At 35.5% G+C, this 72,089-nt stretch overlaps 5 protein-coding genes and 1 pseudogene across 5 annotated transcripts; 2 read left to right on the plus strand and 4 right to left on the minus strand.

The window, feature by feature from the left end:
• Positions 1 to 122: 122 nt before the first annotated feature.
• On the minus strand, positions 123 to 1,388 carry LOC120171689 (NAC domain-containing protein 104-like). Its single transcript, XM_039179359.1, has 3 exons — positions 1,179 to 1,388; positions 815 to 1,101; positions 123 to 267 (listed from the first exon to the last, which is right to left on the minus strand). Exons 1-3 carry the CDS (start codon positions 1,342 to 1,344, stop codon positions 133 to 135), a joined length of 588 nt encoding a protein of 195 aa, XP_039035290.1. The 5' UTR covers positions 1,345 to 1,388; the 3' UTR covers positions 123 to 132.
• Positions 1,389 to 5,177: 3,789 nt separating this feature from the next.
• Positions 5,178 to 6,435, plus strand: LOC120171710 (L-type lectin-domain containing receptor kinase IV.2-like). The gene is made up of 4 exons (XM_039179373.1): positions 5,178 to 5,507; positions 5,614 to 5,683; positions 5,783 to 6,143; positions 6,207 to 6,435. Exons 1-4 carry the CDS (start codon positions 5,178 to 5,180, stop codon positions 6,433 to 6,435), a joined length of 990 nt encoding a protein of 329 aa, XP_039035304.1.
• Positions 6,436 to 15,398: 8,963 nt separating this feature from the next.
• Positions 15,399 to 16,667, plus strand: LOC120171711 (annotated as a pseudogene).
• Positions 16,668 to 17,129: 462 nt separating this feature from the next.
• LOC120171682 (dynamin-like protein ARC5) lies at positions 17,130 to 28,483 on the minus strand. Its single transcript, XM_039179353.1, has 17 exons — positions 28,001 to 28,483; positions 27,765 to 27,929; positions 27,543 to 27,665; positions 26,922 to 27,143; positions 26,471 to 26,604; positions 26,278 to 26,370; positions 26,065 to 26,128; positions 25,808 to 25,856; positions 25,632 to 25,714; positions 25,275 to 25,432; positions 25,103 to 25,163; positions 24,482 to 24,544; positions 24,253 to 24,353; positions 18,281 to 18,338; positions 17,654 to 18,001; positions 17,395 to 17,559; positions 17,130 to 17,309 (listed from the first exon to the last, which is right to left on the minus strand). The coding sequence occupies exons 1-17, from the start codon at positions 28,313 to 28,315 to the stop codon at positions 17,217 to 17,219; spliced, it is 2,295 nt and encodes a 764-aa protein (XP_039035284.1). The 5' UTR covers positions 28,316 to 28,483; the 3' UTR covers positions 17,130 to 17,216.
• An 8,279-nt stretch (positions 28,484 to 36,762) lies between these two features.
• LOC120171754 lies at positions 36,763 to 37,974 on the minus strand. The gene is made up of 2 exons (XM_039179406.1): positions 37,822 to 37,974; positions 36,763 to 37,244 (listed from the first exon to the last, which is right to left on the minus strand). Exon 2 carries the CDS (start codon positions 37,228 to 37,230, stop codon positions 36,784 to 36,786), a length of 447 nt encoding a protein of 148 aa, XP_039035337.1. The 5' UTR covers positions 37,231 to 37,244; positions 37,822 to 37,974; the 3' UTR covers positions 36,763 to 36,783.
• A 360-nt stretch (positions 37,975 to 38,334) lies between these two features.
• Positions 38,335 to 42,283, minus strand: LOC120171753. Its single transcript, XM_039179405.1, has 2 exons — positions 42,150 to 42,283; positions 38,335 to 40,780 (listed from the first exon to the last, which is right to left on the minus strand). The coding sequence occupies exon 2, from the start codon at positions 40,436 to 40,438 to the stop codon at positions 38,501 to 38,503; it is 1,938 nt and encodes a 645-aa protein (XP_039035336.1). The 5' UTR covers positions 40,439 to 40,780; positions 42,150 to 42,283; the 3' UTR covers positions 38,335 to 38,500.
• Between the last annotated feature and the right edge of the window lie 29,806 nt (positions 42,284 to 72,089).

Here is a 72,089-nt window from a genome sequence, read left to right on the forward strand (position 1 = left end):
GGATCGACTTAGAATGAAGATCATAATTTAAAAATAAAAGTAAAATATTAAAAAGTTTAGAAGAAAAATCATAATCCGAGAATATATGATACAATTAGCTTGTAAAGATGATGAGGAAAGCATTTGGCTAAATTAGCTTGGCAAGCTTATATCATCCAGGTCATCCAATGATAGGAACACTTCATCCAAGCCTGATAGTTCTGTTCCATCTTCTTCTTCACTACAATTTCTTTCGTATACTCTACAAACAACCCATTTTCTGTAATCCTATCAAATCAAAAAAAAATGTCAATAAATGAAAAAATATAAAAGATATAATGGAATTAAGGTCTAATTGTACATCCAGTCCTTGCACTCTTCAAACTTTGAAATTCAATCTCATATTTGTATGATTTAAGAATTAAAATTCAACTGATATCGTTATTAACAATATTTAAATATTTATTATTAATTATAGGGATAAAACACCATTTAATCCTTAAACTGAGTCACTTTTCTTAAGCTAGTCCCTGTTTGTTTCTTGTCTACATTAGGCCTTAGAATTTGGATTCTTGATCATTTTGATGGTGTGTTGTTTTAAAGAGTGGCACGTGATATAATATTAAAGTGGTATATCATCAAAAACTAATAAAAATAAAAAATAAATTTAAGATTAAAAATTGCGTTGTCCCTTAAGTAAACTTTAATTTTTAAATCAAATCTTTTAAGAAAGAGATAAAGACAGGATTAAATTTCAAAAGTTTGGAGGATAGGGGAGTAAGGGCAGAATTAGACCAACATTTACCATACGGATTAATGAGTATAGGATACTAACGATTTTGGACTGTCCTCCTCTACGTTTGGACGATCTACTGCTGCCGGAATCGGAATCGGAATCGGAGAGACGATATTCTTGCATTATCCAATTCGTTTTGATACCGGCCGGACCCGATTCTCCGATGTAGAAAACGAAATATTTCTTCATGCCAACTTTGTTGCTGCTATTACTATTCACCACCGGCTCATCGATTCCCATGGGCTTCCAGTACCCGTTGCCGGTGCTCCTGTTCTTCGTCCTCCTGCTGTAGAAATACCACTGCTTTCCCTCTCCCAAAGCTTTACCTATACATTCAAAAAACACTTACAGCAAAAGAAAAAAGAAAGAAACTAAAGTAGAATGATTAGATGATGGAACATACCATCGAGTTCCCATGGATCGTAGGGAACGAGGTCGAGATCGGGGATGACGTCGGGGTGGCATGGCAACAGGGCGGCCTTGCGTTGAAGGAAATGGACGACGAGGTCTTCGTCGGTGGGATAGAATCGGAACCCTGGAGGCAGATTAACATTGCGGCTTTCTCCCATGTCTTTCTCTTGAGCTACGAAGAACAAGAATAGTGAAGGAGAAGGATTCGGAGTGGGTGATATTTATAGTATGAGAGGTGGATAAAAACACACACATACACACAATATATATATATATATATATATATATATATACTTGTGGAGGAGTAATGGAAAAGAAAAAACAAATGGAAGAGAGGGAAGAAAGAAAGTGACATAAAAAGGAAGGTGGGATTTGATGATGATTTATCGCTGTGCCGTGTGCTTTCAAATCTCAATCTCCAAGCTTTCTCTCCCCATGGCGGCGGCTAACGGTAACGCTCTGCTCTGCTTTGTATACTTACAACTAACGATATCTGCTGCGCTTGCTATCGGGAGAGATTTTTATTGGATATGTTTAGGTTTGTCTGCTGCTGCGTTTGAATTATAAACTTGTGGGTGCTACCTTATGGCTTGTATCTAACAACTTGAAAACAAAGATATTTAATACCCAAGCTAATAGCTTGATTGACCAAAGGACATAATACTTTGACGAATTGAAATGTTTTGAAGTTCAAAGACGCTAAACAACAGTTTTGATAAAATTAACCCGGTTTTAAATTCAAAAGAATGATGAACTGGAATGGGTGATCATCATACTTCATGCTTATATCAAGCATCTTCTATGATACATACATGAAAATGGGTTTTGTCCGGCACCATAAATAAAAACATTAAATGGACCCACTGCTTGGTTTAGGAGTGTGCCTATGTACCAACAATAATAATTAGCATAATTAATATCATCCAAATAAATTACTCCTTTCGCATGCTTTTTTTTTTTGTTCTATTATGTTTTGTTTCCTATGCTTCTCTCCCGCAACCCAAGAAAATATCAATCAATTGTCTGAGAAAGATCTAAAAACAAACAAAGGGTAAACTTTTCCAAATGCCATTGAATTTTATTGATTGTATAAATGAACTTTAAATTGATTAGGTTGTACCACATAATTCTCATTTTAACTTGTCTCCTCAACTCATTAAGCATACGATGACATCATCTTTTTCTTTCTCGTTAGCTTTAGTTTATATATCGATTTTGTTGTTAAATCTTAAAACGATTTAATTTAATAAATTGTTCCCCACATTCAATCATCGTTCATAGTAAGACTATTGTCAAAACTTTATCATTTCATTCCTCTTTCTCCTTCTCATATTACTTTAACTTATATACTATTAATAGGATGATTAATCTCGAGCCAGACAAGATCTGTGTCCTGACACATTATATGACATGATACATGTTTATTTTTTTATTTTTTATTTTTTTTAGATAAATTGCGTGTTTTAGAGATCTCATTCTCACATGTTATTCAATTTAGTTATTCTTGTATGATTAATTGTATGTTTTCATTCTTTTAAAAAGAATTGCATGTTATCATTATTTAATTACTTAAATTTGTAATATAGTTTATAACATAATTATTTACTTGGTTATTTGATTATTCTTTATTATTAACTATTAGTGAGATTGCTCCCAACCCTTTCTTTGCAGTCATTCATTTCATTTATTTTTATAAAATGTTATATATTTTTTTAAATGCACTAATATTTGAAAGCAATAGGGTAATCTAACTTTCATCACACATAATCGATTTTTGAATTCTAATTTTCATATGCTTTAGAAATATGCCTTTAAATTGTCTTTTTCAAATAGAATCTTTAAACACCTTTTAAAATAATTAAATTTAAGAGTGTTCGGTCGTACTCGGTTCAAAAGGATCAATGGCGATATTATCTTATTAAAACATGCTTTTTAATATAAATATTTAAGAGTATTCGGTCGTACTCGGTTAAAATCACTATGTTAGTGCCAAGCTACCATATCATCCGATCATTAATTGATTAACATATTAATGCTATAATTAAAATCAAAATTAAAGTCTAATGATAAAATCGATACGGACCATGAAATTTAATGATATCAACAGCAGTTTACCCATAAATAAATAAAAACCCTAAATGTAAACCGCAATCAACCAGTTCCTTCGAATGGGAGTGAGTTCAAGTGATATTCTATGGGCTGACAAAAAGGAAATATATGTTATATAGTCCCCACATTATTTTTCTTTAACCAATTATTAAATCTTAAAAAATAAAAGAAATGAGCAGAGGAATGTGTTACTTTGCTTATATATTACTTTTCCCAATTCCATGTGAAGACATTAAAGTAGAAGATTGTGACGAAATCGAACATTCATTTTCTTAAAAAAGATTGTGACTAAGAGTTGACCTAAAGGTTTGCCTTTTAATTACATTGTGAGCCGTTGAATTACTTTCTCAATGGTAAAATTCTTTTTGGATCCAATATTATAAATATACATTACGGAATAGCTCTCTTTCTTTTTTTTAATATTTACACACCTACTCTCATTAAATAAATAAATATTTGCATGATTTTTCGATAATGGTTACCATCAACAAATCAAGTTGCCTAACCAACATGTCCTGTGCACTAATTAAATTTTTTTATCCACTTGCCTTTTATTTTATTAATTGAGTAATAAAACTATGGAATTTTCGTGGGGGTATTCAACAATTAATATTTATGATTAAATTGTTATTTGATATGTTTTTAGTTCAACATTAAGAGTTTAAAATTCAAGATTTGAATTATTATGTTGTAAACTGAGTAAATTAGACTAAAAAGTAATATCCATCGCGCTGAATTTGTAATAGGTCATATGCTAATAATTATATTAAAAATATTCAAATAAATAATTAAGGACATATATCAATAAATTGAAATCACTTATAATGATAATTATGTCTGCTTGTCACATCATCTATGTGCAATTTGAGAGTAAGCTGCTAAGACAATTATTAGCATGGAATTGGGGTTTATGGGTTGGCACTGTTACATTAGACTAACTCTTCCGCTCGATGAGCTATGTTCACTAATTAAACTATATTAATGAATTGTTACATCGCACTATTGGACCCCCTTGTTCTTTTACACCAAGCAATACATATATATATCTCAAGTACAAGCCTATGGTGAGAACAATGCTTGATGTTTAATGCAAGTGATTTTTAAGAATTAAAAGGGTAAGGCCTTATGTGTTAGGAGAAAGAAGCAATCATAAAGTGTAAAACCCTATTGTTGTAAAACATCATGTTTGGTAATAACATAAATTGATGGGACGTCTCAACGTTATCCTTTTATAATATTATCAAATCAAATAAATAATTTCATTTTAATCAAACACACTTTTAAAAACATTCGAACATCCTCCCTAATTACTTGAACCAATGTTACCAACTCTCAACATCTTTGTAGGAACCACGATCCTCCACTTCTATGCCTACCTTATATCAACAGAACTGGTTTTGTATGAACAAAAACCTATTCGCTCGAGATTCTAATGAAAGCATTTCTTTATGATTCGATTACTAAATAACTTCTCTTGCTCTACACTTTCTCTAAAAGTTTCAATCGCGTTACTGCAATGTGACGGATGAAAGTGGGAAGTTGCCCGTAATACAAGCCAAATGGTGCTAATAAGATCGATGGAGCCTCAAAATTCAGGGGGGGAAAGCACCAAGTTGGTAGTAAAAGAAGGATATATATATGAGTTTGCAAACTTTGATGGCATGGGAAAGTGTGCGAGGTGTGCCCTGCATGGTAGACATTTTTATTTTTTGAGGTTTGCGTCACCACAAAGAAACATTATCATTTCCGAAAATGGACTGTTTTGTTCTCCCATACTGGATGAAGTGATATAGTTGGACACAAACCACAAACTTGGCCCTAGGAACCGAGGACTAGGACGAGTGTGGCTAACCGAGGTGTAGGATCAGTTGTAGATGAGTGCATGTACGTTGGCTTCTCCGCTTCCACTGGCTTGTATTGCTGGAGCCTTAGAATTGAGGGAAGGACACAAGATTTAGATCCAAGAAAGCTTCCGTTTCGGATGACAATGTATAATAAAGTGGTGCTTAGCAAGGGATTTGCACTGGGTACGACTTTAGTAAGTGTTGCTCTGGTTTTCCTTATGATCATTGCAGCTTTCTGTATCATATTTAGAATCCGTGATGGAGATGAGATTCTGGAGGATTGGGAAATCGAATATGGAGCATGTAGATTCAAGTATTCCGAGCTCTTCGCCGCAGCAGGGGGGTTTGGAGAGAAATCACTAGCGGGTGTCTAACTGTTTTCGTCAAGGAATGAAAGAATTTGTTGCAAAAGTCACTAGCATGGGACGGCTTAGGCACTGGATTCCTGTATAATTACATGGTTGGTGCCGGCAGAAAGACGAATTTCTTCTTGTTTATGATTATGTCCCCAATGGGAGCGTAGACAAGCTTTTGTATGAAGATGGTCCACTGAAGGGGAAAAAAACTTATTTGGGATCAAAGCTACAAGATTTTATTTGGTGTTGCACAAGCATTGCTATATCTCCATGAAGAATGTTACCAGGAGTGGTTCATAGAGATGTCAAGCCAAGCAATGTCCAGATAGATGAAGGTCTAAATGAAAAGCTCAGGGATTTCGGATTGGCCAGAACTTATGAACACAATAACAATCCACGGACCATAAACATTGCCGGTATGCTAGGGTATTTGGCTCACGAGCTCACAAAGACTGGGAAAGCCGCCACAAGAAGTGATGTCTATGGCTATGACACCCTTATGCTTGAAGTTGCAAGCAGAAGAATGCCTATTGAGCCCCAGAACAGAGCTAACGAACTGGTGGTGGTGATCTGGGTTAGGGAGTTGCATTGCATTCTCAAGGAAATATCACCCGAGCCATTGATCCGAAGCTCACAATTATCATTCAGGTGAAAAGCTCATCTGGTGCTTACCCTTGGTCTTTTATGTTGTCATCCCCATTCCAATTACAGACCGACCATGGTATTCATATGGAAATTCTTACAGCAACTGCAGAGTTCTCAGATTGCTGATGATCCTGCATACAACATATCGACTTTGTCCCAAAGTAAAAATAGTTGGACAAACTTTGGCAAGAAGATTTCCACTGTTCACGCCAAGAATTACCTTCTAGATCACATTATCATAGCAAGAAACCATCAAACATGCCTACTGTTGGGGAAACCGGGTTATTTCCCATAAGAACGTTGTTTCAATATTGATTTGAAATATCAAGATCAAAACCACCAAAGGTTGCATAGCGGACAAACCCGTCAAACTATTGAATATTGAAACACAATGAAAAAACCGAATAAAAAACAATAAAGGAGAGAACACACCAAATTTACGAGTTCGACGAGAATATCGTCTACTCCTCGGGCACCACAACGGTTGATAACTTCACTATCAACAAATATTACAACAAATGGAATTCTTTAGAATTCCCAAAGTGAGAGAATGAAGAAAACAAGAGGAAAAGAGAACTTATTTTGGGATGATTTCTAATGAAATACTTAGATCTATTTATAGTTGAGTTTTAAGAACTAAACTTATAAATAACCTAATATTTTAGGGACCAAAGATGAAATTCTCATGTGCAAAGTTGGCCACCTACCAAAGATTAATTTTCCAATAAGTTGGCCACCAACCAAGATGAATTTTCCAATAAGTTGGCCACCAACCAAGATGAATTTTCCAACTTGCCAAATTTGATTTCAAGCCAAACATAACAAATCTCCACCTTGGCTTGAAATTACCAAGCCTACTCAACTTCTTCAACTCCTCAAATTTGATGTTGTGCCTTAAATTGTGTTCACAAGCGCCATATACCCGAAGGTGCTCAAACTTTCAGGATGTTAATCAAGTTCAAACAATGATTGAACTTGATTACTGTTACTACCTTGGTCATCATATATGCAGGATTTTCTGTTGTCGTAATTTTCTGAAGCATAATCTTTTCTTCTTCAAAGATATCATGCACAAAGTGATACCTCATGTCGATATGCTTAGTCCTTGAATGGTAGACTTGATTTTTCGCTAAGTGAATAGCGCTCTGACTGTCACAATAGAGACTAATGTGACTTTGAACAACTCCCAAGTCTTCCATCAACCTGTTAAGCCAAATTGCTTCCTTCACAACCTCTGAAACTGCCATGTATTCTACCTCTGTAGTAGACAAAGCCACTATAGATTACAAAGTATACTTCCAACTTACTGGGGCTTTAGAAAGAGTAAACAAATACCCAGTAGTTGATGGACGCTTATCTAAATCACCAGCATAGTTGGAATCAACATATCCAATCACACACTGACCAAGTGTTTCATCCTGTTCAAAAAATAAACCAACATCCACGGTTTGTTGGAGATACCGTAGAATCCATTTCACAGCTTGCCAATGTCTTTTTCCAGGATCATGCATGTACCTGCTCACAACTCCAACTGCTTGTGAAATGTCAGGACACGTACACTATTGCATACATCAAGCTCCCAACTGCATTAGCATATGGAACTTTTTCCATATACTCTCGTTCTTCGTTAGTTTTAGGAGATAACTAAGAACTAAGTTTCAAATAAGAAGCTAGTGGGATACTTACATGTTTGGTAGTTTCATTCATGCCAAAACATTGTAATACATTTCTCATATACTACTTCTGAGTTAAACAAAGCTTCCCTCTCTGTCTATCTCTACTTATCTCCATACCAAGAATCTTCTTGGTTTCACCTAGATATTTCATCTCAAACTCATTATTCAATTGAGCCTTTAACTTGTCTATCTCTTTTTGACTCTTCGAAGTGATCAACGTACCGTCAACGTACAAGAAAAGATAAATGAAATATCCATCTTTGAGCTTTTGCAAATACACACAATGATCATATTTTCTTCTAGTGTACTTTTGCCTCCTTATAAAGCTATCAAATCGCTTGTACCACTGCCTCGGAGATTGCTTCAATCCATATAGCGATATGTTCAGCTTATAAACTCATTTCTCACAACCACCATATTTGTATCCTTCTGGCTGAGTCATATAGATCTTCTCTTCTAAATCACCGTGCAAGAAAGTCGTCTTTACATCAAGTTGAGCTAGCTCCAAATTCAACTGTGCTACCAAGGCCAACAATATTCTAATGGAGGAATGTTTCACAATAGGGGAAAATACTTCATTGTAGTTGATTCCCTCCTTTTGAGCGTAGCCTTTAGCTACCAATCTTGCCTTGTAGCGAACATCTTTCTTGCTATGAGATCCATCTTTCTTTGCAAATACCCACTTGCATCCAATTGCTCTTTTACCTTTCGGTAATTGTGCTAGTTTCCAAGTGTTGTTCTTTTGGAGAGATTACATTTCTTCATCCATAGAACTTTTCCACTTATCACTTTCCAAGCTTTACATTGCTTCTTGGTAAGTGATAGGGATATCATCATCAACAAATGGAAGAGTATAGGCCACCATATCAACAAATCGAGCACGTCTACGAATTTCTCTTCTTGGCCTTGTAACTGCAAGTGATTCTGGTGTCTCCAATGGTTATTGGGTTTGAACCTCTTCATCTTCTTATTCTTCTATTGGATTTGAAGAATCAGTTGCATCAACTTCTGGGATCATCGTTTGCTGAAACTCCACATGTTTTGGAGTATGCTCCACCTGCTGCGGAGTGCTACTTGTCTGGACAGATTCATTTGTTACCTTCTTCACTAGGGAAGATTCATCAAAGGTAGCATCTCTGCTACAAATTATCTTCTTGGTGTCTAAACACCAAAGGCGAAATCCCTTCACTCCATGGGTGATTCCCATAAAGAGAGCCTTCTTTGATCTCGGATCAAGCTTGGATTCCTTCACATGATAATAAGTAGTGGATCCAAATACATGTAAGGAATCATAATCAGTAGCATGTTTTCCAAACCATACCTCCAATGGCGTTTTTCCTTCTATCGCTGATGATGGCAGACGATTGATGAGATGTCCAGCATATGTCACAGCCTCATCCCAAAATGCCTTACTTAACCCAGCATTAGACAACATACATCGAACTTTCTCCAATATTGTTCGATTCATACGCTCTGCCACCCCATTCTGTTGTAGTGTATTTCTAACACTGAAGTGTCGAACAATACCATACTCATGGAAAACGTCAAAGAATGGGTCACTTTTATATTCCCCTCCATTGTTCGTCCTAAGACATTTAATCTTTCTACCAGTCTGGTTCTCGATCATATTTTTCCATTTAAGGAAAATTTGAAGCACTTCATCTTTAGACTTCATCGGATACACCCAAACTCTTCTGAAAAAGTCATCTACAAAAGTTACAAAATAATGGTTTCCTCTCAAAGACGGTGTCTTTGAAGGACCCCATACATCTGAGTAAATATAATCCACAATACATTTTGTATTATGTATAGTGGTTCCAAACTTCACTCTCTTCTGCTTTCCTAGAACACAATGCTCACAAAAGTTCAATTTCCAAGCCTTTTCACCTTTCAACAATCCTTTCTTTGCCAGAATTTGCAAGGATTTCTCTCCAGCATGTCCCAACCGCATATGCCACAACTGGGTTGTGTCCAAATCATCGCCTCCGGAAACAGCTGCAACTGCTCCAATAATTGTACTACCTTGGTAGTAATACAAATTATTTTTTCTGATGCCCTTCATCATCACAAGTGCGCCAGATGTGACTTTTAAAATTCTATCTCTCATAGTGACTACTGAGACTTTGGATTCCAAGGCTCCCAACGAGATGAGATTTTTCTTCAAATTAGACACGTACCGGACATCAGTTAGAACTCTGGTTGATCTATTTTGATTCTTCAATCGAATTGAATCTATCCTAATAGTTTTACAGGCATTGTCATTGCCCATATAAATAACTCTTGCATTTAGTTCTACTAAACCGGAGAACCACTCCCGATTAGGGGACATATGATAAGTACAACTCGAATCTAATATCCACTCATCTGAATGGAATGTTGTTGATGAAGCAACCAATGATATGTCAGAGTCATTTTCATCATGCTCTACAACATATGCATCTGGAGAAGCTTTTCTTTCTTCTTCAGCTTCAGACAATCTTTCTTCCAATGGCCTTTCTCATGACAAAAGACACATTCATCTTCGACTTTGATCTCTCTCCACTTTGGCTTTTGACTTTTCGAGTGACCTCTTGCCACCATGGCCTCCGCTACTTCGTACTTGTTCTCCTTCTTGATTTTCTTTCTGAGCTCATAACTATACAAAGCAGCAGTTACATCTTTAAGGGTAACATTACCCTTACCATGAAGTAACGTTGTCTCAAGGTGCTCAAATTCATCTGGAATAGATGACAACAACATCAAAGCCAAATTTTCATCTTTGAAGGTTTCATCCATGCCCAATAAGTCTGCCACTAGCTCATTGAACGCAGTGATGTGTTCAATTATACCGGTGCCTGGTTGATAATCAAATCTGAACAATATTTTCTTCATCTGGAGACGATTCTGAGAGTTTTTCTTTAGGAATTTTTCCTCTAATGCTTTCCACATCTTACTTGCAGAAGTCTCGTTCTTGTAGCCATACTTCTGGTCTTTGGAAAGACAAGATCGAATTGTGTTGCACATTAAACAATTGATTGTTCCCCATTTTTTCTCCTCTATATATTCAGGCTTTTCTTCCTCAATGGCGATGTCTAGACCTTGTTGGAATAAAGCGTCTAAAATCTCGCCTTGCCACATGCCAAAATGGTCAGATCCATCGAACAACTCCACTGAGAAATTTACATTTGACATCATCCTCCTTACCGGTCCAGATGAAGAGCTTGATGTTTCAACTGATCCGTATTTTGGCATTTTAATTTTAATGAACAATATTCAATAGCACGAACTGTACCTTTTCAGCAATAGGACCGCGAGGATAACCTCAACCGAAGCTCTAATGCCAATTATTGGGGAAACTGGGTTATTTCTCACACAAACGTAGTTCAAAATTGATTTGAAATATCAAGATCAAAACCACCAAAGGTTGCACAGCAGATAAACCCGTCAAACTATTGAATATTGAAACACAATGGAAAAACCGAATAAAAAACAATAAAGGAGAGAACACACCAAATTTACGAGGTTCGACGAGAATATCATCTACTCCTCGGGCACCACACCGAATGATAATTTCACTATCAACAAATATTACAACAAATGGAATTCTTTAGAAATCTCAAAGTGAGAGAATAAAGAAAACAAGAGGAATAGATAACTTGTTTTGAGATGATTTCTAATGAAATACTTAGAGCTATTTATAGTTGAGTTTTAAGAACTAAACTTATAAAAATCCTAATATTTTAGGGACCAAAGATGAAATTCCCATGTGCAAAGTTGGCCACCTACCAAAGATTAATTTTCCAATAAGTTAGCCACCAACTTGGGATGAATCACATGGAAACTTAATTTTCAATCAATCATCCAATTTTTAATTATATTATAATATTATATATTTCAAATTTATTTTTAAATGTTTCAGACACGTTACTGCAATGTAGTAGATGCAAGAGGAAGTCACATGTAATTGAAGAAAATGGGGGAGTTACGAGGATCGATATAGAGTATCGAAATTCAACAAAAAAAATGAAAAAATTCCCAGTTGGTAGTAAAATTATTTGTACAGTTTGTGGTGCCCTGGATGGTAGACATTGTTGAGGTTCGATTTGCCTCAAAAGAAACATCCTCATTTTCGAAAGTGGGCCTGTGAGTTCCCCCATAAGGTTGTAAAATCAGGTAATCGGACAGGTTTCAATCGGATCTTGGCAGGTCGGGTAAAATCGGGTACATGTCAACTCAGGTTGATTTGACACCAGATCCAGATCGGGTTCAGGTCAGGTCATTTTCAGTTCGGATCGATGTCAGTTCAGGTCAAAACAGTTCAGGTCCGAAGCAGATAAAAAACATGTTAATTCAGGTTCGGGTAGACTTCAGTCGGATCTCGTTCAGATCGGGTCACATCATTGACAGATAAAATTCAAGTTGGATGTTTACCGGATACAGATTGAGTTCAGGTCGGGTCGTTTCTATTTTTGGATTAATTATTTTGTCATCTTTTGTGATTATTGAATTGTAAGTTGTAATTGTATATGATTTCGAGTAAATTAAGACAAAAATAAATATTCATGGATCAATTTTGTAAAAAATATAAATTTAAGGACAAAATTGAAGAAATGTAAAATTACAAATAAAATTTTAAAATATAAATTAAACAACACACAAGGTAAGGGACTAAATCGAAATAAATTTAAAATGTGAGGTTTAAATTAATATAAAAATGACTAAATTAAACACATTTAAAAAGTTATGGACTAGTTACAAAAATATAAATAACAACTAACAATGGGCCAAATGAAGATGCACATATAAATTTAAGGACTAAATTGAATACATATAAAAGTGAAAGACTTAAAATTGAAATAAATTAAAAAACACAAAAAGATTAAATTGAAATAAATGTAAAATGTGAATAAATAATAAAAAATATAGTAAATTGTATTTATTTAAAAAATTGAAAAAATATAATATATATATATATAATATAAGTTTATATATAAATTATATATATAAACTATATATATAAACTATATTTATATTATAAAATATATAATTATTATAAGCTATATATATATATAAATTATATTTATATGAACTATATTATCACGGACTAAAAATTTAAATCCGAGACATTGATATAAATATCCGACAAAGGTTTGAGGCATCGAAGTTATGAAGGAGTGACAATATATATAAACTATATATGTAAACTATATAGGTATAAACTATATTATTTTCGTTGTGCCACGTGAAGACTTCTGAGCAGAACCAATCCCTATTGACGCCCAAAAACCCATGTGGGTCCTAACGGTTCTTGTCTGCTCTCGAACACACTGATTCTTCAACTGAGCTTTTTGTCTATTTAGTGTGCAATCAAAGTCTGAAATATATTAATTATACCTTGTGTTCTGTTCAATGCAATGACACATATATATTGGTACAGGTATCCAAAAATAATATATATATATATATAGGTCGGCCTATCAAGTTTATAAGGCTTTTTAATAAGCCTAAGCTTGATCTATTTAATTTAATAGACTTTTAAAAAATTTTGAGCCTAATATTTTTATTAAATAGGTCAGTCCAGGCCAGACTTTATATAGGTCAGGTCGTAGGCCCCTGTAGGCTGGCCTGGCCTATTCCCACCCCTACTTGTAGTAATAAAGTAATAAATGATTAGGTTAAAATTAGAAACCTTAAAATCGATCAAAAAAAACTAATTATTTAATAATTAATTAATCATGTTTTATATAATTTATATTTAAATAATTTTATTAAATAATTTTATATAATATGTATGTATAAACCATGTATAATATATATAAACTATATATATATATATATATATATATACCTATATATAAACTATATAAAGTAAATTACTTATATAGTTTATAGAAACACTATGCATAAACTATATAAAGTAATAAAGTATATAAATTATAGAAACCCTAAACTCTAATCATAAAGTTTAAACCTTAAACTTTAAATCATAAACCCTAAACCCTAAACCTTAATATAAATGAACTTATGTATTGGGCCTATGTAAACTAATGTATTGCCAAAATTATTTATATTAATAATGTAAAACGTTAATATATATTACATAATAAATACTTTCATTATTAATATTATTCTTTCTTTATATAAATTAAACTATATTAATTTTCCTTTGCATTATTAATCATGTTTTATCTATTATACATTTAAATAATTTTATTAATTTTATTAAATAATTTTATATAATAGGTCTATTTATTAATTTAATTATCATAATAAATATTTTATTATAACATTTAAAAAGTAATTATATTAATTTTTTAATTACATCATAAACTAAAAAACTCATAATTTTATTAAAATCTTATAATTTCGTCCATGGTAATATATAAGTCAGGTAAATATCAGATCAGGTTGAAAACAGGTCAGGTTGAAAACAGGTCGGTTGAAAACAGGTCGGGTAATACCAGTTATTTACCAGTTCAATCTCGGTTTCAGGTTCATATTAGTCGGATACAGGTCGGGTTCAAATCCACAATTTCCAGGTCCAACTCGGATTCAGGTAAACACTAGTTCCGACTCGAGTCGATTTCGGATCGCTACAGCGCAGGTTAAAAACAGTTTTGACTCGAATCGATTTTAGTCAGTTTTGTAGGTCGGGTCAACTTTTTACACCCCTATTCCCCTATACTGGAAGAAGTATAGTTGGACACAAAGCACAAACTTAGCCGAAGGAACCGAGGTCTATGACCGGGACTAGTGCAGATAACCGGTATGGTTACGGAGCTTGAGTTAGGCTGTTATGTAGCCTAAGCAACGTCCAAGACACACCCATCATGACTAACACTATTAACAATCAATACAACCAGCAATGCAAACAACGTTCTCTTCGAAACTTCTCACGGGCGTCATAGTTAAAGAATTCTCCTACTAGAAACCATCTAATCTAGTTCATTACTCAGCCATGGACGCACTTGGTCTCTTGTTTCACCTGCTCCTTCAAAGCCTTCTTGTTGTCCATGAAGAGATAAATTTCAAGTACAACGGGTTCCTCAACGGAAACTTGACACTCAAGGGAGTTTCGTTTATCAAGTTTGATGGGATGTTGGTGTTAACAAATGATTCAGCACGACTTCTCGGTCATGCATTCTATCCGTCTCCAGTCCAATTCAAGAAAAGCAATCCCGACAACAACGGAACTGCAGAAGCGGCTACATTTAGTACAAACTTTGTGTTCTCTATCACTTCAAAGTACCCTGATATTGGAGGCCATGGTCTTGCTTTTGTTCTCGTGCCGACTAAAAAGCCGAACACCAGTAATGCAAACCAATACTTAGGCCTTCCAAATGACACCAGCATTGGTCGTTTTCTAGCAGTGGAGTTCGATATAATCCAAAACCCTGAACTGCAAGACATCAATGATATTGATAACCATGTAGGGATAGATATATCCAGCCTGATATCCAAAATATCCAAGCCGGCTGCTTACTATTCCTCCGTTGACAATTGGAACAACTCGATCCTTCTCAGGAGCGGGAAACCCTTTTCGGGCATGGATTGACTATGATAACAACAAGATGTTGATGAATGTTTGATATTTCCTTGTGGCATGCCAAGACCCCCACGCCCTTTGATATCGTTTCCGATTGATCTTTCATTGGTGCTAGATGAGTACATGTATGTTGGCTTCTCTGCTTCCACTGGCTTGCTGACGGCCTTACATTATGTGCATGGCTGGAGCTTTAGCACAGAAGGAAGGGCACAAGATTTAGATCCAAGAAAACTCCCATTTATAAAGACAGTGTCGAATAAAGTGGTGCATAGCAAGGGATTTGCAATAGGTATGACTTTAATAAGTGTTACTCTTGTTTTCCTAATGATCATTGGTGCTATTAATATCATATTCAGGATTAGAGATGGAGATGAGATTCTGGAGGATTGGGAAATCGAATATGTAGCTTGTAGATTCAAGTATTCCAACCTCTTCGCTGCAGCAAGGGGATTTGGAGAGAGAAACCTCATTGGTTCTGGAGGGTCTGGGAGAGTTTATAAAGGTGTGATCCCTAGTATTGGACTAGAGGTCGCAATTAAGCAGGTGTAACGGTTCTCGTCAAGGAATGAAAGAATTCGTTGCAGAAATTACAAGCATGGGACAACTTAGGCACCGGAATATTGTACACTTACACGATTGGTGTCGAAAGAAAGACGAGCTCCTTGTTTATGATTATGTCCCTAATGGGAGTCTAGACAAGCTTTTGTATGAAGATGGTCCAATGAAGAGTAAAACCTTACCTGGGACCAAAGATACAGGATTTTAACTGGTGTTGCACAAGCATTGCTATATCTCCATGAAGAATGTTACCAGAAAGTGGTTCATAGAGATGTCAAGCCAAGCAATGTCCTGATATATGAAGTTCTAAACGCAAAGCTCGGAGATTTTGGCTTGGGCAGAACTTATGAACACAATAACAATCCACAGACCACAAACATTGTCGGTACGCTAGGGTATTTGGCTCCTGAGCTCACAAGGACTGGGAAGGCCACCACAAGCACTGATGTCTATGGCTATGGCACCCTTATGCTTGAAGTTTCCAGCAGGAGAAGGCCTATTGAGCCCAAGACCAGTGCTACTGAGCTGGTGTTGGTGGATTGGGTTAGGGAGTTGTATTCTGAAGGAGAGATCACCCGAGCCATTGATCCCAAGCTCGACAATTATCATTCAGGTGAAGCTCAGCTGGCGCTTACCCTCGGTCTTTTATGCTGTCATCCCCATCCTGATTATAGACCGACCATGAGAAGAGTTGTGCTACTACTGGGAGATGCCACCCTTCCACCACTGCCCCATGACAGTATCAGAGTTTTCAGATTGCTTCGCTAATGATTCCGATGATCCTTCATACCAAAGATCGATTTCATCCCAAAGTAATAATAGTTGGATAAGCTTTGGAAAGAACCTTCCCACTGCTCACACTACAAGAGTTACCTTCTAGATCATATTATCATGACAAGGAACCATCAAACATGTCTACCATATAAGATCCCGCAGCAAAATTCGAAACCTTTTATGAAATTCACTAGAATCTATTGTTAAGATTAAGTTTTCAATCAATTATCCAATTTCATGAAATTAGTACAGTAAATTAATCTTCATTGTGCCATGTAAGTTTAAGACCATAGGTCCATAAAAATAACACTTTTATGCGTGATAGCGAATCCAAAATTTTGGGCATGAGCCTATATCAATATCTAGTATATTAGAACATAACAGTACGAGACAAAAATTCATTAATCAAGTAATTAATCTTCAAGTAAAAAAACGCTTAATTTAAAAATAAAAATTAAATCTTTGATCCATGTCATTTTCAAACAAACAACTCCATCTCCACGTACCTAAGTGATCGATTATGTTCTCAAATTTGGACCTGAATCAATCGGCATATGCAGGTGACAAACTTGGTATTTTTTGACACGAACTAAGTTGATGATGTATTACCTTGAATTTGTCTTTGAGCCTGTTAATCTGTAAAATAGCCATTCCGTGTAACGAGTCGATCAGAAAAATAGCATGCTATTATTGTAAAGGAAACTAGATAGATGTGGAATACCCTTTTGAGGTCGATTTCTGTGTCTCTCTTTCGTTGGCCCAAAGAGTGCCGCAGATTGCTGATGTCAAACACATTGTCCATGTCATCAGAAAATGTAGATTCTAGGTCTTCCTGGAGACGTGCAGGTAATTTGTCCACAACTGGCATTAGAAGAAAGCAATTGAACTGCAAAACATCGACATAAACAATGATGAAATAATCAAACTAGACAAAAGCATAGCATGAAATAATTGGACAAAAAGATTAAAAATAAGAAAACCTTCAATTCTGCAGATGCCAAGAAATATTCCCTTATGCCATGAAAAATTTGTTGTACCAATGCATAAACTATCCTTTCTGATGAAGGACCAAGCCTCCGGTTCCAAAGTGTGCTATCTAGAAGGTCAGCAAGCTTAGTTTCTGCTGTCTGAGCAGAAGAGCATGAATCGATGCCCGAGGATATATGACCGAGCTTTATATCCGCTCCTGGCTTGGTGTCATGCTTCTCTGCAACAACAGACCCAGGCAATGAATCTTGGGAATTTCCAGGAGATGTGGAATTGACTGCTACACTGGATGGCTCGGTTCCACCAAATGAGTCTAAAAAATGGTGTAGCCCAGCCCGATTCTGAAAATTCAACATACAACGCAAGATGAGCAGAGCAATAGGTCAGATGATCCAACATATCACAGAACATATGCATGTGATTCTAAATTCAACGGTTGATAACAAGTCCTAAAGCAATATGGAACAACCAAAAAGAAAATGAAACCATGAAAATGGTGGACGAATTACGAGAATTTTAACTTTGGGAAGCAGTTGCAGTACACATAATTCTTAAATTGGACACGTGCATCAACCATGGCCCATTCCTAAACTAGAAATGCTAGACTTCCAGTGGCTTACCTTATTGTGGAGAGACCAGGATACATAACGGGTTGTGCTCACTAAATCCTCTAAACATCTGCAACAAATATGAAACTCCGAGTAATATTTGTGTGATGAACTGCTCAAGAAAAATAAGAAAGGATTTAAGGAATAGAGAATTTTAGGTTGAAGAAATAGAATCATAACATTTTCATTGATAAGTTTTCAATTGGTTACACTGATTTTTATAGAAAATAGCTCATAACAGACTGCCAGCTGTACTCTTCTCTAACAGATTTGATTCCTAAACCGTTTTATTATTTTTTTTGTGATTTCAGGCTGTTGGGCTTGTTTCATGTTCTGGCCCATCATTCATCTGATCCTTTGCTTCCTTACCCATTTCCCACGCCTGATCCAGCTGCCCATCAGGTAAATTCTTCACCCAATTCTTCTGCTCATTCATTTTCTCAATTCCCTTTTCATTTGAAATCCCTAAATCCCCCGTGTTTCCCCTTTCTTCCTCATTAGCTTCCAGTTTTGCTTCATGGGTCATGACAGTACCCCCGACAACAATCGATCCTTGTCTCCAAGGATTAAAATCAGGGAACTGAGAACGCAATACGGTGAAATCCTCCCAGGTAGCATTTTCGACTCCTAGATTCGACCATTGAATTAATAACTGTGTAACTGCCTTGTTATTTCGCTTAATAACTCGTTTATCCAAAACAATCGCAGGATAAACACGAAGCTGGCCATCAATAGTAAGTTCAGGTGGGTTTCTGGTAGCAACATTGTTATCCCCAATCTTTCTTTTTAAAAGACTGATATGAAAAACAGGATGAAGTCGAGAATGATTTGGTAATTCCAATTCATATGCGACTGATCCAATTCTGCGTTTGATTTTGTAGGGTCCATAATAACGAGCAGACAATTTCAAGTTTCTGCGTAGAGCCAAAGAGGTCTGCTTATAAGGTTGAAGCTTAAGGTAAACCTCATCACCTTCCATAAACTGTCTATCACTCCTTTTTTGATCTGCATAATACTTCATTCGATGCTGTGCTTTACTAAGTTGATCAAGCAGTATACTATTGATATTGTCTCTGTCTTTCATAAACTGCTGCACATTAGCTACTTGTTAGTCAGTAGTCCAAGTCATAGTTGGCGGTATATAACCATATAAAGCAGTAAAGGGAGTAGTACCCAATGCTGTATGAAAACTTGTATTATACCACCATTCAGCATGAGAAATCCACTTAGCCCATGAACTAGGCTTTAAAAAACAAAGTCCTCTTAAGTACTGTTCAAGACATTGATTAAGTCTTTCTGTTTGACCATCCGTTTGAGGATGATAGGCAGTTGTAAATAGGGTTGTAGTCCCTAATAACTTCAATAACTCCTTCCAAAAAACACTGGTAAAAATCTTATCTCGATCAGACAGAGCAACTTTAGGTTGTCCATAGAGTTTGTAAACTTGCTCTAAATAGACTTTAGCAACATCAGAAGCTATAAAAGGATGAATCAGTGGTAGAAAATGCCCATACTTAGTGAACTTGTCAATTACCACCAAAATGGAATTGTATCTATTAGAAGGAGGCAACCCTTCAATAAAGTCCATGGTAATAAACTCCCAAGCTTGCTGTGGAATAGGTAATGGTTGTAGTAGCCCAGGTTGCAAAACATGTTCTTGTTTAATTCTCTGACAAACATCACACTGCTGAACATACTGTTTAACCAGTGTCTTCATTCCCTTCCAATAAAAATACAATTTTAGTCGATGATAAGTAGCCTGTATGCCAGAATGGCCACCTTGTGGTGAATCATGAAGTGTAGAAAGAAGTTGATTCCTTAATCCTCCTGTGTAACCAATATACACTCTGCCTTTATATCTTAGGATCCCTTTAGTATAGGACCAGTCAGTCATGCCATTAGGATCAAATAACGATTTAGGAATTAATTCCTTAGCCAAAGAATCAGTTTCATAACTGTTTTGCACCTCAGTGACCCAAGTAGGAATGACTATTGTAGCAGATAACTGTTGAAATTCAGAATCAACTTCAAACTGTCTTGATAAAGCATCAGCAACTTTGTTGTGTTTACCTTTGCGAAACTGAATAGAATAATTCAATCCCAGCAATTTTGTAAGACCCTTCTTCTGAATTGTAGTAGTTAGCTTCTGTTCAAGCAAGTGCTTCAAGGACTCATGATCTGTTTTAATTATAAAAGAACTGTCTTCAAAATAATGTCTCCATTTAGAAATAGCCATTAAAATAGCTAAATACTCTTTCTCATAAATCGATAAATCAATCTGTTTTGGTCCCAAAGCCTTACTGAGGTAAGCAATTGGTCTACCCTCTTGAGATAGGACTGCCCCTATGCCTTTGTAACTAGCATCAGTTTCCAAACAAAATTGTTTTGTAAAATCTGGCAGAGCTAGCACTGGAGCAGTACACATAGTATTCTTAAGGGTGATAAATGCCTTCTTAGCCTCATCAGTCCAAACAAACTGATCCTTCTTCAACATTGTAGTGAGGGGTTTGCTAATTTCACCATACCCCTTAATAAACTTTCTATAATAACCAGTGAGACCCAAAAACCCTCGCAAAGATTTCAAATTCTTTGGAATAGACCACTCCTGAATAGCTTTAATTTTTGATGAATCTGTAGCTACTCCATGTTGTGAAATAGTATGACCAAGATACTCCACCTCAGCTTGGCCAAAAAAACATTTAGTTCTCTTAGCAAAAAGCTGGTTTTTCTTTAAAATCTCCAAAACAATTCGTAATTGCTCTGCATGACTATGCAAGCCAGGACTGTAGATTAAGATATCATCAAAGAAAACTAGAACAAATTTCCTGAGGTAAGGTCCAAATAAATCATTCATAAGAGCTTGAAAAGTAGCTGGTGCATTAGTTAATCCAAAGGGCATTACCTTGAATTCAAAATGGCCATGATGTGTCCTGAATGCTGTTTTAGGAATATCTTCAGGTTTAATTCGAATCTGCCAATAACCAGATCTTAAATCCAGCTTAGAAAAAATTTAGCTCCAGCTAGTTCATCCAAGAGATCATCCACTACAGGAATAGGAAACTTATTTTTAACAGTTAGGGCATTTAACTGTCTGTAATCAATGCACATCCTCCAACTGCCATCTTTCTTTTTAACCAATAAACAAGGAGAAGCAAAAGGGCTCTTGCTAGTTTGAATAATTGAGGCAGCTAACATCTCAGCCACTTGTTTCTCAACTTCTATTTTCTGATGATAAGGCATCCTGTATGGTCTGACATTAACTGTGTCAATACCTGACTTAAGGATAATAGAATGATCATGCTTCCTTATTGGAGGCATTCCAGTAGGTTCTTCAAACACATCCTTATATTCAGCTATTACAGCTTAAATTGTAGGAGGAATTACATTGCCACCAACTTCAGCATTTAACATATACATTTCCCCTACCAAATCAGGATTTTTATTCATCAAATTCTGCATCTTGTTGCTTGAAATTATCTTCATTGCAGTATTGTTTAACCCTCCTTCCAACATAATGTCTTGATCACCCATCTTAGAACTGAGAGTCATACTGTTAAAATCCATTAAAACTGGACTGTATTTCTTCATCCAGTCAACTCCCAAGACCATATCACTACCTCCAAGGTTTAACACCCTGAAATCATGAATAAAAATGAAGTCTTGCATTTCCCAACTCAATTGTTTACTCTTTGCTGTACTATAAAGCTTATCACCATTAGCAGAGTCATACTGTTAAAATCCATTAAAACTGGACTGTATTTCTTCATCCAGTCAACTCCCAAGACCATATCACTACCTCCAAGGTTTAACACCCTGAAATCATGAATAAAAATGAAGTCTTGCATTTCCCAACTCAATTGTTTACTCTTTGCTGTACTATAAAGCTTATCACCATTAGCAACTGTAATGACTAATGGATTAGTTTCCTCCAACTCTAATCCTTCCTTAGCCCACCTGCTAGTAACTAAACTATGAGTACTGCCACTATCAATCAGAATACTAAGTGGTTTTCCTTTAATGAATCCTTGGATTCTCAAAGTGCTTCCTCCTGAACTTCCAGTTATGGCATTGACAGAAATTTCAGGATCCTTTTCCTCCATTGTCATTCTATCAACAGAATTCTGAACTGCCTGTAAATCCTCTGGTTCCTCTTGCTCAACCATCTCCTCCATAGAATTCAATTGCTTCAGTTTGCAATGATGACCAGGAGTAAATTTATCACCACATTTATAACAAAAATTGTTTGCCCTCCTATACTCCAATAACTGTTGTCTATTTTGATTAAACCCTGGATTGCTCTTCAAGGCTGAACTCATTGAAGAAGAAAATGTTCTGGAACTGGTAGTATTTCCTGGCAGTATTGGTCGTGGAATGCTTCTAAATCTTTTACTTTCCACTTCCAAGGACAGCTCGTATAACTTTGCTTTTCTAGCAGCTTCAGCTACAGTCTTTGGTTCCAAAACCTTTACCTTATGTTTCAATTCCTCTTGAAGACCACTTAAAAAACTGGAAACAAAATACTCCTCTCCTAATTCAGGATTAATCTGAAGAAGGTAGGGTTGAAGTTCTTCAAATTGAGCTTCATACTCCTCAACAGAAGATAATTGAGTTAATTTGTTAAATTCATCAATAACGTCAATATAACCCTTATCAGCAAATCTATGACACATGTCAGAAACAAATTCATGCCAAGTAACTCTACTCTTTTTCATGATATACCCATCAAACCATATCTCAGCCTTGCCAGTGAAATACATAGCAGCTATTTCTAACTTCTGTAATTCAGGAACAGCAAAGATAGAAAAATATCTCACATTTTCTAATCCAACTCCTAGGATTAGTGCCATCAAAAAACTGAAGCTCTATTTTCAGTTTTGGAAGAAACAAACCAGTGTTAGTGTTACTGGAATGTTTTTCCATGAATGGATATCCTTTAATGATAGGTTGCTCCCCGGATTCCATTGTATTTGTTGTTGCTTTCATCTTAAAAACATCCTGTGGCAAGGTAGGCTTAGATGCTAAGATTCCCGGTTGTCCTGGTTGAAATGAGTATTTCTCCTTATCATCAAGGACTGTAACTTGTAATGGCATTTTAGTTGCATCCTTAATTTGAGTTGGTGGTGCTTGTGGTCGTTCTGCAGGAGTAGATTGCCCAGATTCATTCCCAGCTTTCTGCATCAACCCCAATAGTTACTGAAGCATGTTCTTCGTGTCAGTTATTGTGGCCTCCAGTAGTTGCATCCTCTGCTCTAAAGCACTCTACTGATGAAGCCACCAAATTGGAACTGGCTCCACCTCAGAAGACTCTGTTGGATCAGCAGGAATGACCGGCGACTGATCATTGTGAGCCATCTGTTGTAATTTCCGTGCTTTACCCAGTTTGGAAAAAAAAATTTAGTATTTTTGGATCAAAATGGCCTTGCTCTGAATACCAATTGTGATGAACTGCTCAAGAAAAATAAGAAAGGATTTAAGGAATAGAGAATTTTAGGTTGAAGAAATAGAATCATAACATTTTCATTGATAAGTTTTCAATTGGTTACACTGATTTTTATAGAAAATAGCTCATAACAGACTGCCAGCTGTACTCTTCTCTAACAGATTTGATTCCTAAACCGTTTTATTATTTTTTTTGTGATTTCAGGCTGTTGGGCTTGTTTCATGTTCTGGCCCATCATTCATCTGATCCTTTGCTTCCTTACCCATTTCCCACGCCTAATCCAGCTGCCCATCAGGTAAATTCTTCACCCAAATCTTCTGCTCATTCATTTTCTCAATTCCCTTTTCATTTGAAATCCCTAAATACCCCGTGTTTCCCCTTTCTTCCTCATTAGCTTCCAGTTTTGCTTCATGGGTCATGACAATTTGGTGACCAAGAAGCTCCATCATCTTTACTTTAGTAATCATTAGAATGTATTTTTAGGGTTTGTAAAGTTCAACTTAGTAAAGAAAACAATTTGATTGCGATAGAGGAAGTGGCCTACTTCTCACAGCAAGCTCTTTCAGTAGATTCAGCGAAGTTGTTGAAAGCAGAAGCAACACGCCTGAGAAATACATCATGGCCACTTAAAAATTCTCCATCTTTCTGTTGGAAATCAGAAAACATTTGAAAGCATAAATCATAATAAAGAAGTGCAACACTTAATTACATGATAGTCCTAGATTCTGTAAACATAGAAAATAAGAATAAAATAAAATAAAAAGCGAACAAACCTGCATAAGATATATGGAGATAGGAAGTAATCTCTTCAGAATGTACAAGAGCCGACAACCCAACTATAGAAGGAAAAAGAAATATCTCAATTAGGGCATTAGTAACAACATCAAGCAGACAAAATATAACTTTTTATCTGTCAGGTTGGTTGTTTAAGTCCTTGCACCTTTGGAGCATTATACATCCTCCCTACTCATATGCCTAGGAAGAACCTAGATATAAAGTCAGGGACAATCACGTAATATCTACCTTTTCTGTCTTCTTTATACGGACAAAACCCAGGGAGATTAGTGGGTCAGAAAATTGGAACGGTAACTCCCCAAATAGTAAAAAGGGTACCATAGTACAAGGCGAATGGCACCTGGTTGAAAAAGCTATCCTTTATCAGCTTACTAAAGACCCCAAGCAAGCATATTCCTGTCCTGAATGTTACCAGCTAATAAATATTTGGTGCAAGAACTAAATGGATAATAAAGAGGCTTTCCATCATTTCACAAACTTAAATTTCGGAATTTTAAAATATTTCACAATCATTAACTAAGTTGACAACAAGAAACAAACAGAGAAACATGAAAAGAAATAGAATAAACGAAAGACAGAGATAGCTAATGTCACTTCACCTGATGGAGGAAAGGTTCAAAAGTGTCACGAGCCTTTGAAACTGCTATAACACAAGCTGTCCTGATTTTCGAAATAAAAAGAGGAAAAGAAATAATTTGAAACTGCTTATTGCACATGAAATGAAAATCAACAATTAGCACAGAAAGATGATCAGCCATAAATAAACCATACCTTGAGTAGTTTGTTCCATCGTGAATATCTTCGACTCCACAAGCATTGACAATTTCTTCCCTTGTAATTGGTGGGCATTTTATCCCTCCCACAATAAATCGGAATTCAGCCATGGCACGATGATATTGTGCGCCTCCATAAAGACGCATTCCAGAATTCTAAAATATCAATGAGACCCACATGAGACAAGTTTGGCAAATTTAAGATTTCCATTCATTTTATATATGGGGACCAGGATATCTATCAAGTTGATAGAATTGACCAATTAAATCTGGAAGATTAGTATAGCTAAAACAAGAAAAAAATAAAAGAATCCAGTTTGCAAGAATATTTAAAGTTAAGTCTCATATAGCTTACAGGTATTATCTTGTGTGGCAATTGAAGACCATCAGCACCCGCAAATGCTCCTCCATTACTTCTCTCATCTACTAGGGTTTCACCTGTAATGAATCATTGCAAAACTGTAAGCAATCTAGCATCCGTCAGGAACGATTAATTTATAAAAACACAAGATATCTTCACTAGAAATATACCAAATTTATCTGGAGGCGCAACAACTGTCCCTTTCAGTAGCAATGACAACTAAGTAATGCAGCAAATTTAAGTTAGAACGCATAACAGGAACTGGAATGACAATTTTGAACATAAGTAATGTCAATGTCTGACAAGAATAAACAGTCTCATCTCTTACAAATTTATATGACCTTAAAACGGTCCCACATTTTTGCAAAAGAAGAACAAACAAGATATACATGCAACAGATCAAAAAGCCATAAGAGTACATAGAAACCTTGGTCAAGAATAGATCATGAAAAGCTCTTCCTCTTTCCCTCAATTTTTCTTCATCCAAAGTGCTGCATGTGAAGGAAAGAATGAAATGATTATGGGAAGAAGAAACTGAATCCAGTGCAATCAAATCTCCTTATTTATTTCAGTTCAAAGGCTTTAACAAAGTCATCTAAAATCGCCAAAAATAAAATGTTCAATAAGCTCAACGCCAAACCTGAGTTCCTTATTTATTTCAGTTAACTTTCTTGTTGTGCTGTGGTACTCCTTCTCAAGAAGTGGAATGATCAAAGGAACGCTATCCCTATACCTTGCAATTATATATTTCCAAATTTAATTTACACTAAAGAGTTTCAATATCCCCCTTTCAAGTTTATCTGAAATTGAATGGGAAAAAAGAGCATGCATACCTTTTCTGTAACAATTCTTCAAGAAAAAGCCTAAGTTTGCTTACACCTATTCTACTTCTTTCTTGCTTTGACAATTGCCGACCCAATTTCTCCTCCAAAGATGCTATGTCTTGCACCTCTCTAAATATTATTGCCTGCAATAGAAATCAAAAGGGGGAAGAACTGATCAACTTGGTCTAATATCCCAATGCACCATAATGTACAGCATGGAGATAGTTAACATTTTAGATTTCATGACTACAAAAAAAAATTCTTTAAGCTTGTCAGCTTTACGCTCCTGTTATGCAGGATGACCCTTCAAATACTTCCCCCAACAAACTAGATTATCCATCAGTAAAGGAAGGAAGCAAATATTAATGCGAACAACTAAACCAAGCATATGTCACAAAAGAAGAAAAAGCTTCTCGGTACCATAATCAACCCCGTGATTTTAGGGGAAGCAGGAGCAAACCTGTTTAAACTCTTCGTTTGAACTGTAAACCGAATCATGCTCAGAACCAACTCTTCCAGAAGGCACTGACGTAAAGAACGGAGAGTCACCCAATATGGAGCCATCTAGTGTACATGCAGGTGGCGAGAGAAAAACTTCCACATCAGAAGAACGTGCAAACTGAGGAATTTTTGTATCGAGCTTGGTAGATACAATGACAGTTCTTGAAAGCTCTGGATCAATCTGAATCAATTATCAACCAACAAAAATGTTAAGCTTCGCAACATCACCATAACCCGAAATAAACAATTTAAATGAATAAAACCCTTTCTTTGCAACTACAAGAGGTAGTTTGTAGTTCCAAAAAACTAAGCATCTAAAGCTAACATTAGCTATAATTAGGAATGCCAAAGATTATATTAGCTGCTAAATTACATAAAAGCATTGCATCAAGCAAACAACTTGAAAGTATATTTTCTCTCTGTTTTTATTCATGCTTATATATTTAAAAGATACCTTGATTGAAGAGTAGTATTTTGGCTTCAACCCTCTTAAGAACAAGTAACCTCCACAAATCCAAGCCTACATTCTTTAGCTAAAAGTTAACACTTACTAAACATGGCAAATATAAAAATTACATACCTGCATTACAACCCTTCTTGTCATTGCATTACTCCAGTCACTACAATCTTCAAGACATAATATAATGAACTCCTTACGCTGCATCTTTGTTCTCACTAAGGACTCAACCGCACGCGCTTGGCTCTGCTTGAATGTCACCACTCACCACCGATAAAATTGTCCCAATTACGGAAATGTATGAAATAAAATTAACTAGAAATACTTGGTGAGTTGAGAAAACACCTGCAAAGCACGATTCTTTCGAGCCGGAGCAGGAGCAATAAGCCCGGGAGTATCTATAATGGTCAAATTCGGACAGTATTTGTATTTCACTTTAATGATGATTTCTTTAGCTGAGAATTGGCATGGCTCACGTTCCAACCTCATATTTTCAGTTTCAATATAGGCCTAATAGGAAAATCACAATGATTGGTGCATCTAAAAAGAAAAAAAATAGAGTAAAAAAAAGAATTTTTAACCTGAATATCGGCGAGAGATTTTTCGTGAGCGACAGCAGGATCATCATCGGAGACGAGATGGCAAAATGGGACGTCGCAAAGAGGGTCGTAAGACATATGGAGAGTGATGGGTCGGCGGGTCTTGGTCCCGCCGCCGACGTGGTTGAATTGGAATCCCATGAGCGCTTCCACCAACGCGCTTTTGCCGTCCGTTTGGTGTCCAACAACTAACACCGCCGGCGCGTCGAAGGGAGCCTCTAGCTCTTGAGCTAAACCGTGAAGCTCGTTGTAGGCCTCGTAAAGAGTTGATTGTGGGTTCGGTGTTCCTTCATCCATTTCGATTCTGTTTTACTCGGAACTCGGCCAATGCTCTGCTTCCAAGAGTAGAGTGAAAGCAAAACGAAACACCCTTTTTCGCTATCAGCTTCGGGGAAATTGGATGACTTGAAAGCGCGCTATTCGTCAAATTTTCACCGCTATCCTAGTGGATGATGTGCCACACAGCAGGATGTAAAGATTATAAACAATTGTCTAATCTATGTAAACAAGAAAGAAAACAAATGAGAGAAATGAATCTTCTGAAATTCATTATACCAAGCGTGAGTATTACAACTCTCAATGGGAGTATTTATAGTTAGTACTATAGCTATAACTGATGTAACTAACTCCACAACAAACTAACTACTTGATCTGTTGCAGTGAACCAAAACTCAGCTGCACAACCATCATGCACTGCACGTGAACATATATGCCATGCATTTACATACACTAACATTCCCCTTGCAATCTTCAACTTCAAATCTTCTTCAAGCTCAAGAAGCACAAACATGATCAATGCTCATTCAAACCCAAAATGAAATGAAAGTTCATTTACACTAACATTCCCCTTGCAATCTTCAACTTCAATCCTTCTTCAAGCTCAAACTGATCTGCTCTTAAGCTGCACCACCAGCAATCGTTGTCTGTGTTTGAGAAACAGAGGTGCTGATAAAGGCTTGGTCAACACATCAGCAACCTGCTCAATTGCAGGAACTTCATGCACTTGTAGTTGTCCCATAGCCACCATTTCTCGAACAAAAAACAGATCTAACTCAACGTGTTTGAACTTGGAATGCAGTACAGGATTAGCACAAACTGCAACTGCACTTGTATTATCACCACAATGTGGCATTGCCATGTGAAACTACATGCAATTCCCCAACAACGATCGAAGCCACACCATCTCAGCAGCTGCACAAGCCACACTTCTGTATTCAGCCTCAGCAGTTGAACGTGCAACAACCTGTTGCTTTCTAGAGCTCCACGAGACCAGGTTCCCACAAAAATATATACAACCTGAGGTTGACCGTCTATCATCAACATCAGAACCCCAATTCGCATCTGCAAAACCAGTCAAAGCCATTCTCGAGGGTGTAAAACGCAGTCAAAGTCAACAGTACCTTGTAGGTAACGAAGTATTCGCTTGACTGCCAAAAAATGAACATCCAGTGGGGCTTGCATGAATTGACACACCCTGTTCACAACAAATGCCACATCAGGTCGAGTGATCACGATGTACTGCAGGGCACCTACAATGCTTCTGAATCGTGCAACATCTTCAAGTGGTGTTCCTTCCTTGGAAGACAGCTTGATGTTAGAGACCATAGGGGTGGGAAGACTCTTCACCTCACCAAAACCATGCTTCTGTAAAAGGTCTTGGATATACTTTTGTTGACTCAAAACAACACCATCACCTTCATAACTGACTTCCACTCCTAGGAAAAAACTCAATGGTCCAAGATCCTTCAACGAAAACTGAGCATTCATCCTGTCTATAACACTTTGAACAACCACCTCTTTATCCCTTATGATGATATCATCAACGTACACCAGTAAGTACACCAAGCTATCCGAGGCCTTTCGAACATAAAGAGAGGCATCCGACTTGGCTAGGCAAAAACCTTCAGATTCCAGGTATGCCTTCAGTCGCTCAAACCAGGCCCTCGGTGCTTGTTTCAGCCCATAAATCGCCTTGTGTAGCTTACATACCAGCTCACCATTGCCTTGCTCATACCCTGGTGGTTGAGTCATGTACACCTCTTCAGTGAGCAGCCCGTTCAAGAAGGCATTGTTGACATCAAACTTGTCTCAGCTTCCACCCCCGTGACAACGCCAAGGAAATGATACCTTGATCGTTGCAGGCTTAACCACCGGGCTGAAGACTTCATCAAAGTCAATTCTGGTTTTTGAAAAACCTTTCGCCACCAAGCGTGCTTTGTACCTTGAAATCGAGCCATCAGCATTTCGCTTTATTCTAAAAATCCATTTACAGTTTACTGCCTTCCTATCTCTAGGAAGATGAACTAGTGTCCATGTGTCATTCCTCACCAGTGCATCATACTCTGCTTGTGCAGCTTCTTTCCAAAGAGGACTCATCAATGCCTCTTTGATATTGGCTGGCTCTCGATCTGAAATTGCAACGTTATAAGCTTTTGGCTTCCAGATTCCATGCTTGCCTGGTCATCATGGATGCACATTGGAGACTGGTTGTGGAACATCAGTCCCCACTCCAGGTTGAACTTCAACGCACGTTTCTACTGTACCCATCTCTTCTTGGACTCCATGTGAGCTGGCATCACTGTCATTATTATTTAAAATGGCCGCACTACCATTATTATTCAAATTTTCTACTAGGACCGAAACTTGCTCCCTATGTGCACCACGCATATCACCATTGTTTAATTCTTCACGTGCACCATGCATACTTTCAACACTCGCATTATTTCCTCCTTGCTCCCCATGTGCACCACTCAGATCATTAATTAATTCAACAGGTGAGCCACCACCACTTGCCATACCATCACAACTTCCTCCTTGGATTCCACATGAGCTTTCATTTTCACTACTCCCATTATTATTTGAATTTGGCGCAACACTATATTGGACCCCACGTGAATTTCCATTTCCACTACTCCCATGTGCAAGAGCATTGAATTCACGTGAATAATGGCTAGTCCATTATTTGTCGCACCAGTATCCTCCACTTGGAACATGCCATGTCCACTTCTCCCATTATTTAATTCGTGGACCACACCATGTCTCCCATTATCTTCAATGCTTGCATTTGTTAAATTCTCAACAAAAGTGGGTTGCGCACCACGTTCAAGAGCATTTTGCACACCACTATGCGTATTGTTGTGAACCGTTGTTAATTCAAACGGTGTGGCCCCATGTTCATGTACAAAATCTCGCATACCTCCAAGTGGCGTGGTCCCATGGTCATAATTATTATCTCGCATAGCTCCAAACGGTGTGGTCCCAAGATATCACCAGGTGCAAAAGACGAGGTGGCTCCATGTGCATCATTACAAATGACCCCAACCCCATGCGCATTATTATGGTTGCCAAGCGGTATGGCTCCACGCTTATTATAAACTATAGGCAACTGTCCAGTGGTAACAATATCTTGTCTATGACACTTGCATTGATTCTTATCAAAAGGAAATACTTGCTCGTCAAACCTCACATGTCGAGACACAAAGACTCTGCCATCATTGTCTAGACATTTGTATCCGTGATGTGAGGGTGCTGGGCCAAGAACACACACTGCCTTGACCGAAATCCAATTTATGTTGATTAAACGGCCTCAAGAAGGGAAAACAAGCACACCCAAACACTCTCATTCCCGAGTAGTCAGGAGCTTTCTGATAAAGAACCTCAAACGGGGTCTTGCCTGAAATGATCTCAGATGGGAGCCTGTTTATGATGTACACTGCCATAGTAAAAGCATGACTCCAGAACTTTATCGGCAGTGATGCTTGAGCTAACATGGCTAGTCCCATCTCAACAATGTGGCGATGTTTTCGTTCAGCCTTCCCATTCTGTTCTGACGTGCTGGGACAGGAGATCCGATGTTGTACACCATTGGTAAAAAACCAACTCTTCAGTGCCTGATATTCACCTCCACCATCACTCTGCAATGCTTTGATTTTCTTCCCAAACTGAACCTCTGCTATTTTTACAAGATTAATAAAACACTGGCTGACTTCAGATTTCTTTCTGATTAGATACACCCAGGTATGTCTGCTGAACACATCAATAAATGATACATAATATACGTAACCTTCAGTCGAAACTACAGGAGCAGGTCCCCACACATCTGACACAACCAGCTGAAAAATTTCTTTGTATTCAGTCAACGAATTACAAAAAGATTTCTTTCTGATTAGATACACCCAGGTATGTCTGCTGAACACATCAATAAATGATACATAATATACGTAACCTTCAGTCGAAACTACAGGAGCAGGTCCCCACACATCTGACACAACCAGCTGAAAAATTTCTTTGTATTCAGTCAACGAATTACAAAAAAGGTAGCTTGTGAGCCTTGCCTTGTAAACATGCAGAACAAACATTGTTCAATTTGTTTTCACTACTAGAAACATTACACATTTTCATAACATCTTTGACAGTCTTCTCACAGGAGTGTCCTAAGCGCCTATGCCAAAGTTCCAAACTACTTGAGGCCTTGGACACATTATTCACCATGCAACATGATTTCTTCTCTTCATACGGTAGCAGCTGGTATAAACCTTCATGAGTGAGCTTCCCTCTCAGCAGAATGTTCCGAGACTGTGCATCCTTCACCAAGCACTCAAAAGGATGAAATTCAATAAACACATTGTTATCACGAGTGAATTGAGATACTGACAGCAATTTCTTCTTAATGTGTGGGGCATGTAGCATATTTTGCAATACTAGAGGTCTGAGGCTAGAGGACAGAGAGCCTTGACCAATATGATCAATTTTAATTCCTTGACCATTACCCATTAGAAGAGTGTTGTTACCTTTATATGTCATACCTGAATTGAACGGTACAAGATCATTTGATACATGATGAGTGGCACCCGTGTCTGGATACCACAGAGCATTGGAGTGGTTTGGAGCACTGTGAACTGCTGCCATACTAGGCACAGTGGATACAAAGGCTGTAGGTGCAGTATGAACAAATGACTCTTGTCCTTCTGTTTTTGCAGGATGAGTTCCACAGTCCCCAGGGAAACGAGTCAAAGCATAGGGCATACCATGCATGGAGCTGGATGGATAGTGGTAGAAGACAGGAGATTGCAGCGTGTGACTATACGCATGTCCATTCACAGGAACTATCTGTTCAGCTGGTTTCTTCCACTGCTCAGCAGACTGATCTTCACTGCTAATTCCAGTGAAATCTCGATCAAAGCGACGATAACACCGCTGAACGATGTGCCCAAACTTTCCACACAACTGACATTGTGGTCTATTTGAGTTGTTAAATCTTCCTTTGCCTCTACCACGATAGCCTCCCTGCTGATTTCCCTGTTGTCCTTTCACCGAATAAAACTATTTTTCTGTTCCATCTGTTTCAGTGGCAGCCTGAGACCTTGTCCCATTCTCTTCTTTCGGCTGCACAGCCATATTTGCAGCAATACCATCGCTTAAAAAAGCTTTCTGCCTAGCCTCACAATCCAAGAGCATTTCAGTGAGACTATCTAGTGACACTACATCACGAGATGCTATAGCAATAATGGACTCGAATTCCATTGACAATCCAGCAAGAATCACACTTACTTGTTCTTGTTCAGGTACAACACAACCTGCAGCATTCAACAAATCACAGATTGTCTTAATATTGGCTAAATAATCACTCACAGTCAAGCCAGCTTTCCTCTGAGAGTGCAAACTGTGCCTGAGAGAAGAAATCTTGGCACTAGAACGAACTCCAAACAATCTTGAAACTGCATTCCAGATTGTGCGAGAGGACGTGAGCCCTGTAAGATATGGCAAAACCTCCATGCTAACCGTTGTCAACAACCACGAAGCAAGCAACTTGTCTTGTTGCCTATGCACAAGATACACTGGATTTTCCTCAAGCTGCCCAGACTCATTTGTAACAAACTGAGATGGAGCAGAATTATCACCAGAGATGTAAGCCAACATTCCATAGCCATCAATTATAAGGGTCACCTGATGCTTCCAAAGAAGGTATGTTGCCTCGGTAAGCTTTATGACATCCTGTTTGGGTATATGTTGTACACTGGATCTGATAGAAGAACCATATGACGTTGAGGTAACTGTGGTATTCACCGGAGACTGAACATCAGCTTGTTGCAAGTCCACCATCTTCAAAGAAGGGCAAGAACCTCCAAGAAAAGAGGCAAACAGAAACTGCAGGACCGTTTTGGCAACTGATACCATGTAAAGATTATAAACAATTGTCTAATCTATGTAAACAAGAAAGAAAACAAATGAGAGAAATGAATCTTCTGAAATTCATTATATCAAGCGTGAGTATTACAACTCTCAAGGGGAGTATTTATAGCTAGTACTATAGCTATAACTGATGTAACTAACTCCACAACAAACTAACTACTTGATCTGTTGCAGTGAACCAAAACTCAGCTGCACAACCATCATGCACTGCACGTGAACATATATGCCATGCATTTACATACACTAACATTCCCCTTGCAATCTTCAACTTCAAATCTTCTTCAAGCTCAAGAAGCACAAACATGATCAATGCTCATTCAAACCCAAAATGAAATGAAAGTTCATTTACACTAACACAGGATTCTGTTGCTGTTCTTTTTGTATTTTTTGAAATTCGACAGGTAATTGAGATAGTGACTGGACAGATTCTATTGCTAATCACTTTCTAAGTATTTGCTAATTTTTTGGTAGCATGACCCTTTTGGCCTCTCAATTTTATCAGTATGTCATTTTAATTTAAATTATTATTTCGTCCTTTTTTATCTTGAACTTCTGTTTTTTTGTTAAATAACCATGTGGGTTCTTCATTTATGTTAAAAATGTATTTTATAATATTAGCCATTAGGATACGTCATGCGCACGATCTTGAAACCTTTCTTTGTTAAAAATATTTATAAAAACTTTAATTGAATTTGCACCCGACCAATTATAATATTAATTCACTCAAAGAGTTCATATTAGTAGAGATAAAAAATAATTAATAATATTTACATTTTATTACTTTGCGGTCATTTTTTTATGATTGTTCATGTATAAAAACATTACCTGAACAAATACACTAAAACCTGGAAAGAAGGGGTGAGGGAGTTCAACAAGTTGAAATCCATGAATTTGTCGACCAAAAATTAGAACAGAATTTTATGGTTCTGGTATGAGAATTCTACTGTAATGGTTATATATGCATAGACAATTTCATGCATATGGAAAGTTGTTTATGTTTACAGATTACTTCTCAATGTAGAACTGACAAGCAGAAACAAAAAAATTGATCATACCTTTGATTCATAGCCGAAGAATCAAAATGAGAATCATTACTCCGGACAAACTGCAGAAAACACTGGCAGCCTCTTCTTTGTAGTAGGACCGCCGTAGAGAACACTGTCAATGTATGCATCGATGTTTTCCCCTGATGGGGTTTTGCCAGGAAACGATGTTGGCAGGGTAACATAAATCCCATCATCTTGAGGTGACCAGTTGGCTCCAATGGTGAAAGTGGTGGTGGCAATTGTATCAGGTCCGATGGTGGAGGTGGGGCTGATCTTGTTGGTTCTATGTTTCATTGTGAAATTGGTAGTGGAGTGGGTGGTTTCAGGTTTTGTCTCTTCAGGTCTGGTGGATGAGTCCATTTGGGTTATAATGGGAGTTGTTTCTGTGAGTAGATGCAAAAGGTGAGGTTTCGAGCCGAATGTGTTTGGCACGGTGCTAGCATATGACTTATACATCTGTGCCTAAGCAACTCAGAGAGAAACTCGCAATGACCTTCTAGTATTCAAGTGCCCCAAATATTTTGGTATTGGAATATATATCATGAGATACAATTTCATTTATGCTAACTTCAAATTTGGTCCTGAATGGGAAACAAGTGGGGCGTACGTCTTCCTTTCCACGTGCAAACCGCGAAAAAAAATTAAGGCTTCTTCAATAGATTAGTGAACAACGAACACGTTCAAATAGGTTTCAACCAAATAAAAAAGGATCATTGTGGTGCATGAAGTTACATGCTTGGATCAGCTAATGGGGACGTAGCTTTGATTGAAAAATAAAAACTAAAAATTGTACAGCAAGTAAATGAATTTCAAGGTCCGAAATTCGATTCATGTGCCTCAATACTAAGCGTAAAGCATCTAATGAATTTTAGAAGCACGTGGTTCATGCCAACAAACTAATATTCCCATTCACTTTCTAAAATATTGAATCATTTTTCAACCAGCCAAATCTTGAATTTTTGGATTTTCTCAATCTATTCCCATTTTTCCTATCAAAAGGAAATTAAGAAAGACACTCATCATAGTCAACATATGCAAAAAGACCAATTGATCAATTCACCACTATTCACAAAGTAATTCAATCCCCCCGAACAACTAAAATTCACTAAATCGTTAAATTTAATAAACAATGGCACCAAAATCAAAAAGCTACACCAAGGCCAATCAAGTGCATATCTATTTTTTAAAAGAAAATTAGGTTAAAGTGTCTGTCTTTAAATCTTTCATTTTGCAAATAATTATTTTTCATAAAATGTTTAGATTAGTGTAGGTTATTCTAACTCATATCCAACTTAACATGAGGGTATGTCATTGACTTCATAGAGAATTACAAATGAGATTCAATCTCTAATGCTTAACAGAATACTAATGAGTAATCAATCAATTGAGTGATCTCATTTCACATAAAGTTGTAGAAAACTAATCAAAAGTGTTGATACAGAATATATTTTTGTATCCAAGAATTCACAAGGCTAAAGACCTTGTGTTTGATAGCAAATAGGCAGAGTTATTATAACATTAACACAATCATGAGATTTCAATCATATTAGACAATTCAGCAGAGAAATATACCTGACACTTGGATCCATATCGGCAATGGCCGAACTCATCCCAAGCCCTGCAAATTTCTGACTTATAGAAACCAAAACTTCCCGAAGACGAAGAACCGGAACCTATGATATTAGTATCAGAAGCAACAAGAACTCCGTCCATTACAAACACATCTTCATCCACAACCTTCAGTGGTGTCTTCTCCAACTGTGGCGAAACCGATGATCTGAAGCAGCTTTTCCCGGAGGAGCCGCTATTGCCGCCACTACTAGACACAGAGTTTGAGCGTAGGTGCTTTATGAGGTTCTCGGGTGATGAATAGTAGTTGCCACGGCTTCTTGCTGGAGTTGTCGTCAATTTCGGAATGTTGCTACTCTTTAGGACGTTGAGTTTGTTGCTTTCATTGTAGAAGCTAGAGTCCATTGAATCTGATTTTTCTGCATTTAGTATTAATCATCAATTATCAGCAGAAAAGAAAACGTGAATTTTTATTGAAATGTAGATGCTAGGTTTAAGGATTTTTAATTAAGCAACGGAGTTAATTTTCTGGCGATTGATTTCTAATTTCTCTTATTTCTTTAAAAAAGTTATAATTCCCGCCAAAAAAGTCAATGATCAGTTTTTTAAGCAACAAACTGGAATCGATCGGATGAACTGAATTGTACTTTGCGCTGGAAATTCAAATGTCAAAAAAGAAAAAATCAAAGTACTTTTACGAACATTGAATAGCTAAATCTCGAAGCATAGATGAGCAACAAGTTTCTTTTCTACTATAATATAGAAAAAGAGAAACAGATCGAGAACGATTTACGATGCAGAAAAAATCAAAGTGAAGGATGAAAAAGGATTGAAAACAGAACATAGTCAATGCAGTTGAACGAATTCGATCCTAAACTTAGCGACAGAATATATAAAAGAATCGCGCGATAGTCATTGTACCAAATATATAACCTTATAAAAAGCATTAGAATCGAAAATTGAAAATGGAGAAAGAAATTCAGAGTGAAAAATTACCTAGAAAAGAGTAGCGTTAGAGAATTTTCAAAGGAGAAAGGCGAAGATTGAATATTCTGAGGAAGTTGAAGAGGAAAAAATAGCTTCTCTTCGCGTGTATATGTACTGTTGGTGTTGGTAGAGGGAAAGAAACACAAAGAAGAGCAGCGCCAAGTAAGCTAAGTACAGAAAGGATATAAGATTGGTTGAAACCGGGGGCGTGTTGCCCCTTTGTTTATTGGAAAATGGCTACTCTGGCCACTCCCCAAAATAATAATTTAATATAAATCGTTTAGACCTTTCAGTTAAATGGAAATTTTTGTACTTTTAACCCCTGAAATTTTATAATTCATCTCAGCCCAACTCCAACTTCTTGGCTGAAGCCTTTCTAATTAATAACCTTATCAACAACAACAACAACAATAGGCTAATGACGGTATATTATATTTATAACGATTTCAGAACAAAAGATTACAGCAACATATTCTATTCTGGGTTTCTTGGGATAGTTTTGGAGGGGACAGCAAAACCAAATGAAAAAGAGACAAATGACTCGGTAATTTGACAATTATAATGACACTGTTGATCAACACAAACCATATGTGTCAAGTCTCTGACAGCAACCAAATTTTATGAACAATTTCAGTCCCAATAAGCCAAAAAAACCAAACTAGATTTCTACATGTCACAGATTTTGACTTCAGATTCCATCAAAGGGGTTCTTTAGATTCCCGCCAAGCAAGGACATGAGACGACCACCATGAACCCTACCCTCCGGAACCGAGAAGTCAAAGGTATTGTTGCTGACACCACCGCTGATGTCTATGTCGTACACATTTCTTCTTTCCTCTCGTTTTTCAGCATCGAAGAAACTCGAGTAAGAGGATGAGGACTTCATAGATAAAGGAACCAATACCTGAGGCTGTATGAGTTGTTGCCTTTTCGCTGTTTTGTCCAGGGAATTGATACCATCAGAAATAACACTAGTCCCTGAGGATGGGTGATTGTTGTCCCAGCTGCTTCTTGTGGCTGTAGCTGCTGATACAAGCCCTTGGAAGACTCCGGCTGCGATGAGTCCTCCCTTGCTTGCCTCCCGCTGTTGCACCATACTGCTGTGAGCAGCGCATAGACCACTCCTGCCCCTTGCAAATTTCTCGCATTTGCTCTCCCCCCAGGAGCATCTTTTTCCCCCACCATGGGCCTTGCAGAAGTCCGTGCTTCCTTGGGCACTTTTGCCACAATTCTCAATCTTGCATCGTTTTCCACCACCGTGCCTGACACAACAATCAGTTCGACCGCGTGCACTCTTTGTACAGTCTGGCACAACACACCTCTTCCCACCACCATGGGCAACACAGAAATTGGTGCCTCCATGCACACTCTTGGGACAAATGCCACCACCATTGTAGAGGCAACGTTTTCCCCCACCGTGTCCTTTACACAACAGCGTGCTCCCTTCAGCGCCTTTGGTACACCCTGCAAATACACAGCGTTTTCCTCCACCATGAGCCTTGCAAAACATTGTACTTCCCTGAGCACCCTTAGTACATCCCTGGAACTGGCAACGGCGTCCACCACCATGAGAGATGCACAAACCAGCCTGTCCTTCAGCACTGCGTGTGCAACCTTCCACCTTACACCTCTTTCCCCCTCCATGTCTGATGCAAAGCCCTGATTTACCTCGTGCTGCCTTTGTGCACCCTCCAGGAAAGCCACATCGTCTGCCTCCACCATGAGCTATGCAAAATTCTGTCTTCCCCTCGGCACTTTTAGTGCAGCCCAAGTGTTGGCACCTCCTCCCTCCACCATGAGCCTTACAGTAGACAGTGCGGCTCTCAGAACCTTTGTTACATCCTGGTTTTTGGCATCTTTGTCCGCCCCCATGACCAATACAAAGACCAGATGCCCCTCTTGCTCCTTTTGAGCAGTCAGCAAACTTGCATTTCTTTGAATTGCTTACTCGATTATCTGAGGACGTCATAGTGGTGGTTTGCTCAGAGAGAGTGTCTACAGAAAAGTCGATCTGCGAAGAGGGCTCACAAGTTTGATGAAATTCATGACAGGGAGATTTATCCCCAAACTGAAAATGCTCTTGTGTCTGAACCAAAGCATTGCGACTATCCATTTTCGGAGCAAAGAGGAGTGATGGCATATAACCACCAGATTTCCTGGCCGAAGTAGAACCCTCATCAACAACAGGTATTGTAAGTCTACTATCTTCCACAGAAACATGTTTTGAAAGTGGCATACTAACATCAGTTTCTGATGACAGAGGGTGTTCCAACTGACTCATACTTTCCTTAATCCCACCAGAAAGGCCTAGTTTTAGGATCGAGTCATCCTCGGGCGAGAAGTGCTGGGTGAATAAAGCTGCTGTTGTTTTGTTCTTGTTGAGACCAACAGTGTAATAATTATCCAAGTATACACTTGGAGTAGGGCCCAACCCCAGAACCAACCTGCAGCCGTCATCAGGTGCTTTAGAAAGGTCAACATTAAGATTGCTTTCTGTAGTTCCAAATCTGGCCACATTGCTTCCTCCATAACCGATAAAGTTCAGGCATAGGGCTGTATCACCAAAATTTTCATTTTTTGAGAGTTCAGATACATGAGAAATCTGTATGTTCTTATTCAAATCCATACCGTTCGTAGATGTTGCAAACAATATTACTAAGAAAAATAGGCCAACCTTGCAAAAAAAGTCTTTAATACATCCGGAAAATATATCAGAAACAAATTAGGAAAATAGAAGAAACTCCAATAGTGTTCCTCCTCCACTTACAAACCCTGAAGTATCTGCTCGGTCCATCTTATAAAGTACTATGTAACAGCACACACTTCAATTGTGTGAAAGCTTAGACGCCAATGTATCTGACAACATTTCTAGGAACAAAACCTTTTATTAGAACATTCAAAGTGGATGCAAAGAGAAATCGGGAGCGTCTTGTGCTCCTTATCGACAAATAGATTGGCTTCATTAACCCTAACAAGAATAAACAATCAAAGTAACACAATCAGGCATACATAAAGCAAGTATATTAACAAATCAACAACATGCAACCTTCTATCAAAGGAAAGAAGATCAAGTATACGTATGACCACCATGTTCTAAGATGCACCAACAACAGTTTCAGGACGATCGTCGACATCCAAGCAATGAAAGGAGATTAATACATTAAACACAAATATAGGATTGCATAGTTCTGAAAGGTATCAGCATTCCCCATTTCAGCTAGGAACTGGTGTTATACGAAATATAAATATTTGTTTGAAAATACTTTTATATCAGTTGTAATTATCCCTAGCATACTACAAAAACAAATTATTATAGAAAACAAAATCTTATAAATAAATTTAAATCTAGAGATTTTGTATCCTCTTGCCTTGAATAGAACAAAGACTGAAAAGCTCAGTAACACCACTTGAGCAGTAAAATGAAAGAAATTTCTAAGGTCGAACATAAGAAATCAATTTCTTCAAAATAAAGTAATAAAAATTCCCTCTGATTAAAATTTTGAAACTTTAACTAAAATAACAAAATTCTGGGATTAACCATTTAGTAAAAGTTAAAGCAGAACAAAAAAATTTACTCTCATCAATCGAACATGGAAAGATCACAATTATTATTAACAGTCAACTTTCAATGGTAGTCTTACAGTCGGTGATTGAGCCTTGAGATTCCAATAAATGTTGGATTTTTCGTTACATATTCAAAATTCGACGGCCAGCAACATGTTTATCAATTGTGAGGCTGATCCCTTGGTATTAAAGTCAACACAACATCTCTTATCTAAAATCAAAATTTATTCTAAGCACATGTATTTAGACAAATATATGTTCATAAAAGAAAATTATAGACCAGGGATGAAAAGAATTAACTGTGGCCAAAATACAATGAAAACAAAAACTTTAATTAATAACATTAAACAGGAGATCTAAAACTAGAAATCCCACAAATAACTCAAGACTTGAGCTTCAAAAACCAAATAAAATTACTGAAATACAACTCAGAAACAATCAAATAAAACAAACCCAGGTTACTTTAAGTCAAAGACCAACGACCAAACCAAGGAAATTTCACCAAACTTCCTTCTTTAATTTCTTCAACAATACCATCGTAATAACAAAGCCATTAAAACATAACAGCTCGAAAGCATGCATATATAGCTCAAAAATCTAACCCCTCATGTAAACCACAAGCTCATATGAAACAAATAAGCAAACGTACCCTCCAAATAAAGATAATAAAATTCCGGAGCAAAATTACTTGCATAAAATATGAAAACTATGAGCTAATAACAAGTAAAAAGATTAAGCTTGGGAGAAATATAAAGGAAAATTCGTGGAAATACCGTGAAGAATCCAAATTTAGAGAAAACATGGAGAAAACTGAAGGATCTGAGAAGTGGCTAAAGACATAGGTAAACAGAGTTGGAGAATCTTCTAAAAAATACAGAGAAATTAAAAAAAAAAATTAACAAAGCGTGAAAACGAAGGAGAGACGGGAAGAGGAGAAACCGAAAAATAGTTAAAAATATAGATGCTGAATTTTAATTAAAATGTTTTTATATATTATATGGGCGGCTGTAACGATTTATTAATTTATTTATTGTTTTTGTTTTTGTTTTTTCTCTATGCATATTGTAGGACGGAACCTTGATGGCAAAAATAGCCTTGCAAAACACAAACGCTTCCTATTGGACGATGCATGGTTTCTGTTATTTGAACTGTCTAAATTACCCTTGCTGCTGACCGTCTCGGGGGATCATGGAGTGCAAAAGCGTCAAGTGGAAAATGTGGTTGTTGTTTCCTTTTTTATGGTAAATTACACACGTAGTTGTATTAAAGTTTTAGGTTACTTTTATTTTTATTATTAACTTTTAAAATCATTAAAATTTTGATTAATTTTCATTATGATCACTACCATTAATTCTTTTACACGGTATGTTATAATATTCTTCCAAAAAAATATTAGGTTTCCAAATTAACAATTATTACAAAGGTCAGTTTATGATAAACATATTGTTCGTAAATCATTCTTAACGTCGGAAAGATATTGTTCAGTAAAAGACTAACCATAATTCAATTTTAAATTAATATGACGGTTGTCAATAATTAATCATAAAAAATTAGATTTTACTTTTGATTAAAGTTTGTGGATATTGAAATTTTTTCTAATAAATTTGAATTGAATGAAAGAAATAGAAAAAAATAATAATTTGATGATCTTTTCGATCGAAATTCTATCTAATGACGAAAGTAGAAACGATGATTATTATTATTTTTATATATCACGTCAATTATCGTTAATGATTTCGATTTCAGCTATCAAAGTGAAAGATCCCTAAAAGCCTATCAGTGTAGTTTACCGTTATTTATATATTATTTCCATGGGAATTCTCTTCTTATCAATTTTATAAACAAAAATTCTCACAACCCGCCAAAACATTTGCTCAGAATACTCAAACAGCTGCCCAGCCTCGGCTTGAGTTGACTTCGCTTTGTGACCGAGCTGCGATCGTGTCTTAACCTAATTTTCCTTTTACGATGACACAATAACTTGTGTATCTAACAAAGTTTCAATTAAAAAAGTAATTTACAAATAAGTTAAAATATATATGTATAATTGTAATATATTTTCACTAACAATTTTAAAAATATTTAAATTGTTGAAAGTCAGCGCCGAACAGAAATTGTCAAAATTTGGTGTAGTAATTGTTGAAAAAAATAAATAGTAAAATTATTAAATTAGTCCATATACTTTAGGGTATTTATAAAATTAGTCCTTAAACTTCAACAATAAATACCCTAACCCATTTAACTTCAAAATCATCTCAAATCATTCTAGCTTTCTCCCAATACTAGAGAATTTAGAGAGTTTTCTTGAGAGTTGTTTTCTCCTTTTTATCAAGAGATAATTGTTGTTGTTTTCTCCTTGTTAGATTGAGAGAGGTTGTAATTCATATTTTCTCATAGCGAAATTCTTCTATCGTTACCCGTGGTTTTTACCCTGTATTATTTAGGGGTTTTCCACGTAAAATTTATGTCTTCTTTATCTTCATTTTTATTTTCTCAAATTATCAGTTACGATTTTGCTATATCCGATAGTCGTATTTTGCAACAATTGGTATCAAGAGCCAAATTAGAGTGTGTAATATCTACTTATTATTTTTGTGGTTGCCACCAAAAGGTGGATCCTCCAACATAAGAAAGTAAAAATGTATTACCCATTCTTTAAAGGTTCTAGAGAACTTTTCACGATAGTGAAATAGTGGGAGTTATCCGTAATAGAACCTATGACAACGAAATTTGATATTGAAAAGTTCAATGGGAGAAATTTCTCATTGTGAAAATTGAAGATGAAGGTCATCCTGATGAAAGACGGTTGTCTAGCGGCTATAAGTTAAAGGCCGATAAATTTCACAGATGACAACAAATGGAACGAGATAGACGAGAATGCTATGGCAAACTTTCATCTAGCATTAGAAGATGAAGTATTGTCAAGCATCGAGGAAAAGAAGATAGCTAAGGAGATATGTGATCATCTCACCAAACTGTACGAGACCACATCGTTGCACAATAAAATTTTCCTTAAGAGGAAATTGTACACTCTCCGGATGCCAGAATCTACTTCAGTGACGGAGTACTTAAACACATTGAACACTTTATTTTCTCAACTTATATCCTTAAGATGTACAATAGGAGAACAAGAACGTGTTGAACTTTTACTTTAAAGTCTACCTGATTCGTATAATCAACTCATCATCAACTTGACAAACAGTAATGTCACCAGTCTAGTCTTCGATGACGTTGTAGCTGTTGTTCTACAAGAAGAAAATCGACACAAGAACAAGGAAGACATATATGTAAATCTGCAAAAAGAAGAAGCGTTAACAATGATGAGAGGGAGATCAACAAAATGTGGCCAAAGTAGAAGTCACAAACATGGTAGTGAAAGTCAAGAAGCAAGAAGAATTTAAAGTGCTACAACTGTGGAAAGAATGGTCACTTGAAGAAATATTGTTGGAGTCTAGGTAAAAAACTCCAATCCACAAGGCAATACCGCAAACACTTCAGATGATGGAGATGATCTATGTTGTGAAGCGTCAACAACAGTGGAAGGTAGAAAGAGATTTGCAGATATATGGCTTACTGATTCGGGAGCAACATATCACATGACCTCAAGAAGAGAATTGTTTCATCATTATGAACCTGTCTCAGGAGGATCTGTGTTTATTTGCAATGATCATGCCTTAGAGATCGTTGGCGTTAGAACCATCAAATTGAAGATGTATGATGGAACAATTAAAGTTGTTCGAGATGTGCGGCACATGAAAGGCCTGAAGAAAAATTTATTATCCTACGGATTGTTGGATAATAATGCAAGCAAGATTGAAACATGGAAAGGAATCATGAAGGTGTTCTGTGGAGCGCTTGTGGTGATTAAAGACGAAAAGATAGTAGCAAACTTGTACATGCTGAAAGGAGAGACTTTGCTAGAAGCAGAAGCCTCTGTTGCCTCATGTAGTTCAGATTCTGCAATGTTATGGCATCAGAAACTTGGACACATGTCAGAACAAGGAATGAAGGTCCTTGTAGAGAAAAAGCTACTTCCAGGCTTAACAAATGTATCACTTACTTTGTGTGAGCATTGTATAATAAGTAAGCAGCACCGGTTAAAATTCAACACGTCAAATTCTAGAGGCAAAAGTGTTCTATAATTGGTTCATTCTGACGTATGGCAAGCACCAATTATATCCCTAGGTGGAGCAAAATACTTTGTCTCATTTATTGATGACTACTCCAGGAGATGTTAGGTGTACCTTATTAAGAAGAAGTCAGACGTATTTTCAACTTTTAAAAACTTCAAAGCGTGGGTGGAACTTGATTCTGGAAATAAGATCAAGTATTTTAGAACAGATAATGGAGGAGAATACACAAGTGAAGAATTTGATGACTTTTATAAGAAAGAAGGCATCAAAAGATAGTTCACAATGGCGAATACTCCTAAAAAATAGAGTGGCAGAGTGGATGAATAGAACCTTGTTAGAAAGAACAAGAGCAATGTTGAGGGTTGTAGGCCTAGAAAAATCATTTTGGGCAGAAGCAGACAATACCACCTATTATTTAGTGAATCGAGCTCTATCAACTGCAATAGAGCTGAAGACAGCAATGGAGATGTGGACTGATAAGCCAATTGATTATTCAAACCTCCATCTATTTGGAAGTATTGTATACGTGATGTACAACTCCCAAGAAATTTTAAATTTGGATATAAAATCCAGGAAATTCAAATTATTGGGGTATGCTAATGGAGTAAAGGGGTGTCATTTGTGGGATCCCACTGCCCGCAAAGTGATCATCAGTAAGGATGTTATCTTTATAAAAGATAAGCTGCAAAGAAAAGAAGATGATGATAGTGCTGAAAAGTTAGAAACTACACAGATACATGTGGAAAAGGAGTTTGAACAAGGAGATTCTTCTGAAGTAGAATCAACACATGATGAACAAGAACTAGAGAGTTCTGAAGCTCCAACAACTCATCAATCAGATTGTGTGAGAAGACGTCCCAATTGTGTTGAGTTAATCGGTCGACAAAATAGCCAGGAGGGGGTGAATTGGCAATTAAAATTTTGGTGGAAGCTTTTGCAAAAAATAGAAAATATTTGCATAGCGATTTAGAGTGGTTCGACTTTCTCAACCAAAGTCTACGTCCACTACCTTAGCTATCCACACTAAGGATTTTACAACAAATTCACTAATTTGTTCTTTCTTTTGAGGACAAAAAGTAACCTTACAACTCCCTCAAGAATTATACCACAAATTCTTGAGAACACTCTCTCCCAAAGAGAATAATACAAATTTCGCAAACCTACAAAAAAACCTCACTAGGCAATATGTTTGCACAATTCTAGATCAAGAAAAGAACACTCAAAGATGATTACAAATGAGCATAATATGTATTCTTGAAAACAAAATGAATATTGAAGGAAAATTGGCTTGAATTGCACAAACTTGATGTTTGATGCTTTCTCTCTTGTTTCTCAATGAATTCTTATTGATCAATGTCTTCAGAACTTGTTTAAATACACCTTGGATTGAGTATAGCCGTTGTGAATCATTTGGGTGATATTAGAGCCGTTGTAGTGTGAAAACCTTCTTGAAAAAGACTGCTGGGAGCGTGGGGTATCGGTACACCTTCAATGGGTATCGGTACCTGCAGTGTAAAGTTCTAATATTTCGACCGTTAAATGACTAGGGGTATCTGTACCTCTAAGGGTGTATCGGTACCCATTGGGCATTCTGTTTTTCTCGGAGCCAAAATTGGCATAGGGGCATTGGTACCTATGGCTTAGGTATCGGTACCTCTTTATTTAAAATTTATTTTTGGCTCGATTAAGGTTTGAAATACTTTGTAAAAATTATTTCAAAAATATTTTAAGTTTCAAACACAATTTTACACTTAAGTAAGGATTGAAAATGACCTTTGAAAAACTTGGAGTAATATTTGTGATATTCGAATAATTTAATCGAATATAATTTAAAAATGATTGTAAAATCTTAAAATTTAATAACACTTAATTTGTTATATCGAAACATCAAAATGTTTTCAACAAATTGGCACTCAGATTATGTTATAGAAGGAAATATTGCATACTGCCTTTTAACAGAGGACGGTGAGCCATCAACATACAAGGAGGTAATAAACAACTCAGATGCTTCAATGTGGATGATAGCGATGCAAGATGAAATTAAAGCCCTTTATAAAATTAATACATGGGACCTTGTGTCAGTACCATAAGGAAAGAAGTCAATTGGTAACAAATGGGTCTTCAAAATCAATCGAAATGGTAATGATCAAGTAGAGAGGTATCATGCAAGACTGGTGGTCAAAGGATATGCTCAAAAAGAAGGTATTGATTTCAATGAAATCTTTTCTTTTGCGGTTCGACTAACAACAGTTCGAGTAGTTTTGGCAATGTGTGCTACATTGAACGTACATCTAGAGTAGCTAGATGTTAAAACATCTTTTCTTTATGGAAATCTTGAAGAAAAAATTTACATGCTCCAACCTAAAGGTTTTGAAGAAAAAGAAAAGAAGAACTTGGTTTGCAGGTTGAACAAATCTCTGTACGGTCTAAAGTAGGCGCCGAGGAGTTGGTATAAGATATTTGATTCCTTAATTATGTGCCTTGGATACAACATACTTAATGCAGACCCTTGTGCTTATTTCAAGATGTTTGGTGATAACGATTTTGTTATATTGTTGTTGTATGTGGATGACATGTTGGTTGCAGAACCCAACAATGATCATATTACAGATTGTTGGATAATAATGCAAGCAAGATTGAAACATGGAAATGAATCATGAAGGTGTTCTATGGAGCGCTTGTGGTGATTAAAGACGAAAATATAGTAGCAAACTTGTACATGCTGAAGGGAGAGACTTTGCTAGAAGCAGAAGCCTCTGTTGCCTCATGTAGTTCAGATTTTGCAATGCTATGGCATCAAAAACTTGGACACATGTCAAAACAAAGAATGAAGGTCCTTGTAGAGCAAAAGCTACTTCCAAGCTTAACAAATGTATCACTTACTTTGTGTGAGCATTGTATAATAAGTAAGCAGCACCGTTTAAAATTCAACACGTCAAATTCTAGAGGCAAAAGTGTTCTATAATTGGTTCATTCTGACGTATGGCAAGCACCAATTATATCCCTAGGTGGAGCAAAATACTTTGTCTCATTTATTGATGACTACTCCAGGAGATGTTGGGTGTACCTTATTAAGAAGAAGTCAGACTTGTTTTCAACTTTTAAAAACTTCAAAGCGCGGGTGGAACTTGATTCTGGAAACAAGATCAAGTATTTTAGAACAGATAATGGAGGAGAATACACAAGTGAAGAATTTGATGACTTTTATAAGAAAGAAGGCATCAAAAGTTAGTTCACAATGACGAATACTCCTAAAAAAATAGAGTGACAGAGCTGATGAATAGAACCTTGTTAGAAAGAACAAGAGCAATGTTGAGGGTTGTAGGCCTAGAAAAATCATTTTGGGCAGAAGCAGACAATACCACCTATTATTTAGTGAATCGAGCTCTATCAACTGCAATAGAGCTGAAGACAGCAATGTAGATGTGGACTGATAAGCTAGTTGATTATTCAAGCCTCCATGTATTTGGAAGTATTGTATACGTGATGTACAACTCCCAAGAAATTTTAAATTTGGATATAAAATCCAGGAAATTCAAATTATTGGGGTATGCTAATGGAGTAAAGGGGTGTCATTTGTGGGATCCCACTGCCCTCAAAGTGATCATCAGTAAGGATGTTATCTTCGTATAAGATAAGCTGCAAAGAAAAGAAGATGATGATAGTGCTGAAAAGTCAGAGACTACACAGATACATGTGGAAAAGGAGTTTGAACAAGAAGATTCTTCTGAAGTAGAACCAACACATGATGAACAAGAACTAGAGAGTTCTGAAGCTCCAACAACTCGTCAATCAGATTGTGTGAGAAGACGTCCCAATTGTGTTGAGTTAATCGGTCGACGAAATAGCCAGGAGGGGGTGAATTGGCAATTAAAATTTTGGTGGAAGTTTTTGTAAAAAATAGAAAATATTTGCATAGCGATTTAGAGTGGTTCGACTTTCTCAACCAAAGTCTACGTCCACTACCTTAGCTATCCACACTAAGGATTTTCCAACAAATTCACTAATTTGTTCTTTCTTTTGAGGACAAAAAGTAACCTTACAACTCCCTCAAGAATTATACCACAAATTCTTGAGAACACTCTTTCCCAAAGAGAATAATACAAATTTCGCAAACCTACAAAAAAACCTCACTAGGCAATATGTTTGCACAATTCTAGATCAAGAAAAGAACACTCAAAGATGATAACAAATGAGCACAATATGTGTTCTTGAAAGCAAAATGAATATTGAAGGAAAATTGGCTTGAATTGCACAAACTTGATGTTTGATGCTTTCTCTCTTGTTTCTCAATGAATTCTTATTGATCAATGTCTTCAGAACTTGTTTAAATACACCTTGGATTGAGTCTAGCCGTTGTGAATCATTTGGGTGATATTAGAGCCGTTGTAGTGTGAAAACCTTTTTGAAAAAGGCTGCTGGGAGCGTGGGGTATCGGTACCTGCAGTGTAAAGTTCAAATATTTCGACCGTTAAATGACTAGGGGTATCTGTACCTCTAAGGGGGTATCAGTACCCATTGGGCATTCTGTTTTTCTCGGAGCCAAAATTGGCATAGGGGTATTGGTACCTATGGCTTAGGTATCGGTGCCTCTTTATTTAAAAACTTATTTTTGGCTCGATTAAGGTTTGAAATACTTTGTAAAAATTGTTTCAAAAATATTTTAAGTTTCAAACACAATTTTACACTTAAGTAAGGATTGAAAATGACCTTTGGAAAACTTTGAGTAATATTTGTGATATTCGAATAATTTAATTAAGTATAATTTAAAAATGATTGTAAAATCTTAAAATTTAATAACACTTAATTTGTTATATCGAAACATCAAAATGTTTTCAACAAATTGGCACTCAGATTATGTTATAGAAGGAAATATTGCATACTGCCTTTTAACAGAGGACGGTGAGCCATCAATATACAAGGAGGTAATAAATAACTCAGATGCTTCAATGTGGATGATAGCGATGCAAGATGAAATTAAAGACCTTTATAAAATTAATACATGGGACATTGTGTCACTACCACAAGGAAAGAAGTTAATTGGTAATAAATGGGTCTTCAAAATCAATCGAAATGGTAACGATCAAGTAGAGAGGTATCATGCAAGACTTGTGGTCAAAGGATATGCTCAAAAAGAAGGTATTGATTTCAATGAAATCTTTTCTTTTGTGGTTTGACTAACAACAGTTCGAGTAGTTTTGGCAATGTGTGCTACATTGAACTTACATCTAGAGTAGCTAGATGTTAAAACAACTTTTCTTTATGGAAATCTTGAATAAAAAATTTACATGCTCCAACCTGAAGGTTTTGAAGAAAAAGAAAAGAAGAACTTGGTTTGCAGGTTGAACAAATCTCTGTACGGTCTAAAGCAGGCGCCGAGGTGTTGGTATAAGATTTGATTCCTTCATTATGTGCCTTGGATACAACAACTTAATGCAGACCCTTGTGCTTATTTCAAGAGGTTTGGTGATAACGATTTGTTATATTGTTGTTGTATGTGGATGACATATTGGTTGCAGGACCCAACAATGATCATATTGAAGAATTGAAGGCAAAACTGGCTAGGGAATTTGAAATGAAGGACTTGGGATTAACAAACAAGATTCTAGGTATTCAAATTCACCGAGACAGAAGTAATAGGAAGATTTGGCTTTCACAAAAAAATTACTTGAAGACGATCTTGTCACGATTCAACATGCAAGATTTAAGCCAATTTCAGCCAATTTCTACCCCTTCCTATTAACTTCAACTTCAAATTATCCTCCAGTATGAGTCCTAGCAGTGAAGAAGAGAGGATGAAGATGTCTCGAGTATCGTATGCATCGGTAGTGGGAAGTTTAATATTCACTATGATATGCACAAGACCAGACATTGCACAAGCAGTAGGAGTGGTTAGTCGGTACATGGCGAATCCAGGCAAAGAGCATTGGAATACAATAAAGAGGATCCTGAGATACATCAAAGGGACCTCAAATATTGCATTATATTACAGAGGATCAAACTTACTTATCAATGGGTATGTCGATTCTAACTATGCAGGAGATTTGGATAAAACTAAATTTTCTTCATGATATGTGTTTAAAAATACTGGTGGAGCTGTAAGTTGGGTTTCAAAATTGCAGTCAGTTGTGGCTACATCCACAACAGAGGCAGAATATGTAGTAGCTACACAAGCCAGTAAAGAAGCAGTTTGGTTGAAGATGCTATTGGAGGAGCTTGGGCACAATCAAGAGAGTATGTCTCTCTATTTTGTGACAGTCAAAGTGTCTTGCATCTAATAAGGAATCCATCATTTCATTCAAGGACAAAGCACATACGAGTTCAGTACTATTTCATTCGTGAAAAGGTAGAAGAATGAACGGTAGATATGCAGAAGATCCATACTAAAGACAACATAGCAGATTTCATGACGAAGGCGATTAATGCTGATAAATTTACTTGGTATCGATCCTCTTGTGGCTTTTTAGAGACGTAAGCAACATGATGGTACAAGGTAGAAAGAATGGTGTGAAGATATGATTGTTCCAATCAAATCTTCAAGTGAGAAATTGTTGAAAGTCATCATCGAATGTATTAGTCAGCACCGAACAAAAATTATCAAAATTCGGTGTAACAATTGTTGAAAAAAATAAATAGTAAAATTGCTAAATTAGTCCCTATACTTTAGGGTATTTACAAAATTAGTACTTAAACTTCAACTATAAATACCCTAACCTATTTAGCTTCCAAATCATCCCAAATCATTCTAGTTTTTCCCAATACTAGAGAATTTAGAGAGTTTTCTTGAGAGTTGTTTTCTCCTTTTTATCAATAGAGAATTGTTATTGTTTTCTCCTTATTAGATTGAGAGAGGTTGTAATTCATATTTTCTTATAGTGAAAATTCTTTTATCGTTGCCCGTGGTTTTTATCCTATATTATATAGGGTTTTTCACGTAAAATTTGTGTTTTCTTTATCTTCATTTTTATTTTATCAAATTATCAGTTACGATTTTGCAGTCATATTTCGCAACATAAAAAGTATTATTATTTACCTCTGATTTCTTCCATAAATAATGTTTTTGGAATAAGACATTTTCGGGGAAAAACTCCTTACATAGATTATAGTTTCTGAAATTTCACATATTTTGATCGGTAATCTTTTATTGATATAATTATTATAGTTTCACGTAGTATGGTGAATTCAAATGTATCCACTTAATATGTCAATCTATGAGTATTAACATTGAAGGTCTTTAAATAAAATATTCACATATTTTTTATTTTAGGTCGGACGTTATTCATTGTTTGCGGCTCCTTTTAAAATTATAGATTGCAATTCTCCTCTCCAATTATAAAGGATAAACCACTTGGACCGCTATGACTTAAATATTATAATTAATAATTATACATATAGTTTCCTTTTTATCATTTTCTCTCAAAAGCAATCAATATAATTAAAGTTTTTTATTTACTGTTAATCTAACAAAACTGTAAATTACAATAATTAACTAAATAAATCAAAATCATAAGAAAATGTGAGATATCAACCCCAAATCGTTAAAATCCATTGACTAAAAACTAAAATAAATAATGAGGTGTGAACCCTAAATGAAAGGACAATTTTTTTTAGGACCACACAGCTGGCAACGCAGGAGGCAGGTGGAATTAGTCAGTAGTCAGCTTGAGCCGTCAGCTTGGCTCGAAACCGGATAACATCGAACAACAACAAGGTCTGCCCCTGTGACGAGAGAGCTTCTCGATTCTTCCATCAATGCCAGTTCGCTGCATCTACCTGAAGCGTAATAGGCTAGAATCTGAAATATACACGTGGCTTTCTTTTATTGACTGAAACAACAATTATTGGTAGATTCCCGGAATTTACCTAATTGCATTGCCGCTATTCGAGTGAGCGCGAGTGCGCGCGTGTACACCTCAGGCAGAGACTTTTCCAGACATGGTACGTTTAGTCCTTGAAATCTACATCCTATTTACAATTTATTTTTTATTTTCTAACTACTTTTGAAGCTTAACCCTTTTTTTAGTTAAATTTATGTGTTTTAAAAAGAAACATATTAATGAAAACTTTAAATTTGTTAGGATGCTAAGTTGACAATCTACGTGGTAATCCATAGGGGTGAAGTTTCGAAAAAAATATCTAAAAGTGAATTATTAGATTTTTATGAGATCCTCAATAAGATTTTATCACCAAATTAACTTATGGGTTTAAATTTTTATAAGGATTAAATCATACTTTATTATTTCAAGGGTCAAAATATATTTTTTTACATGTAATGGCTTCTGATTTATATTTTTAGAGGGACTTTTGTATAATTTTGCCATTTAGGGCTTAAGCTCATTATCAACTCTCTCGCTTTGCCCTAGCTGTCCCCACATACTTTATTAGTTGCATATAAATATTATTTTTATTTTAACAAAAATAAAAAACAATCCATTTTTTATGAAGCAGTGGAAACTAAAATATTTTTTAAGTTTAATTTGGTTGATAATATTATTAATGTAATATACATAATAATATATATTTAAACTTTGAATAATTTTCAATTAAATCATTACAACATTAAATATTACTCTATTACTAACATTTCACACTTTATTACATTTAAAAAAAATATGTGATACATGACACATAATATAAATTAAATTTTAGGCAAAAGGGTACCTAAGACTCTCGTATTTAAAAAAACCCAATGTGATCCTCTATTTTTTGCACCCAATGTGGTACTCCAAATAAAAAACAAACTCAATGTAGTTCTTTGACCAACGTTTTTCGTCGTTGACCAACAGTTTCGTTACTTTGTGCTGATGTGGCACGTTAAGCAGGCCAAAATCATTTTTTTTCTCTCAATATGGTCCTCCAACTCAAGAAAATAACTCAATTTGGACCTCCTATTTTTTCTCTTCTATTTTTGTCACAAAACTTTAAAATTTTGAAATTTAATCACTCAACTTTTGAATTACTCCTGTTTTAATCATCATGACTTATTTTATTAATATTTATGTATGATTATTATTCTTATTTTATTAATATATGATTAAAATAATATTAATTAAATTAAAATTTTAAAATTAGGTTGAAATAAAAAATATTCCCAAAATTATAATTAAATTAAAAAAATATTCCCTCTACTTTATATATTTCCAATTCTCCACTTTTCTCCTTTATCCTCTCATTTCATTTTTCTTCCTTTTCAACCAAAAATTTCTTTTTTTCTTTTATTACCGGTTAAGTAGCTCATCCCTAGTTTTTCATTTTTTTACAAGTTCAATATGGGTTCAATGAATCTAGTAATGAAAGGAGAAAAAAATACCACATCATACATAAACATTAATAAAATAAATCATGATGGTTAAAATATGAGCAATTCAAAAGTTGAATGATTAAATTTAAAAATTTTAAAGTTTAATGACCAAAATAGAACAGAAAAATATGAGAACCAAATTGAGTTATGTTGGAGAGCTAAATTGAGAGAAAAAAATGATGTTGGCTTACTTAACGTGTCACGTTAGCACAAAGTAACAAAACCGTTGGCCAACGGTGGAAAAATGTTAGTCAAAGGACCACATTGAATTTGTTTCTGACTTGGAGGGTAACATTAGGTGTAAAAAAGTGAAGAGCCACATTATTTTTTAAAAAAAAGTACGAGGGCCTTAAGTACCCTATACCTAAATTTGAAATAAATTTAACATTTTAAGAGTACCAAAACTTTTTTTTGAAAATAATAATAGATTACTTAAAAATACGTGAAATGTAAAAAAATTAATGAACAATTACAAATGTAAAAGAGTAGAAAAATGTTTAGAATTTCTAAAAGAAAAATTACTCTATGTATATGAAAATACATTTTTAGTTTTTAAAATGTTTATATATGCAATAAAATGTAGATTAAATTAATTTTTTTAAAAAAAAGTATCAAAATTTAAATAAGATCCATATGTCACACAATTTCAACTTAGATACAAGAGTAGTTGACGCAACCGGTGATCGGAGGAATTAGCCTTCAGAAAACGAATGAATGACGCCACGCCACGCGCTGCAAAAGAATCTTCATTTACTACCGAACCATCTACTGGGGATGGAAATAGGTGGGGTTGGGTCTAGTTTTTGATCCATTCGATCTGATCTGAGAATAAGGAGTCTTCGATCTGAGATCTGATTCGACTAAAATAAGTTTTTACCCTACCCAAAACTGACCCGATATATAACTTAAAAACTTGACCCGATCCAAAATAAGAAAAAATATTTTTATTCAATAAAACAATGATTTAATTAAAAAAATAATATATAGAGAGATATTATTATAATTATTCCTAAATATTTAAGGTAAAATTATATATTTTTCGGATAGAACCAGGTAGGGTATTTTCACCCTAAATCCGACCCGAACATCACATTAAAAATAACTCAACCCAAATCTTTTAGACCTAATCAGATCAGATCAGAACCCATCAGATTCATGTCTTATGTACATCTCTCCCTTCTACATTTTAAAGTACGAAATCCATCCTTCAAAAAAAATAAAAAATAAATAAAGTACGAAATCCATGTTGGATTTTAATTGGCTGTTGTTTTGTCAACGTACGAGTGAGAATGGGAAATTCGACATTTCCGACTTGAATCTTTTCTTTAAATTGAGAAAAATACGCAGGGTTATATTTATTATATATTAATATTTATATAATTTTTCTCTAGCTTGAACTATGGATAAATATTACAATTACACACTAACTTTTATTAAATATATAATATGTTGTACAATTCTTATTTTATATAATTATATAAATTTAATTTAATTTAATTTTTATAAATTATTAATTTTTTTATTGATATGTATCATTTTAGTTCAATTGCACATATGTATATATATATATATATTATTTTTATTCAAGTATATATATTTTAAATATAAATATATCTATTTACTTTATATTAAATAAATATAATTGTTTGTATATATAATATGTAAACGTAAGATGAGAATTATATATATATATGTTGTGTGTGCGTTGAGTCAAGTCAGATGTGCTTTTAGGTGTGAATTTTTACCAAAAAATTAGATCATATGAAATCTCCATAAATTTAAACTAAATCAAAAAAACAGGTAAAACAGTATAATACTCTAATCAAATTTAAATGAATAAAAAAATTCAACCTAATCGAATCCAACACATACCCCTCGCAAGTTTCAATGCCTATTAGAGATATTTAGTGCCAAACAAGACTAAGCTTTTTTTTACATAAAAAATAAGGGGAAATCTGACAAATAAGAAATTGGTTGGTATTTAGAGCCACTGAAATCTGATAAATAAAAAATATAGTAATAATATTATGAGGTTGGTGTAGTCTCCGTTTCAAGATTGCAGATGCAGAAATGAATATTCAGTGCAAAGGAAAGGCGTGACGTTTTGTGGGTATTGGGTGGGACAACTTCATTTATTTCCTTAGTGGATGACACATAAAATTATCATTTTAGCTGTTTTTTAAAATAATGAAAGTATTAACTAATTTGTCATGTGATCAATAATGGACGAATAAATTTGTCAATCTCAATTTCTAAAAGCCTCTACTTTAATGCTATATTACAACGTGAGTATTTTAATCTGACGTGCAACGCGTGCTGGGGAAAGGTTAATAGGAAGAACGTAAGGATTACAGCATTTATCGTAGACTTAATTGCATCGAGGTACCCAAACTATTACCCTTTTTTAAAATTGTCACTGAACTTTAAAGCATTTTATGTCAGTATTTAAACTATCGATATTATTCTATTAATGTGTTAATAGGTTAAAGAAGTTATGAAACGATATTATCTTGTAATCACCTTAAATTTGAAGTATGTTAAATTTTTAAATCAACACAGTTAATAGAATAATATCGTTAGTTTGAAGATTGAGATATAATGCTTTAAAGTTTATAGATTAATTTAAAATCGGGATCATAATTTGGGAATTAATATAAAATGATCTAAAGTTCCGAGGCCAATTTAAAATGGAAGTCATGGTTTTGGAACCACTTATGAAATGATCTCTTTTTTATAGGTAAAGTACACCAAGATCACTGAACTATGCTCAAATAATCATTTTGGTCAATACAATTTCAAAAGTTATAAAATTTAAATAATTTATTAAATTTATCAAATTATTACAAAATGGTCACTTTGACATTATAATAAATTATAAAATTTTGATAAATTTCATTATTATTTTTTTAAAATTTGATAAATTTAATGACCATTTTGTAATTTATTATAACGTCAAAATAATAAAATGATAATGATATATATATATACATACACACACATAAAGGACTAAATAAAAAACAAGGAAATATTACATATCAGAATACAAACTAAGGAAGCTAATCACTTGGTGATTCAAGGGACCAAAATGATATTAACAGATACTTGAAAGGCCAAACAACAAAATCAACAAAAATTAGGGTAACAATCGAAGATATTAAACAACAAAGACACCAAAAATGCAAATAAACCATAAACGACGTCAAGGACTAAAATTGAATAAACCGAAAACATGGAAGGATAAATAATAAATCTACCTAAAGGCATCCATACAAAATAGTGACCAAAATAAAAACAAATCATAAACTTCATGGTCAGAATCAAATATTAGCAAACATGACATAATATATAAACTGGTGACTTAAATGTAAACATTGAAAAATAACTACCCGAAACAGAATATCATAAAACTTCATTCAATTACCGAAAGATGAGATTACAAAGTTAGAATGACCTAAAATGCTATTAACCCTTTTTTCTTTTACACGCAGCTCCTTCCATTCTTAAAGCATTGCACGACGTCGTTTAGTTATATACCAAAATAAGGTTTCATTTGGAACCCAACACCCTAGTTCCTCATTTCCTCTCCCTCTACCGTATATCTTAAAAAAATGGAGGGAGGGAGTTCTCCCCATCCCGCTTTCGTAGGAGACAACCCAAAGCCCCAACCACCGTGAAAAAAAAACGCCCCACCCCGCGGGCCACCGTAAATCGGTGGGATGAAGAAGGGAACCACACTTAAACTCCCTATAACCGAACCTTTAAGCCTTCTTCCACTCGAATCTAAGGCTAAGTTCAATTTTTTTACCATTGATGACTCCGTTGAAGCAAAGGTGAGGTCTCGGCCGAAAAAAGGTTGTCTTTTCCCTTTGCCCCCTTTTGTTTTTATTTGAACTATCCTCTATTTTTTTAGTTTGAATTTTTTTGTTCGAATCCCTCTTCTTGGCCGATTCATTTTGTATTCAAAAGTGTCATTTTTTTGGTTCCAAATCCCACTAAATATATTGGTTGCATGTTGATTTTGTGGTCATTTTCGGGTAGCAGTAAGCTCTTTGGTAGGGGAATGATTTCCCTACCTTTGAGAAGATTATCCTCCATATATTTTGGGATTTTAACAAAAAATTTTAATGGGTTTGCCTTTAATTGGATTTACTGACTGATTTGGGTGATTTTTTTGCACTGTTTTGGGTCTGCTGCTGATGCCGGCGGCATGGGGAGTCTTCGACGGTGGCTCACGTGGCTGGGAAGATGGGCGGTGAAGATCACGCGCTGGTATGGTGGCCATTTGTTGCTGATGGTGGCATGATCTACTGGTATCAATTTAGGGTGAAAACCCTAATCCTCAACGCTAGGCTTGAGATAAAACCCTAATCGAGTTTTAGGTCTACTATTGGGTTCTGGTCCTGGGCCGAATGAGAAAATGTATTGGGCTTGCTGGGTTTGTATTTTGGGCTTACTGGGTTGGATATGTAAAATATAAAAATATTATATGTTAGTGTTTTATATTTTATTACTTATTTTATTTCATATATACTTAATATTTAATAATAATTAACAATAATAATAATTAATAATAACAATAAATATAAATAATAGTAATTAATAATCATAATAATTAATACTAATAACAATTAATATTGATTAATAATATTATATAAAATTAACTTTTGGACAAAATTAGGTGTCTACAGCTGCCCCTCTTTGTCCATTGTCATATGACGAGAATAAGACAAAGAACAAAGACACTAATTTTGTCCTGTCATGAAATCCAACCCGCTTTTAGAGGTTGAATTTGTCTTAGGATGACACTGTTCCTTCACGCTGAGGACGTCTTGGTCATACTAATAGTTCTTTTCTTTGGAAAAATCCGAACACGACACCATTTCTTCATGTTAAGGACGTCTGGTCGTATTTTGACGGATCAATTAGATATAGTTCCTTCGTGATGAGGATGTTTAGTTGTATTCGAATGATGGAATGTCTGAGGCAATATTGTTCCTTCGTATTGAGGAAATATGACTATCTTGAAATATCTTACCATTGATAGCGACATTACTCTTTCGTGTTGAGGAGAATTAATCATTTCTCATTGTCGAATTTGATGATGACATTGCTCCTTATCGTTGATGAGATCTAGTCATAGTTGCTAATAATTGATTCGTTCTTTCAATAATGAGATAGGTCTTGAAGATCATGTTCAAAAAGGTCATATGCTATGGTTTCATGTCTACAATATGCCCTAAAGATGATCTAAATACAAGTTGACATGACATGTTCGAATGATTATCCACAGCTCGATCCTGGCTTTTAAGACCTCATATGTTCTTTGTGAATAAATCTTGATCATGACATGTGAGATTTTTATGTTGCCATTGTTTGGGCTTTGACCGAGGTTACTTTCTCAGCCTCTGGTCAAATATTGCTCGACTAGGTTTTTCTGATCTACCCCGAGAAAAATATTATCTTGCCTGGTTGGCTTTTTGACCACTGGTCGACTTTCTTTTCGAGAAAGTTTGATTTGAATGGCATCTCCTTTGGTGCATCTTTCAATTGAGACTTCTTTGATCTCTTTGGTTGGGAAATAAAGAGTTAGGCTAAAACCAATTTCTTTGATTTAGACACTCTCATTTTTCAATGATCTGCTTAATGATTTAGATAAGCGTATCTTTGCATGTGCTTCCTGGTAAATACTTATTTTGAAATCCCCATACTCTGACAATTTTCAGAGTAAGGCATAATAATAGACACTACTATTGATCAATATTTTGATGCTTATATAAAGGAACAATGAGACAAATTTAAACAACTTCATTAAAGAGAGGTAAGGAGAAAGTACAATCTTTCGGGACAAGAAACATGTAAACATTACAAAAAGAATAAAGGTTGAATACAATTGATACCAAGTGCTGAGTCCTTTTATTTCCTCGCCCCAAGTATTTCTTAAAAGTTAACATGTATCTAGAAGATTCAGACCGTACTAAAGATTTCTGAGTATAAGAGCTTCTCCCTTAACTGTTCGGCTTCCGAGGGAATCCGCCATTTCGAAATCCTGAATATTCAAGTCATCCATTGTGGATTTTCAACTTGAATCCTCCTTTGGTTTCAAGATGCTCATTTTGGGTTTTCATCTTAAACCCCATTTTATTTTATTCATTTTCATTTTTTCTTCTTTTTTCTTTTTCAAGTGTAATATTGCTTGAATGAATCAGAATTCACAGGGTTAGACAATTATTCTCTATCCATTTCAATCGAAACCAAATGTAATACCCCAAACATCAGGTTAGTGACTAAAATGTAAGAATTTAATAGTTGGTGGTTTAATCTGAATAAATTGAAAAGTCCAAGGACTAATTTTGGGAATTATGTATAGGAACTATTAGCAAGGATTGAAGAGTGGAAGGGAATTATGGTATTTTTGTAGGAAATGAATTTAAAATTTATTTCCAAGGATATTTAAGCATGTGTGGCTTGAAAAAAAGGACTAATTTTGGGAATTATGTATAGGAACTATTAGCAAGGATTGAAGAGTGGAAGGGAATTATGGTATTTTTGTAGGAAATGAATTTAAAATTTATTTCCAAGGATATTTAAGCATGTGGGACTTGAAAAATGGGGAAAAGAAAAATCTGGAAGCATATCTCTTCTCTTCTTCTTCTCTTCCCCGTAACTTCATTTCCAAGGTGAGTTAGGTTTCAAGTTGATTGTTTCTTTATTTTGTGAGTTCGTTTTGAAGCTTTAAGTGGTATATAAGATTAAGGAAGCTTAAAGATTAAGAAAAACTAAGTGGTTAAGGAATTCTTAGTGAATTAGAGAAATGAGTTTTTAAGTGAAATGATGAAATTTGGTTAGTAATTGGATTCTAAATGCATAATTGAGTTGTCAGAGGTATAATTAAAGATTTGAAGTGTTAGAAATGGTTGAGAACATGTTTGAATGTATAGTATGATTTTTATTTTGAAGAGTTCTATAGAGAAATTGGGAAGTTAAATGAGGAATTAATGGACATAAGTTGTGTGGGATAAATGTGTTGAGTTAATCGATTGACGGAATTGGCCAAGAGGGGGTGAATTGGCAATAAAAATTTTGGTGGAAGCTTTTGCAGAAAATTGAAAGAAATTGCACAGTGATTTAGAGTGGTTCGACTTTCTCAACCAAAGTCTACGTCCACTACCTTAGCTATCCACACTAAGGATTTTCCACAAATTCACTAATTTGTCTTTCTTTTGAGGACAAAGAGTAACCTTACAAACCCTCAAGAATTATACCCAAATTCTTGAGAACACTCTCTCCCAAAGAGAACAATACAAATTTGCAAACTTACAAGGAAATCCTCACAAGGTAGATTGTTTGCACAATTCTAGAACAAAGAAAAGAACACTCAAAAATGAATACAATTGAGCACAATAAGTGTTCTTGAAAGCAAGATGAATATTGAATGAAAAATAGGCTTGAAATGCTCAAACTTGAGGTTTGATGCTTTCTCTTTGATTCTCTCTTGATTCTAGTTGCTTGATATTTCTTGTTTTTGATCAATGGCTTCTAAGCTTGCTTAAATACACCTTGAATCACTTCTGAAATTTGGGGATGATTAGAGAAGATAATATAGCCGTTTTAGTAGTGTGAAAACAATTAATAAAACAGCTTGGAATGTGGGGGGAATCAATACCCCCTATGGGGAATCGGTTCCCTAAGTGTAAAATTCAAATATTTCGACCGTTACACATGGGGGAATCGGTACCCCCTGGGGGGGGAATCTGTTCCCTACGAGCATACTGGAATTCTCGGAGCCAAATCATTAAGGGGGAATCGGTACCCCCTTGGGGGGGAATCGGTTCCCTCTGAGCAATCTGGAATTTTTGGCTTTGAAATAGTTCGAAATACTTTGTAAAATTATTTTGAAATTGTTTTAAGATTAAAACTTAATTTTACACTTGAGTAAGGATTAAAAATGATTTTTGAAAGATTTAGAGTAATGTTTTGATATTCGAATAATTATATCGAATATACTTAGAAAACCTTTATTGCACAATCTTAAAATTCATTTAACTTAATTTGTTATATCGAAATATCAAAATATTTTCAATAATCTCCCCCTTTTTGATATAACAAAACATTTTAGTAATTTTAAGATTTTGAAATCAAAAACCGACATTTTTGAAAATTACTCCCCCTTACTTTAACACTTACTCCTCTTTTAAAACATTTAACACTTCTCCCCCTTTTTGTTAAATCAAAAAGACATTTGTAAAGAATTTAAACAAGGTTTTGAAATCATTTAGCCAATTGAATATAGTTTAAGCTGCTAAGATCACAATCAAGAGAAATGTTAGCCATTAGTTTCATAATCAATATTCATAATTAATGTGACATGGAAAAATTGGTCATATTGCTAAAATGATGCAATAAATTTAACTAAGCCAAATATATAAGCTCAAACGTCCAAACAAATCCAAAGTCTAACAATCCTCAAAATCAAACATTCCAAAATATTCAAAATCAAAATGTTCAAGCAATAATCTTTTAGTTTAAAGTTTTAAAACTAAGCATAGAATCAAACATCCGGATCGGGAGGAGGAAAACGAGCTCGCATAGTGGCCATTTCGTGAGTGAGTTCATTAATACGCGCGTTGGTTGCTTCGTTGTTTGCATGCATCTCCCGAAGAATTTCTAATTGTTGAGCTCCCATTGTGGATAAATGGGACTCTATAGAAGTAAAACGCGAATCCATGGTAGCATATCGGAAATCGAATGTCTCCATAAAGGATTAAAAATATGGAGGCATTTGATGCGTTTATTGTGCTTGCTCCTCGGGATGCTCCTCGGGCTGCTCAGGCTCATCTTCGGCTTCATCGATGTCTCGCATTAATTGTTGTAGCTCGGGATCATCGTCAGCTTCTGGTTGAGCTCGTGAAGAACTAGCTCCCGGAGTATGTTCAGACGATCGAATCCATTCACCAGTTTCCTTATCCTTTATCCATCCCACTCTCGTTAAGGAAAGAAGATTAATTTGTTTCTTTAGAGGAAATGAGGCATCTAGACCAACTCTAAGCCCGGCTTTAGAAAATAGGTTACTCAAAATGCAACCGTAAACTAGAGATGAACAGAGTTTCTTGTTAGGTACAAGGTTTACAGTTTCAACACTTTCAGCAAAAATGATCTGAGGTAGGTTTATTTTAATACCGTTTTCAAAACAATGTAACCACCAAAGATCCAAGGCTCTAAGAGTAGAATAACGACCTCCGGATGCTCGAAACCACCAAGAAATCATTAGATGAAGAAAACGTTCATGAAGGTCTAAGGCACTTGTACTATCTCTTCTTTTATAACGAGATCCTAAGATTTGTTTCTCATTTGAAATACCATCATTATCTAATCTGAATGCATTGGCTATGTAAGCCGAGTCAATATATAAGAATTGTCCTAGGAGGTAGGAATGAATTTCTATGGTTTCGGTTTCAGTTCGGTTTTTATCACAAACGACATTAGAATAGAAAATACGAACAAGTTGATGGTAGACAATGGGTTCAAGATCAAAAAGTTTATCAAATTTCCACTCCTGTAAAAGAGGAAGATATTTAAAATTAATATCTAACATAGCTTGACGAGAAGGGATACGTTCTTCTCTAATTTTGTAAGAGTCGAAATATTGATAATACCAAAAACGATGATTTCTAGGACCAGGATGATTGAAGCACGAGTTTTGGATAGTCAAATTAGGATCAATGTGATTAGGATTAGGAATTGGATTTTCAGTAATAGGATGAGGATTTGGAGGTGGATTTGGTTGACGGTGTGAGCGACTAGATGATGACCTAGCACGTTTAGGATTGGACATGGTTTAGGAAATCGAAATAGGATGGATAACCTGCAATTTAGAAAACACATGTATGCAATTCAATTAATCCCAAAACTCAATTGAGTCCTCAATATTTCAAGGTTCTCTAATTCAATTCTAATGGGCAAAGTTTTTGAAAACTATTTGAAAAATAAGATTTTGAAAAACAATATATATATAGTTTTCATAACAACAACAAAATTCAATCAAAACACAATAATTTAAAATTTTTTTTATTTCGAAAATTTTAAATATTTTGGAAAATTCTTGTGTTTTTGATGAAATTAGTTATAATATCTAGTTTCTAATCACTAAACAATCAATGCCCGATCTAAAGTTCAGCCTAGAACTAATTAAAACTAGTTATATGTTCATAAATTGATGAAATAGAGAGTTTATAAAATTTTACCTTGAAGAATGAGATTGAGTGGATTTTGATATTGTTTGCACGATTTTAATGATGATAGCAAGTTTAGAAGATGATATTTGAAGTGAATTCCGATTAAAACCGATGATTTGAGGCAAAAATGGAGATTTGAGAGGTTAGAGAGGAGAAACGGCGGAAGGAAGAAGAAAAGAAGGTTTTGAAGATTTAAAGGGTCCTGCCCGTGTTAAAATCCAGAACCCCAGGGGGTATCGATTCCCCTGTGGGGGGAATCGGTTCCCCTTCAAAGGGGGAATCGGTTCCCTCATGGGGGTATCGATTCCCTCTGCACCAAAATGCTAAAATCCGATTTTAAACATATAAAATACTAAATTAATTTTCTCTAGTGGTATTGGCAACTCATATATTGAAAATTAATCTTGTTCAAATAATCAAGTTATTCTTTAAACGATATTTGAACATAAAATTAAATTTTCATCAAGAATCATAAACTCCCCCTAACTAATAGCAATGAATGCAATTAAAAATTAGCATTTTTCATTTAGTCTTAAAAGTGCTAAAATTATTTTAAACACTAAGTGAAGATAGGTTGGTTAAACCTAATTCTCTCCTAAGTGTCCAAAATCTTTCCTTGTCTAAATGTTTTGTAAATATATCCGCTAATTGGTGCAAAGTATCAACAAATTCTAGAACTACATCTTCCTTTGTGACATGGTGTCTAATGAAGTGATGTCTTATTTCAATGTGCTTAGTTCTAGAGTGTTGGATGGGATTTTTAGTGAGACAAATAGCACTAGTATTGTCACACTTGATAGGAATGGTACCAACTTCAATTCCATAATCAAAAAGTTATTGTTTCATCCATAAAACTTGTACACAATAACTACCAGCTGAAATGTATTCGGCTTCAGTGGTAGATAATGCAACACAATTTTGTTTCTTTGAAAACCAAGAAATCAGCATATTTCCAAGGAATTGGCAAGTACCGGAGGTGCTTTTCCTATCTAATTTGCATCCTCCATAATCCGCATCAGAAAAAGCATGCAAGCTAAAGCTAGAGTCTCTAGGATACCAAAGTCCTAAACTAGGAGTGTCCTTAAGGTATCTAAAGATTCTCTTAACAGCTAGTAAATATGATTCCTTAGGGCATGATTGAAATCTAGCACATAAGCAAACACTAAACATAATGTCCGGTCTACTTGCAGTTAGATAAATTAGAGATCCAATCATTGACCTATATAATTTAACATCTACACATTTATATCATTCATCTAAGTCAAGATTTATTGAAGAGCTCATTGGAGTGTCATGAGGTTTGCCATTTTCCAATCCAAACTTCTTGAGCATATCTTTGACGTACTTAGTTTGATTGATGAAGATGCCATCTTTTCTTTGCTTGATTTGGAGTCCCAAGAAAAATGAGAGCTCCCCCATCATGCTCATTTCGAATTCACTTTGCATTAGCTTGGAAAATTCTTGGCAAAGAACATCATTAGTAGAACCAAATATTATATCATCAACATAAATTTGAACAACTAATAATTCTTTACCTTTATGCTTTAAAAACAATGTAGTGTCAACCTTCCCTTTTGAAAAACTTTTTTCAATTAAAAAATTTGACCATCTTTCATACCAAGCTCTTGGAGCTTGTTTTAAACCATAAAGTGCTTTTGTCAATTTAAGAACATGATCCGGAAATTTTGAATCTTCAAAACCTGAAGGTTGTTCCACATACACTTCTTCTTTTATAAAACCATTTAAGAATGCACTTTTAACATCCATTTGATATAATTTAAATTCATGAAAACATGCAAATGCTAGTAACATTCTAATTGCTTCCATCCTAGCTACGGGAGCATATGTTTCATCATAGTCTATGCCCTCTTCTTGAGTATACCCTTGAGCAACAAGTCTAGCCTTGTTTCTCACTATATTACCACTCTCATCAAGCTTATTCCTAAATACCCATCTAGTACCTACAGTAGATTTATTACTAGGCCTTTCAACTAATGTCCATATTTTACTTCTCTTAAATTGATTTAATTCTTCTTGCATAGCCATAATCCAATGTTCATCTTTTAATGCTTCTTTAATATTTTTATGCTATATGCATGAAATAAATGCAACATAATTACAAATATTTCTAAGAGAAGATCGAGTTGTTACCCTTTTGGATGGATCACCTATAATTTCACCATCCTTGACATAGTTGTACTCTCTTGGATAAGATACTTCCCTTTCTTCAATGGTTGGATTCTCAAGAGGATCATGAGTTTCCTCATTTTTCGTTTCTTCCTTTGATGATGGTTCTCCAACGTCATGTATAACATCATTTGTATTTATAACACCTACATCATCATTCACACAAGAATCCTTCCTCGGAAGGGGATTATCATCGAAAACAACATGTATAGACTCTTCTACAACTAAAGTTCTTTTATTAAATACTCGATAAGCTTTAGAATTTAAGGAATAACCCAGAAAAATTCCTTCATCACTTTTAGCATCAAATTTTCCAAGGTTCTCTTTACCGTTGTTTAAAAAAAACCTTTACATACAAAAGGATGAAAATAGCTAATGTTAGGCTTTTTATTTTTAAAAATTTCATATGGAGTTTTCTTTAAAATAGGCCTAATCATTACTCGATTTATAACATAACAAGCGGTATTTGTGGCTTCCGCCCAAAAATATTTTGGCAAATTATTTTCACAAAGCATGGTTCTAGCCATTTCTTCTAAAGTTCTATTTTTCCTCTCAACAACTCCATTTTGTTGAGGGGTTCTAGGTGCTGAAAAATTGTGACTAATACCATTATAATTACAAAACTCAGTAAATCCAAGATTTTCAAATTCAGTGCCATGATCACTCCTAACACTAGTTATAGAGTAACCTTTATCGTTTTGGATTACTTTTGAAAACGTGATGAATTTTTCTAATGCTTCATCTTTAGTACTTAAGAATAGAACCCAAGTATATCTAGAGTAGTCATCTACCAATACAAATGCATATTGTTTTCCACCCAAGCTAGTAGTCCTAGTTGGACTAAAAAGATCTATATGGATCAATTGTAATACTCTACTAGTTGATACGTCATTAATGGATTTAAAAGAAACTCGCTTTTGTTTTCCTTTAGCACAAGCATCACAAATTTTATCATTATCAAATTTAAGCTTAGGCAACCCTCGAACTAAATCACCTTGAATTAGCCGTTGCAAAACACTCATACTAGCATGTCATAGTCTCCTATACCATAACCAACTATCATGTTCATCCTTAACAACTAGGCACAAATTAGTCATATAATAGAATCTAAATGCACCATGTATATGTTTCCTATTCCATGACCAACAAGCATAATCTGATTAGATGCAATGTCAATGACTTTACAACCATTAATATCAAACATGACATTGAATCCCTTATCAAAAAATTGACTAATACTCAATATATTATGCTTTAATCCACATATAAAACATTCTTAATTTGTATGGAAGAGGTATTACCAATAGTACCAATACCTTTAATGTGACTTTTTGAATCATCACCAAAAGTCATTTCTCCTCCATTTTTGGCATTAAGCTCAATGAACCAGTTTTTGTCTCCGGTCATGTGTCTTGAGCATCCACTATCAAGGTAACATGAATTTGGATTAGATTCTTGTGCCTTGTAGCAATGCTCCTTTTCCTACAAACATAGATTAATTTCTAATTTTTGGTACCCAAATTCTTTTGGGTCCATATTCATTAGTTTCCAAAATCCTAGTCCCCTTAGGTATCCATTTGTATAGGATATCCTTATCTTTAATAGTAATGAGCTCCTTAGGAACCCATATACTTCTAACGATTTTTCCATTAGAGGTTCTTTGGGGACCTCTATGATTGTAGTTTTTAAAACTTTTCTAACAAAGTTGGATTTTGAATTCTTACTTTCAAAACGTTTGTTCCAACTTTATCAAAAGAAGCTTTAAGATCACCAATTTTCTTTTGATGATCATCATTGACTTTTGAAAGTAAATTTTGCAAATCTAAATTTTTCTTTTCAAACTCTTCTAGTTTGATTTGCAAATCTTTGATTTTACTTTCAAGATCGTTGTTGGTTTTGGATATGAGTTTATTTTCATTTTTCAATTTTGAAACATCTTTTTTATATTTTAAAAACAATTTCTCATAATACGAAGCCAACCCATTATATTCCTCTAATAGCTCATCATAGGATAAATCATCAAAATCAGATGAGGTAGAGGCTACCTTAGAATCTTCCCCGAATGCCATTAAGCACAAGTTTGCTACTTCTTGTTCCTCTTCATCGGAACCTTCTTCATCGCTCCATGTAACCACATGAGCCTTGTGCTTATTCTTTGATTGACCCTTTCTGTTCAATTATGGGCAATCATATTTGACATGCCCCAGCTTTTTGCATTCATAGCAAATGATCGGGTCCTTCTCTTTTGGTTCATTTTTGAGGCCTTCATTTCGTTTGAATTTTCTTCCGCCATTTCCTCGTCATCGTCATCTTTATCCGAATCACTCTCATTTTTTGGATTTGAGAGCAACTCCAATGTTTTCTTCTTCTCCTTCTCCTTTGGTGTCTCTTCAATCTTATCAAGGTCCACCTCATCTTCAAGCATCATTTCATGAGTGAGGAGTGAACCGATTAGCTCTTCAAGAGTTAAGGATGTTAGATCCTTAGACTCGATGATTGCTGTCTTCTTTGATTGCCACGATTTTGGGAGGGAGTAGACTAACTTCCTCACAAGCTTTTCATTTGAAATGATCTCTCCATATGATTTGAGACCATTGAAAATCGTTGAGAATCTATCCGTCATATCTTTGATATCTTCATTTGGTTTCATCCTAAAATTTTCATAGCTATGCGTTAGAATACTAATTTTAGATTTCTTTACCTCATCGGTACCTTCATGAGTGACTTGAAGTTTGTCCCATATTTCTTTGGTGGTTGTACAAGATGAAACTCTTCCGTATTCATCTGGTCCAAGAGCACAAAATATGATATGGATGGCTTTGGAGTTGAGCTGGAACATTTTTGTCTCTCCTTCACTCCATAATCTTGGATGAGTGAGAGGCTTGAAGGATCATTCTTCTACGATATTCCATGCTCCCATGTCACTTGCTTGAATGAGTACATCATCCTATTTTCCATAGGCCATAATTAGCCCCATTGAAGAAAGGAGGCTTGTTTGACGGGCATCGAATCGAGACCAGAGTCAAAGTTGAAGTAGGCCATGATGACTTTGATTATCGATATAACTCTTCCCGAATCAACTCAAGAGGCGATTAAACCTTCAAATGAGTTAGGCTCTGATGCCAATTGTTGAGTTAATCGATTGAAGGAATTGGCCAAGAGGGGGTGAATTGACAATAAAAATTTTGGTGGAAGCTTTTGCAGAAAATTGAAAGAAATTGCACAGCGATTTAGAGTGGTTCGACTTTCTCAACCAAAGTCTACGTCTACTACTTTAGCTATCCGCACTAAGGATTTTCCACAAATTAATTTGTCTTTCTTTTGAGGACAAGAGTAACCTTACAACCCTCAGAATTATACCCAAATTCTTGAGAACACTCTCTTCCAAAGAGAACATTGTTTGCATAATTCTAGAACAAAGAAAAGAACACTCAAAAATGAATACAATTGAGCACAATAAGTGTTCTTGAAAGCAAGATGAATATTGAATGAAAAATAGGCTTGAAATGCTCAAACTTGAGGTTTGATGCTTTCTCTTTGATTCTCTCTTGATTATAGTTGCTTGATATTTCTTGTTTTTGATCAATGGCTTCTAAGCTTGCTTAAATACACCTTGAATCACTTCTGAACGTTGGGGATGATTAGAGAAGATAATATAGCCGTTTTAGTGTGAAAACAATTAATAAAACAACTTGGAGCGTGGGGATGATTATGAGCTCAAAATGAAAGATATGGGGAGCAGAAGACCCAATGGAACAAGAGAACTGGTGCCTCGTCTAGTGCATCATAATCAAAGAAAAGTCGAGGTTCAGGTTTTCGACCTCAGACTAGATCGGAGTCAGCTGCATCCTCAGGTAGAGTACCTAATCTTGTGTTAGCTAAACAGACTCAATCAGTTGGATCAGGAGTGGGAAAGTCAACTCGATGTCAACATTGTTGTAAAAATCATAGTGGAGTTTATCGAATGGTCTCGAAAGCATGTTCCAAATACGGAGACATTGGACATTTTATCTAGGATTACCCATTGATGACCGAAGAGCCTGCACAAACAGAGAGATATGCTACTGCACCTCCGAGAGGTAGAGGTCGAGGCCGAGGAAGGAATCAGTCTAAGTTGACCACTCAACCTGAAATGTGCTCAACTGCTCGAGTGTACAACCTCAAGACTAATGAAGATCGCGATGATCCGGAGATCATTGCAGGTACTTTCCAATTGTTTGATAAATCTGTTTTTGTTTTGATTAACCTGTGATCAACTTATTCTTATGTCAGTAGTAAATTGGTGAGAGAATTGAAAATTCAGTTAAAACCTATAAGTAATGATGTGATAGTGACACTAACCCATTATGACATAGTGCTCGGGTGAATCAATTGCGTCAAGGGTGTCCCATAAAGATTCAGGGAATTGAATTCCATGCTAATCTGGTGGAATTACCCATTGATGAGTTCGAGGTTATCTTGGGAATGGGTTGACTATATCATTATCTTGCCAATGTCGATTGTCGATTGAAATGAGTAGCTTTGATAAGTCTTGATGGATCAGAAGTAATTATTACCAGTGAAAGATTTAATCCATTACCTAATGTAATATCAATAATGTTGGCTAAGAAGCTAATGTTACAAGGATGTCAAGCTTTTTATCACCAATGTTATCGATACTCGAGTAAAGGAGAAAAGACTGAGGACATTCCGACAGTCAGAGAAATTTTAGATGTATTTCTAGCTGAGTTGCCATGATTACCTCTAGATAGGGAGGTTGAGTTTCAAATTGAGGTAATGCCTGGAACGACACCAATTTTGATGGCTCTTTACAGAATGGCCCTAAAGGAATTGAGTGAGTTAAAAGTTCAGTTGCAAGAG

This window comes from Hibiscus syriacus, unplaced genomic scaffold (assembly GCF_006381635.1).
Source record: "Hibiscus syriacus cultivar Baekdansim isolate YM2019G1 unplaced genomic scaffold, ASM638163v2 tig00111835_pilon, whole genome shotgun sequence".
Taxonomy (NCBI): Eukaryota; Viridiplantae; Streptophyta; class Magnoliopsida; order Malvales; family Malvaceae; genus Hibiscus; species Hibiscus syriacus.

Coding starts and splice junctions, on each gene's coding strand:
- LOC120171754 (XM_039179406.1), bottom strand. CDS start 37,230: ATGGACTCTAGCTTCTACAATGAAAGCAACAAACTCAACGTCCTAAAG.
- LOC120171682 (XM_039179353.1), bottom strand. CDS start 28,315: ATGGATGAAGGAACACCGAACCCACAATCAACTCTTTACGAGGCCTAC. Junction 26,129..26,277: donor GAAATAAATAAGGAACTCAG/GTTTGGCGTTGA, acceptor CTTCACATGCAG/CACTTTGGATGAAGAAAAAT. Junction 24,354..24,481: donor TCTCCATATATCTTATGCAG/GTTTGTTCGCTT, acceptor GATTTCCAACAG/AAAGATGGAGAATTTTTAAG.
- LOC120171689 (XM_039179359.1), bottom strand. CDS start 1,344: ATGGGAGAAAGCCGCAATGTTAATCTGCCTCCAGGGTTCCGATTCTAT. Junction 1,102..1,178: donor CGATCCATGGGAACTCGATG/GTATGTTCCATC, acceptor TTGAATGTATAG/GTAAAGCTTTGGGAGAGGGA. Junction 268..814: donor GAGGAGGACAGTCCAAAATC/GTTAGTATCCTA, acceptor TTGATTTGATAG/GATTACAGAAAATGGGTTGT.
- LOC120171753 (XM_039179405.1), bottom strand. CDS start 40,438: ATGGATTTGAATAAGAACATACAGATTTCTCATGTATCTGAACTCTCA.
- LOC120171710 (XM_039179373.1), top strand. CDS start 5,178: ATGTACGTTGGCTTCTCCGCTTCCACTGGCTTGTATTGCTGGAGCCTT. Junction 5,508..5,613: donor GAGAGAAATCACTAGCGGGT/GTCTAACTGTTT, acceptor TGGTGCCGGCAG/AAAGACGAATTTCTTCTTGT. Junction 5,684..5,782: donor CAAGCTTTTGTATGAAGATG/GTCCACTGAAGG, acceptor GAATGTTACCAG/GAGTGGTTCATAGAGATGTC.